This window comes from Falco cherrug, chromosome 15 (assembly GCF_023634085.1).
Source record: "Falco cherrug isolate bFalChe1 chromosome 15, bFalChe1.pri, whole genome shotgun sequence".
In the NCBI taxonomy this organism is placed as follows: domain Eukaryota; kingdom Metazoa; phylum Chordata; class Aves; order Falconiformes; family Falconidae; genus Falco; species Falco cherrug.
The window spans coordinates 24,080,475-24,140,386 of record NC_073711.1 but is presented as its reverse complement, the minus strand read 5'-3'; the positions used below and the strand labels follow the sequence as shown (position 1 = coordinate 24,140,386).

The 59,912-nt window shown below is 47.6% G+C and overlaps 1 protein-coding gene across 1 annotated transcript; it reads right to left on the bottom strand.

The window, feature by feature from the left end:
- Positions 1 to 660: 660 nt before the first annotated feature.
- On the bottom strand, positions 661 to 40,355 carry LOC102045924 (rho GTPase-activating protein 20-like). The gene is made up of 15 exons (XM_055727546.1): positions 40,207 to 40,355; positions 21,004 to 21,086; positions 16,555 to 16,725; positions 15,820 to 15,969; positions 14,229 to 14,270; positions 13,404 to 13,488; positions 12,449 to 12,526; positions 11,696 to 11,762; positions 9,412 to 9,600; positions 8,784 to 8,959; positions 8,091 to 8,252; positions 6,843 to 6,952; positions 5,697 to 5,886; positions 4,966 to 5,080; positions 661 to 4,394 (listed from the first exon to the last, which is right to left on the bottom strand). Exons 2-15 carry the CDS (start codon positions 21,081 to 21,083, stop codon positions 2,653 to 2,655), a joined length of 3,357 nt encoding a protein of 1,118 aa, XP_055583521.1. The 5' UTR covers positions 21,084 to 21,086; positions 40,207 to 40,355; the 3' UTR covers positions 661 to 2,652.
- Between the last annotated feature and the right edge of the window lie 19,557 nt (positions 40,356 to 59,912).

Sequence of the window (59,912 nt, the reverse complement as noted above, 5' to 3'; positions counted from 1 at the left end):
CAGGTAAGCAAGGGTGCCGTGCTCTTGCAGAGGCCAGTCTCCCTCCATCTTGTGCAGGACCCTGCCTCTGTTGGGCAGCCACATGCTCCCAAAGGGGCCAGCGGTTTGTGCTACCACATTTCGTTTTGTTTTAAACGAAGAAAAATTATCAATAGAAAGCTGGGTTAGAGCAACTATTCAGGGAAATGCACCCATATTAGGCAGCCTAAGATGAGATGAGGAAAAATGTGTTTTGCCCTGCCCCTGCTAATGTTTCTATAAACCAATCTCTTTCTAACTCGTAATTCTTTTAGGTGACTCAAGTCACAAGCTCTTACTCTGCATTTGGTCCAGGTCCCCTTCGTTTGAACTGAGACCAGTCCAGCCACCAAGCCAGTTTAGAATCCATTAGTATGTTCAGAATTCAGAATAATCTCTCTTCCAAGTACAGACCAACTTTTCCCATAATATTTAGTGCTGTTTCACCTTCCTGAAAATACACAAATAAGAGCAATGCTGGAGTGGATTTGCTGGGTGCAGGCTCCTGGGCAGCATGGCCAACCTGGCAGAGTGGCCTGGAAGCACATGTGTTTCACGGCACGGTTTGTGTCTTGCCACCACCTGAGCACAGAGGGGAGGGAAGGAAGAGCAAGGGAACGAACTAGGATCACTACACCACAATGACAAACTCGCGTGTCTTTTATTGAAATAGTTACAACTGTAGCCCTGGAAAAAAGGTGGTGAATGCCTCGTCAGTGTTCACGTGTGAGGGAAATGGTGGTGGGGGTTGTGTTACAAGTATATACAACTTTCATCATACAAAGGCCACATCTGAGAGTTAAACACCCTGCACGTAACAAATCAAACTCTCTATACCTTGGGAAGTGGGCTCTGGGCTTCCCCCCTCTCCCCTGCTCTGGTGTTTGATGGGTGAATTGGGAGTGCTGGGCCAGCTGCCTGGCATGGTCACAGGCACCAAGCAGGTGAGCGGAGGCAGCTGATACCTGCTGGATCATTCTGCAGAGTGCCTTCTCCGCCGCGCCCCCCCCCCCCCCCCCCCCCCCCCCCCCCCCCGGCCCGTGCAAGGGCTGAGCTGTGGCAGGTGTCAAGCAACTCAAGACAGAGCTATTTGCAGACACTTAGCAACTTGCAGAAGGCACTTACTCCACAAGCCCATTGTGATTCATGTATTTCTCATCCTTCACCTGCTCCCTGTTAATCTAGTAAAAGAAGCATCTCTCTGAGAAAAACGACCTTAGAAAACTTTCACATAACTTTCGAATGAAACATCCTGAACTTTTAAACTTTTGATACTTTTTCCCATCAATTTCATAATGCCTGTCAAACTACTATGGTGCTTCTGAGCATTGCTTTGAGTGGAATCACAGGGATGCTCTGAGGGTCCACTGGCTGCACCACTTTACTGGTGCAACACAAGAAGTCTGCTTAGCACATCCCTGCCTGGCACTTCTCCAAAATTAATTCTGCTGGAGCACACTGGGCCATGTACTATGCTGAACGGGAACCTGCTTCTCTGAAACAGCATCAGTGCTGTTGAAGCCTGGACAGTCTCAGCTTACGGACTGTCTGAAAACTTTCTGGCCAGATGGTGCTTTGCCTCAGCAACCACTCAACAATGTTCTTGTCAACTTCCACAAATCCTTGTCTTCATGCTAAAGCCAAATCTTGCTTAAGTCATTCTCAGCATGACTCGGAATTTGATTACTTGCCCCATCTACACTGCCTCTGGAAAGGGCCTTCTGAAATGTCACCATCCCTTACACAAATCTGATGTCACCTTTTACTAGGACTAAAATGACCAGCTACTCCCAGAGGACAGTGAAGAAGACAAATGTTCCTAGCCCTGCCAAAGCAACACTCCAAAAATCCTATATAGTAACTGTGGCTCTGTCAAACGCTAGCTTTAAGGGAGGTATGAGAAGAGAGAGTCAATGCACTATTAATTGGAAAAAATAAAAGCAATCTTGGGGTTAAAATGATATATATGCTATCTGTCAGTGAAAGCTGGGCTTTGGGCTCCGGGCTCTGTTTGGTATTTCTGGAACCCAGCCTCAGTGATGAATTCAGACTGTGAGCCAGACCACCAGGGGACAAAGGATGAGCAGAGAGAAGCAGTGGTGATTCTAGGATGGAGGTGAAGGGTCTTCCTTTGGATGAATGGTGGCAATGAACAGTGAATAATGGAGTATTTTGTGCAAGCGTAAAGGTTTTTAACTGATTCTGATGGAGTGTTTGCTGTCCCAACTCTCTGGTCATCCATATACAGCAGCAGCTGGCTGGAGAAAATAAAGCAGTTTTTCCTTTCCTGCTTTAAAAAGAAATTATTTGAGTCAGACCCTGCACAGGTCAGCTAATTCATGGACAGGGAGGGGCATTCTGGTGGCATTCAGACCACTAGACACCCAGGCAGTGAAGTCTCTTCTGTAGAAAAAGGGTATAAAGAAAAAAACACACGCACGCACGCGCACACTCACCCACCCACCCCGCCTCAGCCAAAATTAATGTTAAACCCCAACTTTACATACACATTAGTGCCACTTTACACTTATTGCCCCATGCAGCCTGCTAGATTCTTCACACCCTGATCATATCTTACAGAATATTTTTATGCTGCACATAAAAAAAATATTCAGTTCTTCCACATCCATCTCCCTAGACAAATGTCTCTTCTGCAAACGCCTCTGCATCATGCTCCTCGTTGGCTCCCTCTGCCCGTTGCTGGCTCCTGAGCCACTCCACCCTGCTCCGCAGGAGTTCGTTCTCCACTGCTTCTGCCTCGGCCACAGGACAGGTCTTGGTTTCATCGTGCTTGAAATACTCCCTGACGGTGTTTCGAATGGAGGTGGGGAGGATGATGCGGATGGTGTGCCTGAATGTGTTGAAGCCCTTGCTCTGGGCTGGCGCCTGCGCCATTTCCACTGGCTTGCTCTCCAGCTCCTGGGGAGCAGAGGCACTTGGGGGGGGCTCTCTGGGCTCTGCCTGTGGGGATGGGCTCATTTGTTCGTGGTGGTAGCGCCTGGAGACAGACTGCAGGACGAGAGGGGTATTCTGCCCATAGAAAACTGTCTGGGGGATATGGACTCTCGCAGTCTGCAAGCCTTTGGAGAAGCTTTGCTCACTGCTGCTGCTGGGTGAGTCACTGCTGCTGGTGTTCACCATGTCATTCTTCTCTTCCTCTTCCACTGGAGAACCCCAACAGCTTTCTTTATTTGGGGCCACATAAAATGTTATCTTGGTGCGCTTCAGGCTTTCCTGGCTTGGAGGGCAGGAATCAACACTTTTGATTTCTACGTTCTTCACCGCCTTCTCCCTGTGCTGCTGGTGGCTGCTCTGTGGGGATCTCTTGCTGGCTGGGCTGGCAGCTGGGAGCTCAGGTTTTCTTTCCAGCTCTTCAGTATAATCTTGGCTCCTGAGCCCCGGGCCAGGGCCCCCACCATAGCCCAAGTGTCTCTCCTCTTCCTCCCAGTCAATGTCAGTTCGTGGGCTTCCCACAGCAACTGTGCTGACAGATGGAGAACTTTCCCTCTCTTCAACGGAGTGACTGCTTTCTACAGCCTGGGGTTCATCCTCAGGGGAACTGTCCAGGTCACACAGATGTAAAGGCACAGGAGATGTGAAGGACTTGTGCCACCCTTTTGGGGACCTCTTGGTGATCTTGGGAGACACAGCATGAAGTCTGGCAGACGTGCCAAACATGAATGGCAGGGATGAGACGTCTGTGGGACTAATGGCCGATGACTCTGAGCAGTAGGAGAAAGCACTGTCTAAGGAGCTGAGCGAGGAGGCAGATGGGGAGGTGGTGGCAGAGGACAGGCTAGAGAAGCTGGACCTGTTGGACAGGCTGGATTTCTGAAGGCTGAGCTGCTTCACCCTAGAGCTGGTCTGAGGTGACTGCCACAAGTTCTGCCTGGCCTTATTAACCCCAGGGCTTAGGCCTTCGTCAATCAACTTCTGGCTCTCCACCTGCAGCTGCTTGAGCCGGTGGATGTAGTCTGTATGGCTGTGCATAATGGTGGCATCGCAGCTGGATTGACGGGCCACCGGCTCGTGGCTCTGTGCGGGTAGCTGGGAGCTGAGGCAGACGCTGGGCTCTGACAAGCACCGGTCCCTGGCCAGGCTGAGTGTGCGTATTGAGCCAATGGAGCAGAAGGAGCCCTCCTCTTCCAGGAGGTCATAGCTGTCTGCGCTGGTGTTCTTCCGGGCTTTGCTCTGGTAGCAGGCTGTGATCTCACTGAAGAGGTCCCAGTCTTCCTGATCCTCACTGAGTAACAAGCTGCTGGATGGTTCAAAAAAGGCATCTGTTTCAGGGACCAGGTGGTGCTTTTGTCCTTCTGGGTCACAAGCAGAAAATTCCAGCTCATCAGAGGAATCATCATGCTGAACCAAGCCTATGCCTGGGGCAGAGAACACAAATTAATTTGCTGGAGTGGTTTGCTTCCTCAGCCTGTACAGTACCTTACAGCCAAGGCAGGGAAATACTATCAAGTCCATGGAAAAGCAAAGATGATCCACGATTTATACAGGGCTCAGAGCAGGACTGGGACCAATATAAAAAAATCTGGCTTGATGACCTGAGCTTTCACCACTGGCCTATATTCATAGGATGGTTAACAGAGACAACCCAGTCTCTTTCTGTTCAACTATTTGGTTTAGCTTTACAGAATTAAGCTGGAAGAAAAGACTGATGGGATGTGGCATTGCTAAAGGCTACACTAAATTCTTGTGATGGCTGGAATAAGTTGAGCAGCAGCCACAAAGACAGCCATCCTCAGGGACACACTGGAAGAATGCACCTCAGCCCTCTGCTTTGCCTGTGCCTGGCAGGCAAAGGGAAAGCCAACACCAACTGGTTTTCAGTGTTTTTTCTTGGAAAAGACACGAAGAGGAAACAAACTCTTTTGCATGAGGAGTTTACCTATAAAAAGATTTTAAACACTTCCGGAAGATACAGTACCACCAGCTTACCCAGAGATTCCTCTGAGTTTTTGGGCTTCTTGTCTGGCCTTTGGAACAAGGAAGCAATGTCACCTCCAAAAATCTCTCCCGAGTTTTCAATCAGGAACTGCACTAACAAAGCCACCTGGCAAAGACATGAATTTACAGAGTCAGTTTCAGGAAAACACAGCCAGCTATATAAAGCAAGTCCAATCGGTCCCAGAACATTCCCTTTCCTTTGATAAAGGTGTAAATTCCTGCAGAACCTTTTGCCCAAGAAGCTGTTAAGAACGTGGCAAGGCATCTGTATGAGCTACACCTGGGGCGAGAATATGAGCTACATGAACTGTTACAGTTTGCTAAGCACAGCACGTTCTACAATTTTCCTTATTGTTGGTAACACCTCATAAGCGACAAGCAAGGATTCCTCCCCTCTGATGCACTGCCATGTTCATTACTTACTTTGTCCTGGCAAGATGGCTTTAGACCCAGCAGAAGTGGCAGCTGCTCCATCTTTCTTGTGCTTGCTTGACCATATGTGGGAAAGCAACCACAGCTTCCCTTTCCACCCTGGAGAAACTGAGTGGCTAAATTCCCCTACCAGCATGGGCACAGCCGCACAGGGAAAGGACCCAGCCCGGATGCCACCTGGCTTAGCACTGTCACTGATCCTGTGCCTTCCTCTAGTCAACAAAATACAGTGTCCATAAAAAGCAGTAAAAGGGGAAGGCACGCACGAGGCCAAACCCGTGAAAAATTACCTTTTTTGTAGACCTGCTTTCCTCTTCAGGCCCCATGGGACTGGGTAGCCACAGCATATTGGGTGCTATGCAAAGAGCCAGGTTAAAGGCATTCATCTGATTCACGCCAGAGTTCTGCTCAATATGATGGAGGACTCCAAAGAGGTGTCTGAGTAAGATGAGGTTGGCTTCTGGAAGCTGGTTGACCAGACTGTTCAGGGAGTGGGAACAATGGAAAATCTTGCCATTCACAAAAATCTGCTCTTCAGATGTAACAATTTGCCTCCCAAAGCTTTTGCCCCCTTCTGCCCTTTTGTAACCAGTCTGAGACATTCACATTTGATAATGAAGTAAGGCTGCATTGCTCCCCTCCACCGACTTAGGTGAGAGCCACAGCTCTACATCCCCATTGCCCACCCGCCCTCACCGCCTGCTCCCAGACCTGGAGGCACCAAGGGACTTGAGTCAAGAATGTGTGGGTAGAAGTCCACAATGCCCTAACAAAACAATGACTGCCCAGCGGAGATGCACACAGCTGCAGGCCAGCAGCACACGAGGTGATGCCACTGCCTGTGCCCCATGCGATAGAGCCCATGGAGGGAGGAGACCCAGGCCAAATGGTAAGGTGCAAACCCATTTTTCTTATCAAACAAGAAGAGGTTTGATACACTGCATATCCCACGGGATGCTGATGACAGACTATTTGTGCTAAGGGCAGCAGCCTCAAGGCAGTGAAGCTGATTTCAAGGTCCCAGCCCCCACCTTGGCATCAGGGCTATTTCTTTTAACTGCCAATATGATGATCAGCTTCATTTTGTGCACATAAGAAAAAAAGTGACCGCTGTTAAGGATCTAAGGCCACTAACATTTGATGTACTCCTGCTGGCTGAACTATTGCGCTTTTTCAGTTTGGTGGTTCTGGTAATTCGAACTGGTCATCAGAAAAGAATTTTCTAATGACATTTTTTGGGGTCAGAAACGTTAACAATGTTCATAAAAGACCACTGAAAGGAACATGTTCTGACCAGTGACACTGGCAATCAGCAGTAGCTCTAACTGTGGCCTGGAGCATTGCCAGGAGTCTCCCAGAAGATGAAGTTTACGTTTAGGGCTATATGCTCCCCTCTTCTTCCACCAAAAGAAGCTTTTACAAAGGCTTTTACGAACCTTTTGATGGCTTCAATCTTATGTGCCCGATTTTCCGTGTCCACAGCTTCCATCCACAGTCCGTGCATGTCTGAGGATAGAACACTGTCAGGTATATTTCGGAGAAAATCCTGAATTAAATATATATATGCAGAGCAGTCTGGTCAGTTTTGAATTCTTTGTTTTGGTTTCACCATGCATATAGTCATTGTTTATTCATATTAAGCACATGATAAAACAAGACCTGACACAAATGCATTTCTCTTGCCCCCCGTCCCCTGCCCCCCCCTGCCACCCACAACTGTTCTGCTCCTGCAAGGCAGCCACCAGCCCTTGTGCCCTGCCCCTTCTCCAGAGCAGGACTCAGCTCTGCTGCTGCAGACAAAAGACTCAAACCTACGGCTGCGCATAATTCTGTTTGAAACATTTCTCAGCTATGAGGGTTGCTGTTGTTTTTTTTCTCAGGGGTCTATTTAACCACTTAATATATATCTTGTGTTGGAAAGTGACTGAATATCCTCCTGGTCCACAGCTTTTTGTATTAGGTCAACAAGAGCAAGAGACAGGGACGTTTTTTGATACTTCAGGTGCCTGAATTATTCTGACCAGATTTAACTGCCAGTGCAAAAGATAGGCTTTTTCTTACTAAAACTTGGGTCTGACCCTAAGCTTCATGCCCCATGCACCACAACCCCTCTGCTTGGATGCGGCAGCTATTTTCCGTCTTGCTTACTGGCTGATGAGAGGGTGAAGGCTTAGGATCTAGATAGCAGAGGCCAGCTCCTTTGAGTATGGCCTCTCTGTTTGAGGGGGATGCAGATCAGTTGCAGTTAAATAGCACAAGTCCTCCTGTATCTCCCTGCAGTCTCTTCTGTGTGTCCAGGAAGGACAAAGCATCTGTGCTACTGCCACCAAAGGGCTTCATGCCTACGTCAACGCAGCATCTGAACTGCTGAGTCCAGACTCTGGCATGTTATTTGGCACTGTACAGATACCATGGTTATTTTGGAGGTAGACCTTGCTGTATCTCCTGCTGGAGGCTGTTTTATACGGGAAGGTGCAAAATGGAAAACTGGCCTGAGGGCCACTGCGTGAAAACAAGCACCTCTGTGCACATAAATGGACTAAGCCATCAGGTGAGAATGTGCCTTGCTGGCAAATGCCTTCTGTTCCCACCCAAACCTTTCCTACCAGTTAAGAGTCAAGTTGCCTCCTTAAAGAAGGAAGGTACCATTAGCCCAGACAGCTGAGTTACTTGGCCAAACATACCGTGATGACAGCTGCAGCCACAAAGACTGACTCTCCATCCACTTGGACATCATCTCCAGAATTCAGCTTCTCTTTCAGTTCCTTGCAAGTCTTGGCATTGGCAGAACGTCTGAAAATGCCTCTGGTAGAGGGACCCTCGTGGTACAGAAGGAGCAGCATATCCTAAGAGAAATCCCAGTTGTACTTAAGAGCCTAACACTTTATCCTGTTGTTTGGTATATCATACCTCACATATTATAACATAATTAGCATAAGACCTAGTCAGTACTGGGAAGAGGACAGACATAGGAGAGCTTTATCATGATTTAACCAGGGACGAGAGCCCACCAGCTAAATCGCAGGTACAGTTCATATGGGTATGCTTATCCTGTGGCAAGTGTGAGCCTGTGGGCTCTTGCAGTGAACGAGGTCTAGGCTATGTAGCATGGCATAGTCCACTGACATTGCTCCTTGTCAGCTTCTGATTACCTGGTTGGAGACACACACTGGAACGGGACAGACATCTGTGCATGAAGTGATTTGGATTACACAGGAGAGGGATGCTCTCACTCTTGTTACTGAACTAGATGTGAATCACCAGCAAATGATGGTCTTTTTCCCCATTCAATCCTCATAAATACTACAAGTGACTTTAAATTCTGGGCTAAACACATCAAGTTTATGTCAGGACGAACAGTACAGGCTGCTCCTTACCATGATTGGCTTGGGAAGGATCCCGTCAGGACAGACAGAGGACAGAGACAGACCGAAGAGCTTCCGTGGGGTGGTAGGGGACTGCGATGGAGGGCTGTTTGTGGGGGTGTTGGTGCTGCGGCGCAGGGCCCAGTCAATCAGGGACTTCTTCCTCTTGGTGTGCTTCTGCAGTGACTCTGAAAGAAAACACAGACCTCTGTTACACACCCATCTGTCCTTCCTACTGGCCAGAGAATGACCTACAGAGCTCCCAGCAGAGCAAGGACTTTCAACCATCATGTCTTTAATAACCACACTCTTAATGGGGATGGCCAGATAACATACAGCCATGAAACCACTTGTTCATCTCTCAACCATCAGCAAAACTCTTCCTCAATCACTGTTCTTCAGGGAACCCTCCTGTTTGTGCAATGTAAGAATGGCTTGCAATTGAAAGGCAGTTGAAGACTGAAAGCTAATTCTGAACATTGCACAGACAAATTAGCCCCTCTGCAATCTCTTCCTCTTTGCATGCAATCAGCTACAAGAGCAACTCTGGGATATGTGTACGATGCTAGGAATAGTTTGGCACTGCCACGGAAAGTGGCAAAGTCTCTGCCTGGTTGCAATGCACTCCTGCTGCCCCTACCTCTCCTCAGCTGCACTGGAGCTTGGAGCCGAGGTTTCAGGACAAATTGACGCTGTTTTTCCTTTGGCAGCTGATCAAAGAAGGAAGCCTTTGTCCCATCAGCCAGGAGGGTGTTATTGTTGCTTCCTTGTTGCTGGTCAGCAGAGTCCCGGATATAGTTCAATGCGATGCTGAAAGGATGCTCGTGCCCTGTTGAGCAAAGAGTTGTATTAAGAGCACGCAAAGATGCAGAGCTATGTGAAAACAGCTCCAGATCTGGACAGAGGAAGAAGCAGCCACATCCAATGGCTCCCACTGCAGCTGGGCCTCTAAGTGATGCTGCTCAAAACCTCCACCTGCGGTCTAAAGAGGCCAGGGCACATCTATGCATATATATAACCACTGCTTTACAGATAAGTTCCTCCAGTTAAACATGGACAGCCACTCTTCATTAGGTCTCCAGAACATTATGTATTAACATTATTAACCTTAGCTCTCCAGAACATCACGCAGCAAAGCACTATTAACTGGGTTTTAGCCCTTGTTAATAGGCTTATGGGCCCCACTGCACTAACAAAATACTGCAAGCATTGCTCTGTGTAGGACCTAGCTTGCTATGACAGTTCAGTATGCATTGGACGAATACAAAAAGCATGTGCCACAACAACTTGGAAAGCACCCACAAATAAACATGTGCAGTCTAAAGAGCCCCAGAATAATAGTCTTACTATGACAACACATGGTCTTTAGAGCAAGACCTCTTTAATAAAACAACATGCATAAACTTCCTTGGAGAGCCTGGGGATGTATTTATTGGGTTATTACTGAAAACACAGTGCAGAGTTAATGCAGAGATTACTCACTTGACATAACTAAGCAGTATCCTACAGGGCAAAACAGTATGAGCAATGGCTGCACCACTGGCTGACCACATCTGTCAGAGAAGCAAGGAGCAGTTTAGATGCATCTGCCAGCTTTGGTTTAGATGCTGCATAAATCAGCGCATTTCCTTGCTTCCTCTCTGGCAGATTGTACAGTTAATCTTACATTTTGCTGTCTTGTTCTTGCCAATAATCCACAAATAAAAACTATTATTATTGTTAGTGTTATTGGAAAACTCCAGCTTTGGTGATCTCCATGATGAACAGTTAGGACTTAACAGACAAAATTCAGTGGTTTATTTTAAAATGTTTCTTGTATTTCTGAAATCATCTCCTACGGATCTCCATCACTGTCCTCTGTTGTGACTGTCCTCAAATCCCTCTACATACACACCTACTTTCCAAGCCTCAGTAGTTTCTAAAGCCTAAACACAAACTGTTAAAAAAGAAAGTTTTCAAATAAAGAGCCTGCAGAGGGCATTGCCTCAAGCAGCCCACATGGGCTTGTGCGATCAGATCAGTACTGGCTTAAGGTGGCAATTCAGAGCACAATGTTAAGAAGCCACATGCAACAAATTGGGTTTTTAATGACATGACACCTTCCGTGGAAAACAGTTCCCTTATTTGTGAACTGAAACACAATGAAAGCTAAATAAATACCAAAAAAGTAGGATAAACCTGTTAGCTTCTGAACTAGAGGCAAAAAGGTCACCAATGGATCCATCTAAAAATTCTGCTTCATTCAGCTGCCAAAGTATTTTCCTCTGGACTGAGCACGTTCTTGCTGCAGTCAGAACTTTCAGGTTCTGACAGAACCTGAAGGCAAAGTGCTCAAGAGGTGTCAGGAGCTGTGCTGCCTGAAGGACATCAGTGGATGTTTCTGTCACAGGTAGCGAAGGTGGGCTGAGGCTGCCCCAGACCACATGCATTGCCTGTGAGAAGACTGCAAAGCTGAGCAGGAGAGGATGACCAGCCTCCAAGCATGTAGCTCTGCAAGCTCATACCAGCAGCCACCGGGCTGGGACTGGGCTTTGAGGCATGTCTACCCTGACGTTACATCTGCTGCATAGGAAGAACTTCTCAGGCTGGCCTAAAAAATCTCCCATATATTTGAAGCATCTGCTGAAAAGTGTCATGGGCTCCCATCCAGAAATTCACAGATTTGCTTGGAAAAGGGAGGTATGTGTGAAGGTCTTCAAAGGCGTCACCTTGTGTTGATTAAATGTGGATCCTGAGACGATAAAAACCAAGTGACACCTTGCATCAGCTTGATGTCACATCTCACATCAGCAGCGGTTCCCTTACCATTTGCTTTTTTAAGCGAAGAGTGCAACATTTGAGATGTGCCTCTGTCACACACCCCTGTATCATTTATCACTTGTTCCTGTGGTGCTAGAATTGAGGGAGAATGGGAAAGCTCTTACCAATGAGAGGGTAAGCCGTGTCGTCTTTTCCTGAGATCACCCAGAGGTGGTGCTCACTTGTTCTGCCCTGGCGGTTAGGGAACACAGGAGAGAAAAATATTAGGTGAAGGGGGCCAGGGTGAGGGTCCATGAGGTTCACTCTACTCAAAAAGCAACAGACAGCAGCAGAGGGCTGAACAGACCAAGGGGTCAGACATGCACTGAGTGCTATGGACTGGAAGGGGAAAGCTTCAGGAGAAGGCTAAGAGCCAGCAGGATGCAAACCCACATGATGGTTTCCTGGCCTATTTCAGCAGTATGTTCCACAACCTTCCGCAGTATTAGACTACTGGAAGATTGTCAAAACTACCTGTTGAACACTGCAACGGGTAAGGCTGCACCACTGCAACGGGTAAGGCTGCACCACTGCAATGGGTAAGGCTCATCTGATAACATCACGGATTTGTTCAGTATTTCATGGCTGTATTAACAATGCTTTGACAAGCTTGCCTCAATCCTAGTGCAGGATTGCAAGCATCGAAGTCTTTAGGACTTTATTATACAAGGTTTGGACTTAATGCAGGCATGTAACCATGTCTGTGTTTCTAATACTTGGCACCCACACATGTTGCTTCACCTTGTAGTCCAGAGAGTACTAACAACTTACTACTTAGCTACAGCAAATCTAGACTTCTCCACATCTGCACTGCCCTGCAAACCAGATACTGCCAGCCTCCTTAGCTAAGATCCTTCAGATATGCAACGGCCACTTACAGGGAGTCCAAGCTGTAGAAGGGTCTTCTTAATCACACTCTCTGCACTTTCCACATTGGACACATTGACTGCAGTAGTCTAGAAAAGAAAAGAGAGAAAACAGAGGAAGCTAATTTGGTTGCAGTTTCTTGTGGCTTGAAAATCTGAGGAATACATCACTCATCTGTCTATCAACTGACTTTAATAAATGTCCATGGTTAGAAGAGTTGTACTAATTTGAACTACACTGAATCACTGTTAAAGGTGATGGCTATACATTGTGAAAATGGTTCTGTGCTACTTCTTCTACTGTGGGTTTTATTATACCATCCAAAGATTCTGTCCAATATTTCTACTGGTAGGAGGTGTTCAGATGCTGTATTTGATCATGTCAGTATCTGACTGATGGTAGTGCCACTGTCAGTCTGAAGGGTGAACACGGCACAACACTAATAAAGCATGAGTGTCTGGGGTCACGCTCTGAGGGAGAAGTCCCCAGAAGGTAAATGTGAGCCACCAAGCTTGGCATGAAGACTAGAAATGTATTCTATTAATATGAAGAGGCTAGGACACATCCCAGTAAATTAATTCAAGAGAACACACCAGTGACTACTTAATGATCAATATCCTCAACTTACTGCACTAAAAATAGAAATGACTGGGCACCCAAGCACAAGCCATCGCTAATTATGAAGTGAAGTAGAAGGAAAAGAGAAAAGAAGCCAGAGGCCAAGAATAATCTTAAGAATGAACCGCTCTTTGGTAAGGGTCTGGCTACCTTCTGATTTCCCAAACTAAAACCTTCTGAGTGGGCTTCCAGTGGGAAGGATAAGAATACCATCTAAAACCTTTTCAAATATGACTTGAATTTTAAACAGGAATAGCAGCAGTAGCACCACAGCCCTGCCTTCCCACCCCTACCCCACAGACCTCCATGTAGCCTTGGTCTGATAAGCAGGTTCTTGGCTTTACTTACAGAAGAACAGTTGTCAGCATCCAGCACATAGATCTGAAGGTTTAGATTCTTTGGATATTCGTTCTGTTTTACCTCACTGATGTGCCTGAAAGTAAAAGAAAAGGGGAGGGAACATCATTTCCCAACCAAACTTGCGAAGGACTGTAAGATCTGGATCCAAGAGGTCCAAGAGACTTGCTCCTTAGGGACTACAATAAATACAGATTAATTATGACAGTAACAATAACATGCAATGTTCACAGTGTGGTCACATGCCCTTCTTTATCTTTCTTGAGGCCCCAGACTAGCAAAACTCCACATGGCAGTACTTTAATGCAGATATATGTGCCTAGCATAACACCTTCCAGCATCCTTACCATCATTACTGTTCTCCAGAAATGAAATTCTCTTCTCCTCCCTGTACCTATATAAGCACTTCTGCCCTGATGTTAGTGGAAACAACATATAAAAACATAACGTGAAAAAGAAACAACTGTAGCCTCTAGATGCCATGAAATACAAACGTTTGTTCAAATCAAAAAATATCTGAATCAGTAACACTTGTGACGTTTCCACAGCGATTAGCAAAGTCAACCTCCAGCTCCAAAGGAAAAAAGGTGCTCCAGTGTTATCTTCTAGTGGACTTAGTCTTTTCTGGACTTTTAACACCAGTTGTGCTTTCACCCAGAGGCTTCTACATTCAGGTTTCAAAAGTGGATTTTTCACACAGTAGCTAGACACTTAATGTGCTGAAAACCAGAGAGCAGTCTGACACCTAGCACGACAAATTTCTCTGAGGACTGTCGAGGAACCACCTAGGAGGAGGATGGAAGGAGGGTTACTTACCACAGTAATGCTGACAACCATCGTTCCTTCACGTCAGCTGAGCTGAAGATAAAAAGGGAGGCAGATCATCAAACAAGTGCTGAGTGGATAACAGCCTTTGGAAACTCTACCCAATTTCATTTATATATAGCTGTAAGTCAAAGTTCCTTCCTGCAAAGCCCTGGAACAAAAGCACTCCTTTCCTGCTTCTGTCCTATTTTAACAAATAACAAAAACAATAATAACAAAAAAATCCCAACAACAAACTGGACTACATTTCCTGCCCAGGCTGGTGAGTGCTCAGGTAAGGGACAAGTATCTTTCTGTGATGCTGGAGTGAACTCATCTTGTGGGCCCTTATTATTTCTGCAGTGATCTTTAATTGCTATTTTCTTTCTCCTGTTATTTCCTTCCCAGTGTCTGCTTTCCTACAAGCTTCTGCTGCCAACATGGGTTATGCTGTTGAGTTTGGACTAAGACATAAACAGCAGCTTGTGTGTCAGAACATGAATCCCAATCAGGAACGCATCACCCGGGAGACACATCCAGACCCTTGGAAATGATGAGACAGCATGTAAGAAACCATGGTACAGTTCCCATTTCTTTTTCCACCAAGGTAGCTGTCCTACAGACGGAAAACCATCAGCACAGATTAGCACGTCCGAGCTGGGCCAACAGAACCCCTGAGGACAGAGCGACCCTTGAAGTCTGCTGGCCTCTCTACTTTGCAAAGGAGAGTACAAAGCAGAGATGCCTGAGCCAGCAGTGACCTGAGCTCCCTGTGGATATACCAGCTCTAGATTCAATTTAGCCGGGCTAGACTGATCTCCAGGTAATAAAAAGCTCACCGGCTTTTTGGTGAGCCTTATTAACTTAGGCACAACATTGGGACAACCTTTGAGATGGCATCTGGGCGTGAACAGGCTACTCTCTAGGGTGCTCCATGCTTCCCTGCATTTCTATTTTTGGGGTTAGCAAGGGCTAAGCAAGCTCTGGCCTATGCTGCTGGCACAGACCCATCTTGAAGAACCCTTCCATTTCTGTAGTCTGTTGCCGTGGGCTTGGGACATCCTGGCAGACAGCTGCAGGAGGAAGGTTTGCCCAGGAGCTGCCCATGCTACCCTCAGGGTGGATAAAGGACTTAATCCTGTCGCAAGGCCATCTGGCATTTTTCATTGAAATAACTAACATGTCCTTCGAAATGAAAAATTCTCAAACTAGGGCTAATCTACAGAAATGGCTGTTGGCAGGTGCTGAAACAACACTCTTGTAGGTTACGTGATGACACATTTGCTATGGCAGGTGTGGCTGTGATGTTCCCAGATGCTCTGCAGCAGGGTTAGCCCTTGCTATAAACAACACTTGCGAGCGCTGGTCCTCTAAAAGGCTCTTGGGGACCAACCTGCAGATATCTAAGATGACTGTCTCCCAACATTTAAGTTTTTAGCACACTGTTTAACATGAGTGGAACTCCCCTCTCTGCTCAATGGGGAGAAGGGCTGCAGCAGAGTTCAGGGCCCTACAGCCTCGGTCATTGCTCCGCTTGACATGTGGGAGACTTGGGCAGCTGCCAGGCTGCTGGGGGAGGGAGGTCTGGTGCCTGGTGACATACCTGAAGGTGACAACATAGTTGGTGGTAGGCCAGCCAATGACAAACGAATTCTCCAGATCCATCTTTTTCTCTGTCACTTCGCTGAGACTGGTGCCAGTCCACACTTCACTCAGAGGCACCTGCTTTTTCAGCTTCAGGCTGGAGGAGGACCTGCAATTCAAATTACAGATTTCTCAGGCCAGAACTCAACATCTAGACCTTCAGAATCTGGTCATGTCACCTTCCAGTCATGCAGATCCAGTGACAGCAACAAGCCCCACCCTGTCCCCCGAACTAAATGTCTGGACATGGGGAGGTACTACAAGAAAGTTTTGCAAGTAGATTTTGGGGTTGGTGGCAGCAGTGGGACAGCTGTGGCTTAGGGCAATGTGAGTGGCCAGAGCCATCATGCAGGTAAATGGTGATTTAGGCTAATTACTGTCTATGCTAATAACTGAAGTCACCTAAGCTCTTAATTTAGGTGTGGCAGAAGTAGCCACGCCAGAAGGCAGTTTTCTGTCCTTACTGCCTCTTGCCCTCATGCTGTTTCTTCAAGAAGCCACATAAAGGAAAAGGCAAACCCAATCAGACAATGTTTCCTTCTGGAAAATGGAGCAACATTAATATGAAGAGGAATTTCTGGAGGTAAAAGTCTTCATAAAGAAGACTTGTTTTGATGCTTGCTCCACAAATAGCTCTGAGCCTAGCTTCAACAGCACATACTGGGGAGATGGAGCGACTGTGAATTCCTCTTACTTCGACTTGGCGATGACCAGCACATCACTGAACAAGATCAAATGTCTTTCCTGTGTCTGCAGGCCCACGGTTAGCTGTACTCGCTCGTCCAGGATGAAAGTGGAGCCTGGGCTGCTGAACACCCCACTTGGCAGCCCATTGTCTGAATGGGAAGAGGAAAGGGTGGTTTCCCTGGAGGAGGAAGATAAATCATAAGACATCAGAAGCTTTTCTAACAAGGGTTTGTGGTTTGACACAGGTGACTGCTTTGGAACAGCCCGACAGCCCCATGCCTCCCCCAGCACTGCCCCTATTACTCTCAATTATGAACTGCATTTGCCTGCCTTTTCCTAGTCAATTCTACCAGCCTCAGGCAGATGGAGAACTGCCTAAATGCTCACACCAAATCTGAGGGGGTTAAGCTGCTGAAACATTCATTTTTGAGTCATTTCTCACTCAGGTCGAATACTTATTTCCTGCACGTGTGTGTGAGCTATGACTCAAAAAGAACATGGAAAAAACATGTCTCATGGCACTGCTCAGCCTACACGGGCAAGGACTGCCATTTCTGCATGTTTGCCATCTGCACTGAACAGCTTGTCAATGCACGGTTTGCAACACAAAGGAAATGAACTGCATGTACTCATTAATTCCAGCCATCTGATTCTGGCTTGCCTGGCTGCAATCCAGCACCTTCTTTCTAGATGCGAGATAGATGTAGCTGCTGGCCATTTCCCAAAAACTCCGACGGTTTTTGCCATCGTTGGGATTGAACCAGATCCTTTACGCTATCCCCAGCTGGAAGTGCCCTGCCAAGTGCTCATTTCCCCTCTTGCCTCTCTGCACCCTCTGAGCACCCTCCCAGCGCTGCTCCTGGCTTGGGCTGGCAGTGCTGGCAGCACAACAGCTCCCACCGGCTTTTCCTGGGTCTGTGCAGGTAGGATTGTGCTGAATGAACAAGCAATAGTTCTTTGCTGAGCCTTGCTCAAAGACCATGTTCATGTGCCTGACCCTGACTGAATTAGCTAACCTCTGAGACATGGCCCCAGATTTATGTAGATAGAAAAACCCCCAGAAATCCTCCTGTCTCTACACGTAGGCAAAAATGTGTGTCCTGCCTGCAGGCAAGGACACATGCAGAAGAGATACCTTCCCTCCACCCTCAGCACTACGAATCTAGTCTCAGGGCAGACTCTACACAAACCAATGAAAAAAACACATGAGCTTTAAGGGTAATATTTTTGACATTGTTAGTCTTAACTTAGTTTCCACTGGCTTTGTAATTGGGCCTCTTTGATTTCACGGGAGTGAGTTTAGAGCCAGCCAGTAGCCGCTTTTCTAAAATCGTCCACCAGTCACAGAACACCCGCACTCCTGCAAGCAGAAATTCCCTCTCCCCTCCTCACCACTCCACAGCCACTGACAAGCGCATTCTAGGCTTCTCCACCTGTTGCATCTATGAGTGAGAAGCTAAAATCACCTTTAAACTTGATACTGAAAGCTTTCCACGTGTGTCAATTGAGCAGTGGAAGCCACACCACCTCACAACCTCGGCAGTGGATTTCCTAAAGCTGGAGGAGTTACACAGCTTTGTAAACACCACAGCAGGAGAGCAAAAAAATCTCACCAATACTCTGGTGGCCTAAGCAAGGATGGCATTGTACCAGCTCCCCTCTATAGCAATCCATCATGAGAAATGTTTAAAGCCTCCCTCCCTCATGAGGATATTCTCCAGTCCAAGTCAAGAATTTGTTTCTCTCTACTTTTTTTAGTGCAGTTTAGGGAGGGAGGGATGACAAAGAAGCCACATAACTTGGTCAGAAGACAACCAAACAAAAATCAGTTCTGCCCTTTCTATTAAATGATTCTCCACGACTTGACCCCACACACTTGTTTCAGAAAAGCAGGATGCACTGTGCATCAGTTACCAATGCTGTGATAGAAAAGGGGTATTCTTCAGGAGGGCTGGTCCAGAACAAAATGTCAATCAGTTTAGTTTTTCTTACAAAGAAAGAAAAAAATACCAAATTAAACAAATCCCTGAGGAAATGTTTTTTGTAAGATTGCCACCAAAGCAAGGCAGCAAAGAGCATGTCATCCCCTTATCTGTGTCTGGTAGTTACAGGGTGCTGCAGGAGGAAGAGGGCTCAGCTCCCACTGAAGGACCAAGGGAGATGGGCTCATGGCCAGCACTTGGTATTTCGGCAGAAGACCTGTGTGTCCATGTTTGTGCATGACTGTCTGCTGACACTCCTGGTGCTTTACACCTGCAGGAGCACAGCGCCAGCAGAGCACTGGCTGCCTCAGGAGCTGCAGGCAAAAGACAGAGCTTCTCTCCACCCAAGCTGGTGGCGAAGGAAAGCTGCTGTCAGCCTGACTGCTCCGCAGGATGGCCCGATCCAGTGGCTCTCCCGCCAGACATCCCAAGCTGATGTCCCCCTGCCCAGTGCCGGCAGGGTGCGGGCAGACTTCCCTGTGCCCCCGCTGTCCCCAAATGCCACTCCCAGATCCCTCTCACACCCAGATGAGTGTGCTGGGGCCAAAGCCCAAGGCCAGCCCTCCCACCCGTGGGCCAGCCGACAGAGCAGGGGCCAGTGAGGTCCCTGGCAGCCAGTCCCCGGGTGCTAGCCAGGCAGCAACACGCTGGGGTGGGACACCAGGCTGCTCCTCAGGGGCAATGTTGCTGCAGTCCCAGCACAAATGCCGCACCGGCCCGTGTCCGGCATCCGATGTGCCTTCCCAGTGTGCCTCATGTCCCCTCTGCCTGCTGCTGCGAGTTCTCGTGGCAGGACCTGCGGCCAGCCATGCTTCCCCTGCCTGTGACAGCTCTGTCCAGGCTGGTGACAGCTTATGGCCTCCTCGTTAATTAAAGTAAACCACAGCCCTCGAGCGCAGTCAGAGCGGAGGGGACAGGGACAACTGTGCTCTCTGGTGGGCTTTGCAAAACACGTGCAGGTCCATACGGGATCTCTCTGCACCCCAGTCCTCTGACAGCTTCCAGTTGTGCTCCTTACCCACAGCCACATGCCACTGGGAGAGGAGTCCCCACGTACTGGTCTGCACTGGGCAGTTCTCTCCCACAGCTGCTTCTGTCTGTCCTTCCCATGGCACTGCCTCTTCCGTTCCTTAGGGCATCTCTGTTTCTGCCTCTCATACCACTGCCTGTGGTGGGTGCCAGAGCAGACTGGACAGCAACAAATTTGTCAGCCAAACACCCACTGACTGTTTGGCAGAACCGCACAAGGAAGCTTGTCTTGCAGTTCAGGAAGCATGGGAGGACAGAGATATTTTTTTGCTGTCTACAAGCATAGGGGACATATATATAGACATATATATGTATTATGTATATATAAAAAATACATGCACACACATATATATATGTACACATATGTACACACATAAATATACATATTCAAGGAAAACCTCTCACTCCTTCAGGAGGTATGGCCTCCCAGCATCAAGACAGCATGTGCGTGGTGATGAGTGACCCGGTCACTGCACCTTGGGAAAAAGGTCCCCCGGACTTTGTGTCTCTGAGCTGGGACCCACCACTCCCTCCTGGCAGCAGCACACTGCCCCCCCTGCACTGCCTCACTACTGGGCATAAGGAAGACAGTGGGGGCTTCCAGCTGAAGGCGAATTTCTGGAGAAAATCCAGGCTGACAAGTCGGGGAAGCAGGTCCTCTCTTTACCTAGAGACGATGTGACACAGCACAGTCACCATATGCCCCATGCAAGCTCTGAACAGGCCCCTGCCATCAAGCCAGTACTGAGGACGCCATGCCCCAATGGCAGGGAATGGCTCTGCGGGGATGGAGCAGGGGCACTGCCCCAGCCCCACGCTCTGCACAGTGAGGCTGCGCTGCTGGCACTGTGCGTTCCCTGTCCAGCCCAGTGGCACAAGTGTTGGAGCTCACCGGCAGCCAGGTCCGCAGGGAAACCACACTACAGGAACATACGCACAGTTTCTTGTACCTGATTTTACTTGGGTGTCTCTGCACTGTGCAAAATATTGTCCAGGTGTTTTTACACTTGGATACAACAGGCATCAAATACCTAGACCTAGTATTACTTGCATTGAAAACAACTGGCTAGTGCTGTGTGGTGGGCTGACCTGAGCTGGCTGCCAGATCCCCACTCAGCTGCTCCATCCTTCCCTCCCTCCCTCCCAACAGGACAGGGAGAGAAAATAAAATGGGAAAAAAGAGGAATTCCCATTGGGGAAGCAGGGCGTCAGCACACGTAGCAGTTACTTGGGAAGACAAATGCCGTAACGTTAATGTCCCCCCATCCTCCTTTCCTTCAGCTTTTATTGCTGAGCATGATGTTGTTCCAGCAAAACCAAAACTCTTCCATATCTGTCCATAAACAAACTGCTCTCCGCACTGTTAAATGAATTTGAAACCCAGTTTGATTTCAGACCGTATAGGCAGAAAGGTGGAAAAGGAGTGAGAAAGGTGTTTCCTCTACCTGGAATGGTACTTTGACTTGCTGAGAGCTTTAGTAATGGCAGAAGGGGCAGATCGTCTTCTTTGGGCTATGGGCTTCATCTTCTGCAAGACAAAAAGACATTCCAGTTAGCCTGGTCACCTTGGAAGCAGATCTGCTCATCGCACTCCACAAGTCCTCTTTTTATCTAGTTAACCCTCACGAAACCTCAGCACTGAAAGCCGTGATCTGTGCTTTCAGGCACCTCCCTCCCTTCCTTATTACTAAAGCACTTGTCAGCTCTCACATTTATGTGGGATACTTAAAACTTTCCTCACTTAAAATGTTTCCAGTTTTCACAGCCAAAATTCAAATGACGTGAAATTAAGCAGAGAAAAACCCCACAGGCTGAAGGTCAGGAAAAACTTCCTAACACTCATGGCATGGAACGGTTTCTTAAGGAAAGGTATAGAAATCCAATTTAAAACTGGACTGGACAAAGCTGTGAACAAGCATGTAATACCATGGGCAGCCATGTTTTATAGGCTGAAGGTAAGGATGAGGTTACTCAGTAGATTTTTCTCTAGCTTCATCTCCCATGATGTATAGGTTCCACAAATAGACTGTTATTAGGCCCCTCTCCTGGTAGTGTAATCTCAAGGCACTTTTATAACAGCCACAGCCACCAAGTCTTGTGTAACACAGAAATGAGGTGACAGTAAGAGAGGGATTTGTGAGTTAGACATGGTAACCATCCCAGCCAACATGTACACACAAAGGTCACAGGTCTCCTTTTATCTGCTAAATGAATTTTGTGCTGGAAGAAGGTTGACAGATTTTAGCCTGGGAAAGAAATCCTTACATCAGTGGCTCTCGCTTAGTAAACATGGGAAAATCTGTCCCATGGCTCATTTCTAATTTCAGCATTTCCCTGTGTTACAGCTTTAAGTACCAGGAGGTTTAGAGTACATTGAGAACGACTGATCTTTTATTTCTGGACGTATCAAAATATGGAATATTCTAAGAATAAAAGAAACCTGGACTGCTGGTTCAGGAGAGGTCCTGCAGAGAAAGCATGTTCCTTTTATTAACCATATACTTTTCAAACTCTGTGCTGAACACAGAAGTATTTGTTGCATGTGAGCTCAGTAGTCCCTTCTCTGACTACACAATGCTATTACAGCTCAGCACCTTAAACCCACATTAACACACCGTTCTTATGATGTTAGAGGAAGGTATTATCCTCTTTTCACTGACAGAAAGGCCAAGAACAAAGCAATTACAGTCACTCTGGGTGCCTGGTGTTCAACACATTGAACTTGATTTTTCTGAGCAGTCACCAAAGCTGGCTGGGGGCTGGTTTGAAACCCTGCTGTTGCTCACCCTTGCTGCAGCTACAGGGGCTCAGCACAGCTCCAAGTCTGTCTCTAGGGACGGATGTGAGGAATCCCAGAGATGAAGAACAGGGCATTAGTGACCACTTCAGAAGTTGGTGGAAGTAATTTACCACACTTCAGAAAGGAAACCTGTGGTGGAGGCTGGTGTGGAGTCCAGCTGCTAGGGAAGGCGCACCCCTTCTCACACACCATTTCATTTACAATATACCTTTTGACTTCTGTGACAAAAGACTAGGGAATTCTCTACAGGCCTGTTACACAGCTCCTGATTCATTGCCTGATCAGGTTTGGCACAAACCTCCAAAGCACAGATGACCTTGGGAAAAAGAGTGTATGATCATGCAACTCAAAGCTGGAGTGTAATTTCCTAATGTACGAATATTCAGCTTTGCAACATCAGTAGTGCTCTCTAAGTAGATTCCTTGTGTATGTGCATATATGTAGATGGAGACAGACGACAACTACTCCGTCATTCCCTGATATGATATTGCCAAGCAAAGATCTGTCTTCGGAAGTTTCACAGAGAGAACTAAATAAAAATAACATAAACTCAACAATGTTTGTTTTTTTAAAAAGGAAGTCCCTACTAAAACAGAACATCTGGCTTTCAGAGGTGCCTTAATAGAATAAAATGTTCCTACAAAACATAGTAGGGCAAAGCATTGGTCGTGTGGTATCTTAGGTAGGGAGAAAGGCCAGGTGTGGTTGCCTGGTGGAAAGCCCCATCAAGCTGTCAGCAGCAAGCAGCAGGCACAAAGGGCAATCAGATGCATCTTTGTGCCAGGGGCACATTCCTGAAGAATCCTATGGCATGTAATAACCTTACTGTAGGTAAAGCAAGCATTTTGGCCACCTCAAAACTAGCTGGCTTTGTGGTACAACATGGTAAGGAACACCAATGACATACACTATGTCAGTGTAGTGTTGGAGGACATTTTACTCAGAATAAATTTCAGGGGAGATACCAGAGAGTCAGTGCTGGTAGATCACTTCTGACCATTAGGAAAGGTTTCAGACTGTGTTTGAAGGGCAGCAGCAATGCCTTCCAAGAAGCCTTGTCTTTGCCCACCCATTGTACGTCTCCAGAGAAGCCTGAGGACCTGTTCACTAGCACCAGTTCCAGTGGGTGCTGGACTGCCCGTGGAAGTCTCACAAAGACAGAACTTTGGCTTTGCAGTGAAATGCTGTGACTACAGGAGGCAGGGTATCCTGCCTACGCGCTAAGACCACCAGCTGCCCAGAGGTCCAGTTGCCTGATCCCTAACAGACTCTAGGCCAGGGGTCCTCAAACTACGGCCCGCGGGCCAGATATGGCCCCCCAGGGTCCTCAATCCGGCCCCCAGTATTTACAGAACACCCCCCACCCCACCCCCGACGGGGGTTGGGGGGGGAAACCAAGCAGCCGCAGATGACTGCCTGCCACCTCATCCACGTGCCGGCCCCCTGGTCTAGGCAAAGGAGGAAACCGCCTTCCAAGCCCTCAGTCGAGTGTTCTTGGCAGGACAACACTGAGGCGATGGCCACAAGGTCACACAAGTGGTATCTTACTGAAGGAACTGGACACAATTAATTGGCGTAATTTCACAGTTAACATACTTAATTTGCATATTTAACAGATAGCATTATTATAGATATTACAGATATCTATATATAATATAGATATTACAGATAATAAATTGTTCTGCCTTTGGTTTCAGTAGCCACACAAGGTAAAAGCTGCTCATGCCCTCCTTCCCTGCTTGGCAGGATGCATCTGTGCACCCCATTTTAAACAGTTCTGGTTTGCATGGGCTAGCCTACATAAATGCTGTTTCCTTAAGAGGCTGCTGGAGAAGGACAATCTCCTAACACCTTGCGTGTTCTTCCAGTGCCATGTAAAATGAGCTCTGAATCCTGCATGTTTTGAAGTTTTATGGTTTTTTTGCAAAAACCACCCCTCCCATCTCACTACGCAGTAGAGACACTGCAAGGCCTCTGTCTCTCGCAGGAGCTCTCCAGCAGCCAGAGCCCCTGCAGCTCCAGCCCAGCGGCTGCACACCAGCAGAGCTGGCAGCGTGAGGGGGGTGGCTGGTGGTCCACAGCCTGTGGCTCGCCTGGGCACTGGCAGTGTTACACAGCATCGTTCGTCACGAATCATGCCGGCAGCTGCATTCCCCACGAGCACCACTTTCGGGTGACAGGGGGACTTCGCTGCGCTCCTCAATGTTAGAGCTCTGGAGTGCTCTTGTTGGAAGTCAGCTCTGCTCACACTAACCAGGCACTGGAACCAGAGAACCGCCGAAGGCACACAGCATAATGTCTGGGCTGTTTTGATGCCATGGAAACAGATACTCGTTTATCCAACATACTCTGAAAGTGCGTGAACACTTGCAACAGTTTGGACCATGTTTGCACATTACTCATCTCTAAGCTGCCAATTTTAGCTGTGTGTTTCTTGGCACTGAGGACTTTGTGAGTCTAATGCCCCTCATTCCAAACCCATGTATGGCCCACACCCTTGGCTCAGCTGGCCAGCATCAGTGGGGTTTTTTTGCCCCACTGACCTCTGCACTTGAGTGTTATTCTTCACATAAAGTGGGATAGAGATGAAAAGTAACAACACCTGTATAGAACAGGCTGGATTTTCCTTCTGTCAATAGCTGGTCAGAGATTGCAAACAGCTGGCCAAAGTTTGCAACATCTGTGGCACTCCAAAGCTGCTATTTGGTTTAGTTCACATTCAGAAATGAAAATAAGATTTTTTTAACAGTGCAGTTTTTCTGCAAAACATAAATTGAAATATTTGTTTCAGAAACACTGACACACTGTGCCTTCAAAAGCACTAAGTTTTCTTTGACCTGAGCACCTGCTGCAAGCTGACCAGGCTGGTGCACTCTGATAGCAGCATCGGGAAGCTGCCCAGTCAGACCCATCTCTGTCAGTCAGTGCACAGCACCAGGGAAACACGTCTCTGTCACCCAGGAGCTGCTGATGCTATGAAAGACAGTAGGTTATGCTGCCATGGGCCTGAGACCCTAATGCTTCCAGACCAAATGTGGGAGGTAAACACAGCCAAGGAGCTGGTCGGCTTGCCACCTGCAAGGTCAGGACCGCCTGGATGCAGGACCATGCACACAGCAAGATGTGACAGATCCACAGGACTTTGGATTTCTGGGTTAATCCATATGATAGGGCTGCTGCAAAGCTGCAGACCATGGGGCTAGGTGGGTGAGCTGGCATGAAGCGAGGACATTTTCCAATGGAAACTTGCCTGGCAGGAAGCTTTAAGATCCTGCGTGGCAGGAAGAATTCCTTTGGAGCCCTCCCTTCATTTTACTGGAAAGCTCTTCCAAAGCAGTGTGTTTCGATAAAATGTTTTTGGTTTTTTTTTTCAATTAATCTGCATTTTCCAGGGAAAAAAATACACTACATGAAGGCTCCTGGGTAGCTCTGCTTTGGCCATAAGGTATGTCACCACTGAAAGATTGAAACGCCAGTCTGAAAGCGGTGTAGAAATAGGAGGATGATGCTCTGCAGAGCATCTGCCAAGAAATGGGGCTAGCCGGCACATTCAAAACTAGCCTGATAGGCCCATACCGCCCTGCAGTCTTGTAGTGGAAATGTCCTTTGTGGGGATGGAACACACAGCGAGGAAGATCAGTCAGTGAGCCTGTGCCCACCCCATATGCTCTCTGCTGAGGCAACAATGATCGCCATCCCCTCCCTTCTCTTTTGACAAGGGGAGAATTGCGCACTGCTTTTACTGATGTTGTCCTTTGCTAGATAGAGATGGACATAGTCTAAAAATTAAGATGTGACTTCAGATGTGGGACATTCACCCATCAGTGTCTAAGGTGTTGTGAAGGAAAAGTCCAGCTGCCCCAGCGAACTCTGGAGCTTGAGTGTTTCCCCTCCTGTTCCCTCCGACGTGGTTGTTTAACAAGACCCTGCACGGGATCTGGTGCCATCACAAGCAGGATTTAAGAGGTTCAAAGCTGCATTTTATTACAAACCATCATATGGAAATGAGATCAACTCCACACTTCAGACCTGACACTGGACTGGCTTCCCTGTACCCAGGGGGTTTAAAAGCAGTAAGATCAAACATAGGGAGAGGGTTAATTTAGGTCTACCCCTATCCTCAGCATACTGATGTTTCACCATGAATTCTTTGCATGCTGCTGAATGGAGAGACCCTACCACCACTTCACTAGTATGACTCAGGCACCCAGCTCACACCTCCAAGGGAAATTTGTTCTCCCAACGCTCTTAGCTGCCATGTTCTGTTACTCTTATGTGGAATATTCGGCTGTCAGTGTCATTCTGCCCACGTCAGACAAACAGCCTACTTTCTAGCTGTGAAGACAGTGAAAGGGTATCATATACTCTTTAAAAAGAAAAAAAAATTACAAACGCAAACTCTGAGTCAATTCCATATTGACATTCAGATCAGTTAGGGAGGCTTATGTTGCTAAAGTAACAGAAAGAGTAAAACATGGGCCACAATGTCTTTGATTATTTGGAGCATCACAGATTGTTCAGAGCCAGTAACACTGAAACTATTCTCATTCTTGGATGGATCTTGTGAAACACTCTTTTCCTACAAATAACTCTCATCACAGTATTGGTATGTTGCGTCAGAGCAGATAGCTGACCTGCTATTAATCAATGGAACCCAGTAAAGTCGTATTTCTCAGTGGCCTACTGGAACAGAGCAAAAGTTACTGTATACATGTAGATATGTTATTCAGCACTCCGGCCACATTCAAAAAAAGTACTGAAGAGTCCAGCTAAGAGCACAGAAACAATTAACTGATCTCTTGGGCTTGGATCCATCCACATGTAAACAACCGCTGCTGCTTTTCCATCCAATAAGTTTATGTTAGCAGCAGCATTCCTACAGAAGCATCTTAACGAGAGCGCGAGATGCTTCTGCCTGCTGCTCTGTTACGTCTTGTTTATGTGAGTGCAGGATGCTCTTACAAAGTGCCTGTATAAGACTGCAGTTGCATTTCAAGTTAGAAAACCCAAATAGAGAGATTCAAAGAAAGAGAAGGGGAAATTGTTCATTGCATAGAAGGAAATCAGGCATTAGGATACATGAACTGAAAACAACTGGGCTTGCCATTTTATGCTGATTTGCACTTAAAATGAATTTTAGGGAAAAGCATGCTTGCACAGCTGCTGTCTCCTTCTGCCCTTGTTACCAGATTTCATCTGCCACTTGGGAACCCACACAAACTTGAATGCAAGCCCATGACCAGGAGTAATTTTAGCAGGGGCTCCAAACGCTGCTGTCTTGCAGTTGTTCCCCCTTGCCCCTGAAGAGGGAAATCCACTGCAGGGCACTCAGCATCACCTTACTGGGATGCAGCTTCAGTCGTGCCTACCTGTTGCATCTTATCCAGATGTGCTGTGCCACTCTGACAGACTATCTTGGGTGATACTGGCTTGAAAACCTGGGCTCCTTCCTATGTCATGCCACCAGCTCCTTGGAAGACCACTTGCCGCCTTCTCAGCCTTGATTCCCTCCCCAGCTTGCCACCCAGAATAAGACAAAAACCTCGCCAGTTCTCCTCCAAGTGCCCCTCAAAAGGTGAGTGTTTGGAGTTCAAGGACCAAGACACAAGCCCGGGCTGTGACTTGGCTCCCGCGCTGGTCTCCTGCTCTTTGCCCAGCTCCCAGTCAGGGGTAGGTGCTATGCACAGCAGGGATCTGCTGTTGCAATGGTGCTCACGGTTAGGCACTGCTAACCAGCTTCCTCTCAGCCCACTGCCAGATGGGCAGGCCAGCAGACCTGACAGGGAGAAGGCTCCAAAACGGAGCAGTCCCTCCAAAAAACATGCTCTATATCAGGGGTCCTCAAACTACGGCCCGCAGGCCGGATACGGCCCCCCAGGGTCCTTAATCCAGCCCCCGGTATTTACAGAACCCCTCTGCCCCCGCCCCCCCCGGGGGTTGGGGGGAGAAACCAAGCAGCCGCAGATGACTGCCTGCCCCTTCATCCGCGCGCCGGCCCCCTGTTTAAAAAGTTTGAGGACCCCTGGTCTATATAAACCAGCTTCCAAAAGGAGCAGCTGCTTCCCACAGGACCCCCAGCCCAAAACCTCCCCTGCCCCCTGCTGCCCAGCACCAGGGTAACCCCACCGACAGCTCTGGGGAAGCTGGCCTCGAGTGGTGAGCTGCAAACAGCCTCTGTTGTGATGCTCGCAGCGAGGAAGGTCCCAAGGGCATGCTTGGAGGGGAGATGGGAGGTCAGGTGGCTGCCACAAACCTTGCCGAGTACCTCTAGGATGGAGCAGAGTCCAGCAAAGACCATTTAGAACCCTCAGCTATGGTAAATCACTGCAATCTACCATAGTCAGTAGCTTTACACTCCTGTAATATAGGGAAAGAGCCAGGCCAAGGTCACTGAACTCTCAAGTTTTATGTACTGCTTGTATGGCAACATAATGAATCTAGCTAGGGCTGTAGCACGAAATACGCATATGATGAAGTAATTTGGTGGTATTATTATTGTGTCTCTGCTACTAGAGTAACAGGAATAATCAACCGGGTGGAGCACTAATCTGAAAGGTTTGCTAAGTAATGGAGCTATTCAATCATGAGATGTCTTTAGAAGACATCCAGAAATCGTTCTGTGCCTAAAACCTGAATCTTTAGAAGTGCAGTGCCCACTGGCTTCAGCAAACAGGGACGATGTGAGCAGACGCAGCAGCAGTGCCCGTGCTGTGTGCTGTAAGGCATGTAAACCAGGGGGTGAGTCCCCAGATAGGCAGGACAAGACACTCAGGAGATGAAAACGTTCTCGAAAGAATTGATTAGAGGAAGGGGGAGCAGCCTGTCCTGCACTTAGTTGCCCCCAAGTCAGAGTGTGTAAGACGACTGTGAGTATAAGTGCTGCAGGGGCTGGCTTTGCCAGAAGGCACACGAAATCTCAGGGTAGAGGGCTGAACCTGTTGCTTTTCCTGTGCAATCTGGAATATTTCCTGTAACAACTTCACCACTAGTTAACTGTTTGAGGTGGAACTGTGCTAAATTGGGTCATTACCTGGCCAGCTGGAGCCTCTGCTTTGGTCTGCACAGCAGCAGACCCAAGCCTTCCCCCTCAGCTCAAGTCTGGACTTGGGCTGCCCAAGGAGCTGGATCCACCTTTTGAAGCTACCCCTCGCAGTGCTGACCTGGGACTGAGCAGCTGGCAAGACTGCGAGGGCTGGCTGACCCTCTCCATCACCCCAGCCTCAAGAAGCACGAGCAAGTGCCTGCACACCGGTTCCTCCTGGCTGGTGGAGCTCCAGCAGCATTCAGCAGGCATCTGGGCTGCTGCCTGCAGCTCCCAGCGATTCTGCCCCGGGTCCCCTTGCCTCAGCTTGAGCAGAAACAGGGGCAGCAGGGCTGGAGCAGCCCTGAGAGGACAACAGAGCCCCCCAACTCGAGGGGCTGCAATCCTGTCCCCAGCAGACAGAGCCCCCTCCATGGGGCCATCTGCTCCTTTCCCCCAAAAGCTGGCCTGTCCCTCTGCTTCTCACCCTGCTTTTTTCCCAGCAGGGATGGTCTGGGGTCAGCTCAGACAGTGCTGCAGCACAGTGGGTTTGCACTGTTTTAAGCCTGGAATGACACCCTTCCCAGGCTGGGCTGTGAGCTCCGTTACCGGATTATCTGCTGCTGAGGAGGGTGTCAGGATTACCCTTCCCCGCGGTGGGGCTGAGAGGTATCAGTGCTGGCTGCTGTTACAGAACCTACAGGAAGAGCCCCAGCCTCCCTCTCTGCCACATCTGGGTGCAATCCATCACTAAGCTCAGATGTTACCGGTGGTGGCAGGCTACAGCCACCTCCCTCCCAGCCCTTACAGTGACAACGAGTACCTCATTTTGAGAGGAAGCTGGACCAAAACCGTACTTTGCCTCTTCTGGTGCCTGGGCTGCTGCACCTCTGGGAGCGTTCCCCACACCTGCTCCACACTCCCTGCCTCTGAGCAGTCAGGCTCTGCAGGCAAACTTCACACCTCTACGAGATATTCCACCCCAACGCATCAGACGGGCCCTTATCCACTACACATAAGAGCCAGGAGACGATGAGGCAGGCTACAGCGTCCAGCTGACAGTGCTCATCCACCAGCTGCACCACCAGGTTTCTCATCCCAGGAACAGGAATGTTTTCAGTAGACATCAGAGCAGCTCCACACGTTATGCTGCCACAACACCCCGTTCCCAGCTGCCACACGAGCACCCCTGCAGTACACTGGGCCTTCGTGGCTGCTCTACAGGCATTTCAGGGCAGGCGAATAAGGGAAGAGAAGCAAACCCTACATGTCTAGAGGAATGCCCACCGCTGGACATGCCCAGGAGCCGGTGACCAACGGAGGAGCTCTGTTGAGAAAACGATTAGCTGCCAGAGGACTAACACAGCCTTTTTCTGAGACAGCGGTGGCCTTACCAAAAGTGACTTTCTGCTTTTCCCTTTACATAACTACTGCGCTTCACCATGACATCTTCCAGCTGACAGGCTCTAAACACATTACAGTTGTTATTCAACCAAGCCCTTCCTTACTCTTATCCCATACGTCTCCACTCCAGCTTCAAAGGGACTGCTTGGAAAATGGAGAAACTGAGGCTCAGAGTGAAGATTTAAGTAACATGCCTGCAGTGATGCAGAAAAGTAGTGGCAGAGCTAGGCTTGGGAGCTAGGTCTTCCTTCTGGGAGAAGTCTAAGCTAGGGGTCCTTTCTCCTCAAATCATAAGGTATATTATTCCCCTGGAGTCACCGTTGCAACATTTTCACTGCGAAAACAAGACAGAGTTCTTTCCCCATGAGCTTCTCCAAAACCACAGACCCACAGCATTTGTGAGCAGACAGAATCAGAGCAGAGCAAATCTCAGGCAGTATTACCAGGAATTCCTGATACCTAAACATTTGCCATCATCTACCTGTCCGTAGAAACAGGTCCCTTTGCCACCACTGGGGCTATAGAAGCTTTTCCACAACATAGATGACTCACCCCACCTAATAAGAAACAGTATTAACTGCTCATGCAGCCCAATTAACACTGCTAACTGCGCTGTGCCTCCTACCACCCTGAAACTCTGGCAGCCCATTCCATTTTCTGGCTAATGCGATCCTGCTCCAATCCATCCAGCCTCATTTTTCCATATTTCTTCATGTTAGCTAAGGACATGCATGTCTGCCCATTTATATTTTAATAGTTTGCACTACTTCACTTTGCATAGGGTGCAAATTCAGTGCCCAGAAGAGGGGGAAAAAAAGTGCAGCAGTTTTACAAGCTCTTAGGGGTGAATTTTGCCAGCACAGGCATATGGTAAAGCATTAACTCTTCCTTGCAAACACTAGGGAGAATCTTTAACTCTACTGCCACCACTTTAACTCTTTGAATTCCTTAAGATCCATAATTAGCCTAATTAATCAGAGGAGGCATCGTAAAATAATGTTGGGTGGCCACAGCCTAGTATTTTATTTGTGGATGCAAGTCTCTTCAGGGAGAAAGGGCAGGGTCTAATGTGAACTCAGAGCTAAGAAACTTCGGTGTAAATATTTATCTGAGCCTTTTTACAGAAGTTTATCTTCCTGTATTGTTTCACTAATTGCTTTCCTCTCCCTTACTGCTAAAATGCAGCTCCAACCAAGCTCAAACATTTCTTAAAACATGCAGAGCCTGATGGCAGTAAATCAGTTTGCAAGGACACACACTGAAACATTTCCTTTTCCTTCCAAGAAATGGAGCCCTGCTAGTTTATTTTAAAATGTCCCATATAAGGGGGACTGGGAGAAACAATTCTTGGCTGCCAACACCCGAGTGGGTTTTCCACTTGGAGGTGGCTGGAGATTCGTTTGACTCACACTAATCTGTTCCAATGCCACTTTTTTTCCTTGCTCCCATGGATACTTATACCTGCAGGGCTTGCCTTCCTCAGGAGGCTGGAACAATGCTGAAGCGAGTGCAGGAGGATGTCCTGCAAAGCACAGAGGGGACTGCTGCCGCGTGGAGCACCATGGTCTTCCCGGCTGAAACAGGTCTTTCTGAACAGCTAATGTAATGGTCCACACTCTTAAAATGACACTGGGCTGGACCTCAAATCAGGACACATGGAATTTGTCAAGGCTTGTCTCTATGCTTCTGGCTACTGAACACACCCGTGGCCCGCATGGCAGTGCCCTCCGCCTGCACCCATGCCTGGGGAATGAGCACAGGGGCTTGGTCCTGCGATACAGCACTGCCCAGGATCCTAAACCAAAGTGAAACTCTCAACTGTCACCTAAACAGCAGGACAGTACCTAAAAGGGGCTTTTAAGAAGCTTTAAGCAGGAAGACAAGGCCACAGCTCCCATCCATCAGCAGTGCCACTCCCTCAGATGCCCACCTGGAGCTCTGCGCTTCCTCACTGTGGCGTCCAGTACCAGAGAGAGGTGAAAAGTGATGGATACAAGAATAAAACATTAAAAAGTTCCTGCTATGTACAAGCCTCAGCCTACTGATACAGTGTTGATAGACAGAATCTGTGAAAATTATGGGCAACTGCTGCTGAAAACATCCATGGGTGGTCTTTTCCCTGCAAATCTGAAGGGTCAGCAGGAGCATGCCTGTGTATTCTGGGACAGCAAAAAAAGCACTGCAAGAAAAACACTGCTAGTGAGGATGAATATTAGCCATCACCTTCAACAGGCTCAGGCGCTGAACATCTGAAGAATGCACTTGGACAAAGTCTTTTTGGCATTGATAACAGTTTGAAAAACTATGGCTCACACAAATGCAAGTCTCTTCTCTGTAGCCAGCACAGCACAGCAAATTGCTAATTGATCAATAAATATTGATGTTGATTTAGAAATACTTACGTACTTTGTGCTTCTGGCCTGGCAAGAAACTAACAGTTGCCAAAGGAAGGACACCCCCCTTTAGTACTAGCACAGGAGGCCAAAAGTAAAACCTTGTTTTGTAACATTTCTTCACCTTTCTTTCTGACAGTTTGGCTGCAATTCTGGTGTCCATGGCTGACTAAATTTGAAATATTTACTGACAGTGGATTAGAACAAAGAGCTGCCACCTGTTGGGATTTTCCTGCAGTGCTTATTGCCACGGGGAAAACCCACTGCAACAGATTCCCCCTATATGTTCTGATAGAATTCTATAGTGGGACTGTTTCCTCATCCCTTTCCTTCCTTTGAACCAATGCTGAAAGCCAGGAACCTCTCGCGAGGACTTCTTGCCTCTATAGCTCCAAAGGAAACCCCTGCATAGCTCTACACACACGTATGGTCTCTAGCATCAAGCTGTGGCATGCTCTGATTATGAGCATAGCATCAAACAATTACGGGATGACTCATGACAAGACTCGTGGGAAAACAGTGGGGGCATCACTTAGATAAAGCCCTTTAAACCATTTAATTCAGGCTTGTACTTTGGGGTAGAAGTTTCTGATATAAAGCTGGATGCATGTATATAATTGGAAGGGAACTTGTGGAGTTTTACAGTATAAATATTCATCACTGAGGCCAAAGTAAATGAAGAACCATGCTCTTTCTTTAAAAATGCAAGTAAATAGTTCACTGAATGGAGCCCTGGCAAAAGGAAAAACTTGCAGAGGAGCCAAACCTGAGGAACAGAAAAATGTAACACATTCCTTCCTGTCTTTAAAATAACCCCCTTCCCTTCTCCTGGTTCAAAACTCCTCCTCCTGCCATATTAAAAATTAAAAAGCCATAGACAGCTGGGTCTGCCCAGCTACAGAATTACTTCAGCCTTTCCAGAGCAGGGACTCTGAGCTCGAATGTGTGGGCCAGCCCCCACTAGGGACCCCAGTAACTACCGGTGCATGAAATGCACAGCACCCATGCTCAGTGTGTGATACAGGAAGATATAAACTGCACCAGGAAGAGAAAGTGTAAACCACAAAGAGTTTATGAGGCAAGAACACCTCAGGTCCATGAGGCAGGCAGCACAGATCCACCTGAACGCCATGGTATGAATCCTATCCTCTCCCTGGACCCATAGTCAATGCAAGTCGCCAAGCTGCTGGTGGTCCACCAACACCGCCCCGGCAGGGACCAGCCAGGCGCTCCCCCCTCTCTACCTGCCTCGGCTTTCCTTCAGGGACAGCAGCAGGCTTGTTTTCAAGCCAGCTTCCCCCCGCCCCAATGCAAACGTGCACAAACTGTGCTCCCCAAGAAAGGTCCCACATTCCACCTTACAAATGATGTTACAGGCAGAGGATCAGTGGGTGACCCCATCCTCTCCCCCAGGCAGCTGCCAGCAGCCTTCGCTACCTGTCAATTAAATACCTGGTGCACATTGCAAGTCTGGTGTTTCTTATTATCTATTTACAATGACAAAATAATTTTATTTGCAGCTTGGCCATGGAAAAGACCTTGAAAAGAAGCAAGCTCTGTGCATCTGGATTTCATTAGAGCTTAACATTAATCCCTTTATGCCTTAGAAGCATCCTGTTAGCATTATACAGACTCTGGTCTGTTAAATGGCATTCTCAGAGCTGGCTGGCTGAAAAATGGGTTAATCAACAGCACCTCCGCCAGCACACATGCCATGAAAGGCATCTTCCTCTTTCTGTTGCTTGCTCATCTGTCTGTTAGCATCAGGAGGGGTAACACACTCATTAAGTAACATTCACCGCCAAACTCGTCCTCAAGCTCACGATAGCTTTGTGCTAAATTGTAGGATTAAATCCCACAGAATTTTACAGTTGATGGAAATGAAAAATAGGCATCCCAGCCTCAAGTGAGGATCCAAACATTGTGAATTTCATTGGAGCTGCAAGTCTAAAGTTACACAAGTTGGGCAAGTAAAAGTAGACTTTGGCTTAAACAATTGCACTTTTTTGCCAGTTTTTGGAGTTGCAGCAAAGCATTAAGGGTTGAACAGTGACAGAGGCCAAGAGAGAAACTGCTGAGCAGCTGGGCAAAAGTTGAGAATGGAAAGGCTGGCAGAAGCAGCATTCTGTAAGCTGAGCCATGCAAAAAAAGAAGGTGTGAAGGAGGGGTCTGAAAACACAGCCTGAGGAGCTGCCAGCAGACTGCAAAGGGAAGGAGAGGAGCTAATCATGGAGGATGAATGCTCAGAGATCGAATAACCCAGAGGCCAGATTGCCAAGCGAGCCTAACAAAGAAATATGCACATTCTTACAGCAAAAATGTTCTTGCCAATGACCCAATGCAAGTCAAGTCATGTGGCCTTAAAGAACATGTCCCTGTTCTTTGATGCCACAAGAGGTGGAAAAAGATAAGCAGTGGAATCAAACTATTCACATTAATTTCCTTATATAAGGCTGTTCTAATTATTCCCAGGAACGACTGCCACAAGCTACCACAGAAACTCACAGATGAGCCAAGGAGAAGCAGCGATGGGAACAAGGCAGAAGCTGTTGTGTGCCACCGCGGTCAATAACAACATGCCAGTGCTTTGCGGAGGCTAGGCTTTGTGAGAGCGGGCACAGCATCTCCAAAGAACCAAAGGCTAGAGAGCAAGACTCTTCCTAGCCAGTGCAAGGGCACAGTCTGGGACAGAGAGGGGACAGAAAGGAGCCACCTCAACATAGGTAGCACCTCCTCCTGGAGCACCAGCCTGCGCCGGCCGTGGGGACAGCAGGTGGCCCTGGGGTTTTTCGGAGATGTCACTCTCTGCCTCTATTTCTGGTGCAGCCTGAAGGGGCAGGCAGTGGAAAACTCCAAGAAACATCATATTTAAAGATACTTATTCTGATTCATACATTATTCCCCACCTTCATTTCTCCCAGTATTTCTTTCTCACTTTTGCCTTAACCTATACAGGAACCAGTGTGAAAACTGTATTGGCAGAAACTAGGCCAAATACAAGACACATTATGGGGTACAGATGACCCCAAAAGCTTCCTCATCTGCCTCTTCCACCTCTTTTCCCATTACTGGGGTTTAACACATGTTTATGTGCAAACTAATACCTCCAGTCATGAGTGTTTTTGCGGGTCTTTGATAAATATTTGATAAATACTTTACGATTTGACAGAATTTTTCCAATTTTGAGGTGTTCAGAGCAGAAAACAATTGTCCAGCAAGATTTACAGAAGAGCTACATAGATGGAATTTGTATTTTCCATCACTTAGCTGTTAATTCCTATTGGTTTTACTACTTTTCAGGTAGAAAACTGTCCTGAGGCTGAACACTAGCCTCTTCATTTGCTCTCCCTATGCAAGCACATGTACACATACACATCTGCATACACACACATATACGCACAAAGCTCCTTGGCTGATAAATTTCCCAATAAATGCGGCAGACAACTTCAAAACCAAACCAAGCCTTTCAATTGGAATTATGAAAAATAAGTTTTAAATCACAAAAAAACATCCTGTTTTGCCTCAGTTTCTCTCTCGCATGCCACAAGCCGAACTCCACCCTACCTGTTTTCAGAGGGGCTAACTATGGGTGTCAGGTTTTGGAAACTTCCATGTCCTCATCTGTTCTGCTATTTGCTCTCAGGGGAACACAAGGCAGGCAGGACTGTGGTGACAGGAGAGGGGTTGGTCCCCTGTGCACCCAGCCCTGCACCAGTCCTTTTTCCCCCAGCTCTAAGATCCCTCAGGAGAAAATGCAGAGAAATGGAAGAGGAGCAGAAGTGGGGTTTATTGGTTTTTGTTTTGGTTTTGGTTTCTTTGGTTAGTTTTTTTAATGACAGTGACACCACAGTCTCAGACTCGCTGAAACAGAGAAGGTGCTGTTAAGCAGACTTGCTATTCGCTCTACTAGGCCTAAGTCCTCACATCGATGACAGTTTCACAGACAAGTCAAAGAGAATCTCCCAAGGAGATGCCAGGTCCCTAACCAGGAGCACATGGAGAGGTTGGGAGCTAGCAAGGCAGGTTTCCTGTCTTAAGAGAGAAACCAGCCATACAGATCAGATACATACCATACTTTAGAACCCCCTCTAGATGACCTCTGCATGCCAGCACCCAGCCGGAGGATACAGGCTGCCTCCTGAGCAGAGCTGCGAAGTGGGTGATGTGCTGCCGGTGCTCCGGAGGCTGCTGGGGTGTTCGTTTGAGACGGGTGCCACCCGATGTAGCTCTGACTGTACACTGTAGGCAGAACACCGGCGCATAACAGCCTGAGTGGCTGAGTGCTGCTGTGGGTGTTTTTGGAGGGGTGTGTATTTGGATCTGCTGGGGTGCTACTTGCTGTGATGGCAGCACTGGCAAGGGTGGTAGAGTAATATGTGGATGAAGGTGAACAGAACAAATAGAGGAGCCTGAGGTGTTTGTGAGGGTGTTGGCGTGACAGAGGGTGGAACAGCAGCAGGTGGTGAACCTATGGCAGGCAGGAAGGTGGAATATGGTGTGCTGGTGAAACGCTGCACATGGGGGACGAGGGAAGGATCCACAAGAAGGATCCCTGCATCAGAGCCACAAATCAGGATCTTCCATATCACAAGCAGGAGAGGATCTGAGATCCCCCATGGCTAGTCAGGAAGAACAAACATCCACTACACCTTCAGGCTAATTAAGAGAAATGGTATCAATGGTACACTCCTTGATATCTCCCATACCTATGAAGTAAAACCAGTCCAACTATGCTGATGCTCGATTCACATCCCCTGGTTACAATCTAGAAGAGTTCCAGCACCCAGAGCTAGCTCCTCTGCAAAGACAAGGGCACACACTTCCCACTTTTGGGGCCAGCCTAGCTGAGTTACAACGAACAAAGGTGAAGCACCAAGAAGCATAAACGGTCTCTTCTGCGAATGCCAATCTCACCTAGACCAGAGCCACATTAAGCGATCTACATGTGCATTCAGCCAAAACCTAAAGTGCAGCAGCACTTAAAGACAGGTCAAGAGAAAGGAACTGTGTCCAGTGCTGTTGACAGAAGGACCTTCACCGAGCAGCTCTGAGGGTCTGCAGGGGAGGCAGAGACCATCATTATGGCCGCATGGCTAGAGACACCTATCCAAAATCAGGTTATGCACCCATCCAAAGTGTGGTATTGTGTTTGGCAGGGATTCCCTGAAGCAGCTGACTCTCAGAAAATTTAAATCTTTTTAAGCCAACAAACTTCAATATTTGCTTTCTTTGGAATCTACGTTAATTTTTAAAACATCACTAGAGGGCGTTAAATAAATAGGCTTCCCAACCAAGCTAGAGGCAGTGAGATTTTTGAGAAAACTATTTAGTTGCAGACCTCTGGGAGAAGGTTTAAAAGGCCCATGCGTATCAAAACGTCCACCTGACCACTTTCTCTCTGGCTCACAAACTAAATGCTTTACTTCTCTTTACGTGTGCCCTGGAGAGCACCAGCCCAGGGGCCCAGGAAATGTACCCAGGAACTTCCCTGCAGCTGGGCATGAGCTGTGCCAGGTCTCAGCAAGTCACCGGGCAGCTGTCCCATGATGAGGAACGCTGCCATGTATACATATGCTATCAACTACCAGTGGCTTAATTAGCTTAAAGTCATGCTGGACAAACTAATGACCAGGTCCTTGATGAAATCACTGGGAAGGCTAAGGTGCAGTGCCTGGTGCCTCTGTGCATCCCAAGGAATACACTCCATGTAGGAGCTCCATGCTCCTGCAGAAGCTGTGCAGCTCCTGCGCAAGCCCGCGACCGGCTGTAACATTGAGGCAACAAACATACTGTTAAAGGCTCTCATTTTCCATCTCTGCAGGTACCATAGAGTTGGCACATCACAGCAACGCTGTGTCTATGTTGCATAAAGGCATCAGCAGACAGAGGTCTGGTTAGGAAAAAGAATGTTAGGGAATGTTCTAAATGCAGAAGATGGGAAGGTAAAGGGAAAACCAGACACCTCTTTCTTAGGTAGGGCCCATAGGTAAAAACGGCAAGCATCTCTAAATAACTGGCAGCAAAAGCTGCAATACAACACCAATCTGGATCAGAAGGATGTCTCTGGTTGTGGGCATCCTCCAGCCCTGGCAAGCACTATAAGTATTTACAACTAGTCGCAGATTTTTTTTATATATTTTTTTTTAACAGGACTTGCTATTTATTCCAGTGGAAACTCCCTGCAAAGAAAATAGCTCTGCTCAGCTACTGTTTGTTTTGGATGATTTGTCTGAGAATTTCAAACTAGTGTTTTGAATAATGCTTACAGCTTTCCCTCTTTATTTTCCATTCTTTCAGGCTAACCCCATGCTAATACGATATTCTATTGTTTGTTCTGTTGAATTTAAAAAAATTACCCAGGGCAGCTGCCATTCGGCAGACTGAGCATCCCTTCCCCAGCAGCGCGCTCCCTGCCCTGCCACATGCTTCACCTCCTCCAGAGACTGCAGCCTCTCCTGGCCATCTAAAACCACGAGGCGGTAGGAGAGGAGCTGAGGACTGCTTTGCCTGTCGCCGTGTCCCGACACGAATGCAGTGACATGCATTTGGCAGGTTTCCTAGCACTGCAGCGGGATGCGAAAGCGCCGCGATGCTGCCGCCCCTCTGGGAAAGCGACCGAGGGGTCGCGCTCGAGGCTGGGCAGCCCCCGGGCCCCCTGCGGCACGCCCCCCCCCCCCCCGGGTCACTCCCCCCGACCTGGCCCGACACCGCGACGCCCCCAGCCCACTGCCCTTTCGCAGGGAGGAAACCGGGCCCCTCCGTCGGCCGCCGGGCTGCAGCCGATGCTCCCCAGCACCTGCCCCGCGGCCCCGGCTCCGCACAGCCCCCGCTCCGCCGCGCCAGCGCCTGAGCCGCGCGGCACCGGCACATGCACCCAGCCGCCGGGCCGCGGGGGGGACACGCGGGCACACCGGAGGAAGGGGGCGGAGAGACACCCCTCCCCGGAACGCAGCCCCCGGGGGCCCAGCGGCAGAGCCCCCCCGCAGCGCAGCCCCGGGAGGAAGCGGGGCGGCCCCGCCGCGGTACTTGCCTGGCTCCGCGCGGAGCCCGCGGCGCAGCTGGGGGCGCGGGCGCGCTGTCATGCCCGCAGCCCGGGCGCGGCCCGGCGCATGGCTGTCGGCGGCCGACGAGTGGTCTCGGCGCTGGGCGCGGGGCCGGCGGCCCGGCCGGCCGGGAGGGGAGGGGCGGGCCGCTGCGAGCGGGGCGGCTCTGCCCCGCCGGCCATTGGCTGGGCGCGGGTCAGGGGCGGGGCCGCGCGGCGGCGCCCCCTACCGGCGCAGGGCGGCAGTGGCTCTGCTCCGGCGCCGTCGGGAGCGGGGGGGCCGGACCGAGTGCCCCGTCGGCGCCAGCCCGCCCCTGCTGGGCGGGGGGCACGGCCCAGTGTGCGGCGGGGCAGCGGCAGCCCCAGGCCGCCAGCTCAGCCGGCGCTTTCCGCCTGGGCCTCCCCCGGGAGGCGCCGCATGGGGAGGGGGGGGATAAATGCTGGGAGAGCGCAAAGCAAAGCGGCCGGGGCGCGGGAGCGGGGGTGGGAGGGGACTGGGTGTCTCTGCTCGCTGCCCTCGGTGGCGCGGAGCCTCGCTTTCCGCGGCGGCATTGCCCAGGAGCAGGCTGAGGGGCTCTGCACGGGGACGCGCGGCCCCGGAGGTCCTGCCGGAAGGCGGCTTCTCCGGGCGGACGCGGCCAAGAGCTGGCAGGACCCAGACGGTCCCGCTCTTGCTGCGGAGGGCGGCTGTTCTGCACGTCAGTGCACCTGAGCAAGGGGGCATGAAAGCAACTTGTGAAGTCACATTCCCACCACTTCCTACCTACCCCAGCTATCAGCAATGTATGTGCCCACACAGGTTTCCAACTTCTCCTAAAAGCAACGAGCTTCCCACTTTGCTTATGCCTATGTCTGTGTCATTCTTTACATCCAGTTCCGTAGAAAACCCCCCAAAATCTAGTCCAGTTTAGCAGTCCGTCTGCTCCTTTGGGAGGAAGAGCCTGGTTCCAGCTGGGCAGTACGCGCCAGAGTATTTGGGACCATCTAACTGCAGCCATTGTCTCTGCACGTTGTGATCTTTCCCTGATCCTCGCTCGCTCTCTAGGAGGAGAGTCGCTATCCCATTTTGGGAAAACCTGGCTTGCCACCCTTACTGTATTTGTTTGACCTCTTCCTTGAGCTTTCTGCAAGGAAGCCAGTTAATGCAATTGTGCTAATAGATGTTATCATGAAGTTATTTGTTAGTGTTGCTGTAATGTACAGGGCTGAAATTTTTTGAAAGAGCCCCCTGAGTAGGGACTTGAGTCCTATTGAAAGTTAAGAGTGACTGTGCAGCAAAAGCCAGCAGGCACTGTGTTCTTACTCCAAGGTTTTTAAAGCTCCTGTTGTGGGAATGTTTTGCCATCATAAACAGAATAGAGAGGTATGTAAAAGCCCTCAGAAAACAGCGCAAACTCCTTGCTGTCCTGCATTACTGGCGCTGCTTAAAGTGGGATCTGCCCGGGTGGCTGTCTCACAGGCTGAAATAATCTGGGACTGTTTATCACTGAGAAGGCAGGAGAAGCAACAGAGGCCAAGTGTATTCCCTCCCTGCCTCCTCTCCCTTTTTAAAAATGTTTTTTGTTGTTGTTGTTCTGTAGGAACTTTCCTTTAGAAAGATTTCTACTTGCACAGCAGGTATTTTTGTCTATGTGGGGAAGTCTATTTGTGTTGAGAAAGAAGCCGCTTGAGAGACTATTTCAAGGTAAACACATACCAAGGGTGGATACTTTCACAGTTGTGTCACTCTGAGAAGTGCTATCAGATCCTCTCTGGTGAGGTGCTGAAAAGAATACATTACATGAGGAGAATGTACTCTAATCTATGCTAAGATATTTTTATGTCTTTCACATTATAGGTTCAGTCCTGCAAACAAGTAATTAAAGCGTCAAATAAACTGAAGCATTTAAAAAACAAAAGTGCACCACATCTCAGTCGCACAGACTGTCTTGGAAAGTCAAGTGATTTTTAAAACCTATAAAGAAATATGAGGGATGCTTTATTTGCCACCTGGTACACTGTGGTATAAGCTTTGTTTTCTCTATGCATATAAGATTTGAAAAGTGGTGATTTTTTGATAATGATATCTCCTCTGTCTCTAAAGAACCCTTACAAATATTTCTGAACATAAGATACATGAGATACCTTTGGAAAATGAAATTATAGCCCCCACCCCCACCCCCCACCCCAAGTGTATGTGGTTTGTCTTTAAAAAGACAAAATAAAGCAGCCAGCCTCCCCCCAGCACACATTCATGGAGCATTATGAACCATGCACCCCTTCCCCATCCGCTCTCCTTCTCCTGGGAAATAACTCAGGAGGCATTTCCTGTAAGCAAAAAGGTGCAAGTGGGCTAGAGAAACCTAAGACTGCTCACAGTGCTAGTGCTTATTAGTACTTTTCTTCCATATTTTTCCATGAAAATGGACCCACAGTCCTGATATGGCTCTCTGCCCACTGACTTGTTATAGGAATGATACTATAAGTAAAATGGGACAGCCTTTTCCAAAGGAGCTCTCCAGATGAAATTTCTTGAGCTTTCCTTTCCAAAGTACCTCTTTCCTAACCTATCAAGCAGAAAAAGTTCCCTTTGCAGTTGCAAGTTCCTGTGAATTCTGAGTCTAACAACACTCATTATACTAATTAAAAATGCTTTAGATCTCTAAGCTTATTACACTCCCACCAGTAGCTTGATGGAATTCAGGTATGTTTCTTTATCTCCATTGCATGGGCATAGGGTTTCAGGATATCAGCAAAATGTGTCAGTAACCAAAAGAACATTTCTCCTAAATTTTCAAGCAAATTTAGACAGAGGATCCTCTTCCCTCCCCTTTGCCCCCTGCCCAAAAAACATCCATGAATGATCATTTTCTGAAGAGCGGTAAATCTTCCTAAGAAAGGGCTCAGAAATAGCCTGCTGTTTTCTCAGACTAGTTTGTTTTATGATATCACAGCAGCCATGTAGAGGATCAGATATGGAGAAAGGAAATAGTTGCATCATGCTAGGGTACAAATGCTGAAGCACTCTCTCCAAGGAGCAGAATTAGTGATATGGAATTTAGGAAGGTCATTTCTGCTTGAATTGCCTTTGCTTATGACTTTGTTGCTCCACTCCGTTGTATGCCTATCATTCTGAATCACTCTGCAATGTTGGCTTTTCCCCTTTTTGAAATGTGAATACACATCAAGCATTTTTTAAAGATACAACTGCTCCAAGCCAGCCGAATTGGCTGCAAGCCTTGATATTATAGGGAGGAATTCAATCTTGGAAATCTGACAGCATCAATGGTCTTTAGGTCCCTGGTGTCTTTCAAAGGGGCGCTGAATGTCAGTGCTCCACTGAAACAGCCTTTTCTAGCAGGGAAGCCTGTCTGCAAACACATCAAACCCAACTTGTTCCAACTGTAGCCCTCAGAGTAAGTTTTTAAAGAGTCCTTAAAAAAAAAAAAAAGAACTCAACACTCCCCAAGAAATAAAACCCCAACAGTTTGGCATTTGTTTTCAAAAGGGCATTCAGGATAAATTCCTTGACAACTGTTATTCCCAATCATTGTGCTTTGGAAAGATGCGAACAACACAGTATCAGGCATTTTCTGAGGCACCTCCGCCGGACCCAATTCCACACCTCTAGCCCCATCTACATTAGAAAATAAAGAATCAGCCAAGGGATTCTGCTCCACTGCAGTTGTTTCCTTTGCTGGTTATGGATTTGTTTCAAAACATAGTGCAGTCCAGTCCTCATCCTCCTGTGCAGGCAGGGAAGGTCTTGGAATACTTCCCTTGTTTATGGGACATGGCTTGAAAACTTTGCTCTGCTGCTGTCAGATCTCCTTGACCCTGTTGCCTGAGCATCAGTGAGGAGATCTCTGTCTGACAGGAGCAACTCAAACAGAGACAGGCCAGTGCTGAACAGAAGTAAATTTCTCAACAGATAGGAATATTTTGTTTTAATTTTTGGAGTTGTTATTTCATAGTGCAGAGAAACTATTTGAAAGAGTGTGCCAGCACACAGGATCAACAAATAAGTTCACTGTGCTCCCGGGTTTGCTTTCCATACTACAGCGCTGCAGAAATACTACATGACTCATGATTTGCTGTTCTGCTGACACTGTTACCTACATTTCTACTGCACTGATGTCCAGTGGTCCTAATCAGTTATTTGCTAAACAAATGTAGGAATCAGCTAAGAAACTTTTCCACACCTAGCACTACACTGTCACTGAGCTGAAACCCAGGGAAGTTCCTCCTTCCCTTCAAGCATTAAGTCATAGGCTGTGGCTGAGAGCAGGAAGTTGGGTTAGCCGGGGTATGGATCAGATCTGTACAAAAATCTGTGTTCCTTTGCTGTGAATTTTGATGATAGCCTTTGATGTGTGAAGGCTAGCCCATCACATCCTCCCTACACAATGTCATTTAACGTGATTGCCCAGGCTGGATCTTGTTCTCAAGCCAAAGGTTGACCTGGCCCCTGCTATAGAAAGAATACATCCTATAAGCATTGTGTACTCCTCTCCCTGATTTACATCATGTTTCCTTTACCAAGGCTTGCTGGCATCCTGTTTTCCTGGTTCCTTTGTCTGCTGTAGCTTCATTCTGGGCTGAAAATACCATAAGGATGTCTGTACAATGGTTTGGTATGTCTGAAGAGCACGAAGGCCACTAAAAGGAATATGTTTCCAAATGGCAGGTACTCCTTTTTCTTTCCTTCCTCAGGGCAAAAAGTCAGTTTTATAACAGCCCTTCTTGCCACAGTCCTCTTAACTACTTCAGGTATGCATTTCCCATGCAGTTTCTAGCCATTGCTCTTTCCTGCCCTCAGCCTGATGTGCCTCACCTCTCATGTCTGACTTGCTGCTTTGTAAAAGGCTTTTTGCCCAGTTAGCAACAGGCTTTTTCACTGCTTGGCTAGTATTCATTCAAGTAGGGTGTCACATAGTTTTGCTGCTAGGCTAGGAGAAAAATGTGTTTCTAACATACGTAATGTTCTCCCACAGGTACCCCACCCCTACCCCTTCCCAGTGTGAACACAATCTGACAATATAAAGATCTTTTAAAACCACCTCTAACTTGGAGTTGTGCCCTTGTTTGCAATATAAACAGTCAGTGTGTCTTGCCATGCCGTTAATCAAGCAAACAGGATTAGAAAACACCTCACATGCTATTTGGCCAAGGTGTTGTTGCTTTTGGAATCTCAGATTTTGCATTTCCATGCACACTAGACTAGTCAGTTGCAGTGTGGTTAAACCTTCATTTAGCTGCTGGAAATACCCATGCAAAAATCCACAACCCGCTGAAACCAGTGGGATAACTCATCGGTTGCTCCCCGTTCCTCTGTTTCAATGAAACATTAATCACATGAGTAAACCCACTGAGATTTGGGCCATAATTTTAAGCAATGCAATTAGTTAGGTTTTGCTCTGCTTCTGTTTCATACTTAGGGTCCTGCATACTCAGGGGATAAAGCTGTCAGATTAGAAAAGCTGTATTTTCTAAAGAGTTTTGCAGAGATGTGGAAGAGACTGGAGAGGGAAAGAACTGGAGAACAGGTCTTTAGATCTTTAATAGCAGTGGCATGAGGAAGGCTCTCCTCCCTCTTCTTGTTATTGCCTGTCTGGAAACAGCTTGGCACAAAGCTGGTTTGAAAGGGCAGGAATATGTCTGTTTACGTTGTCACTGCTTTATCTCAGGTAGAATAAAAGATGAAAACTCAGGGCTTGATTCCCAACTGAAATGAGCATCTCTCCGACACTGTGTTCTCACACGCCATTTCTTGTTGAGTGCAGCTGAAATTCAGGAGCTCCCTAGATGCTGGGAGACCTGTGACTTTCTTTGATTCCTGAATAAAGGACAGGTCTTCTGAGGATTCTGCTTTGTGAAGCTGATGTTGAAGTCTTCTTCATGCAAACTATCCCAGCAGAAGCCCTGAAGCAGCAATGACTTGGTCCATAAGACGGAAGAGAGTAAGCTTTGTTAGGGTCCATTACATGTCTCTAACAGATGCCCCAAAGCACATGGGGGGAATTTTCAAGCACTGGTAATAATTTCTTCAGGACTTCAGGTCCCACCCTCCTCCCATCTCAGTGTAATGTAACATACGTCACAGCCAGAGATTTAGTGGCCTTGGATTAAGTCCTGTTTTCAGACCTGGTCCTCAGCGCTGCGTTTCATCTCTCCTTGCTGGAGGCCTGTTAAAAAAAGTACAGCATCTATATTTTTACATAGGGGAAGATTCCACACTGGGGGTTCGAGTTTGTTTCTTTTAACGTTCCCTGAACTTGAAAATACCTACTGGGATTTTGTTCCCAGTTTCAAAAGAAACCAGCCTCTCTTAAAAGAGACCAAGCATGGGAAATGTATAGTCAAATACTCAATGGAAATGTCCTAAGCAAATTTAGGATGGCAGTGGATGCTGTTGTGCAACCTTACACCTCGGCAGTGGCTGAACTTTGGGAGACAATATGCTGAGTGCTGGAAGGCTACAGGAGCCTCCTCAGCACACACTATGCACCAGAGCTTTTGAAAAGTAGTTTAAACAGGTCATTAAAGCTATGCATTTTCTAATACAGTTTAGAAAGGTGTTGCTATGGTGGTTAGAGTATGCTGGTACATTCTGTCTGCTGCAAGGTGGCTTGTTGAGCTGGAGGGTACCGTCACGCTGCCAGTGCCTGGGAGAGGCTGGAGTCAGAGCTGCATGCTGCTTTGCTCCGGGCATTCAGGGAGCCACTGCAACTCTGCATGTGCTAAAAAGGGTCTCCAAACTGACCACTTGTGACCTCCTCCTCAATACTTTCCCAGGCCATTGTCACCCCTCAGTGAGCCCGCTGCCGTCTGTGCCTGCCAAGGGTGGCTAGCCTACCGCCTTTCTCCCTGGGTGAAAGCGTACTGCCAGGGCTTCTGAGGCACTGACCAGCCATGACATCCCCCAGCAGCCCACCTCTTCCCTGCTTGCATGCCTGGCCGGGGCTCTGGGCTGGGCCTGGCTGCCCTCCTGGCCCGCTGGATGGTGGGCAGGCCTGGCATGCTAGGACCTGCCCCACCTGGCATGGTGCCGCTCAGCTCCCAGCACAGCACCTTGTGCTCTGGAATCCTCTAGAGACCTAGAGCCTGCAGGGCCAAGCTGTCCTGGCTGCTCTGTGCTCCCCACTCGGGGGAGAAGCACGGTGGTGCCCAGGGGCTCCTGCTCCCACAGAGGCTGGTGAGACCCAAATTCATTTGCCCTGCCTCCACGCATGTAGGTTCAGTGAGCATGGCCGGCGCGCAGTGGGGACAGTGATGGCAGCAGTGGTGGCTCTGGTTTGGTTACCCCATGTCCTTTGAGGGATGCACGGTGTGTGGCAGTTTCAAGCCCTGTGTGTGAGCTGCAGTGCCCGGTCACCATCTGCGTGCCTTTCAGCGTCTGCGAAGCCACCTGCGAATCTATCCTGTGGTCCAAATGTGTCACAGAGCCGGTCCCTCATCATTAATGGACATTAGAACTCCTCCTTATGCCCGTATCAGTGCATGGTGACTGGTTGCTAGTGTCTGGCCATTTATGGGAAAATATGTGCTTTTGAGAGTATGAGCTTTTGCCATGGTAGCATTCTACCCACGCAGACAGGGCTGTCCCTCTTTCCAGCTTCCAGCCTTGGTCCTGTGTACATGATTTAGCCTTTGGAAAAGAAGAGGCGATCGGCACGTCCTGTGTGTGTTTGGAGAGGAATGCACAGCAGCTTATGAAAATTATTTATTGCATGTGTTGAGCACCAAGAATGTCAGACAGGCACAGCACTGAGGGCTCTCTATGGGATCAACCTGTGCTTTCCTTGCAGTCATTGCTGGGAGCAGTTCTGAGCAACTACCATCAGTCATGGCTGTGAGGAGCACAATGTTCAGAAACCCCCCTGGGATTTCCATTCTTTTCCTTCCATTCTTTGTCAGCTTCTAGGATAAGATTCTTCTGAGGCTCTGATTACCTTCCTTCCAGATCCTCTCTTTTCTGTTTTCACACTGCTGCAGTTTCAGTTCCATATTTTGTCACCTGTAGGGCAGAACTGCCTCAATATTATGATAAGGAGAGGGTATAAAGAAGGCAGCCAGTCTGTTCTCCAAGATGCAGGGTGGTAGGATGCCAGGCAACAGAATCCAGCTGCCAAACACGAAACACTGATTAGATACAAAGAAATTTTTTTTTCATTGTGAGGGGAAGTCAAACACAGACAAGGTTACCCAGGAGAGATTGTGGAGTCTCCATCCATGGAGATATTCAAAGTTTGACTGAACAAGGCTCTCAGCGACCTGATCTAGCTGCATCTACTTTGAGGGGCAGACTGGACTAGGTGACCCCCAGAGGTCCCTAACAACCTAAATTACCCCATGGTTCTGAGACACTGTGCCACTATTTCACACTGAATCTACAGGATCAACTCTCAGTGTTCATCCGGAGATTTAGCTTCTGTTGAGTACTGCATTTTCTGAGCCTCAGCATTTGTCCTGTTTCTCCCATTGGTACTAGATGACAGTCTGGGCTTCTGTAGGATTGTTTGCTCTTAATTGTGTGTCCATTTCAAATAAGTTTGCTGAGCTACAAATGCAGAAGTCAGATGGGGAATACAGATCTGGATTTCTGCATTCCTCACAATCTGGGGATGCACAAAGCAAGCATTTCGGTTCATGTTCATGCTTAGATGTATGTCAATGTGACCCTGGAAACATGTGAACATGGCTGCTACTAGTCCCTGTGTCTGCCATGCCTGGCACAACGGGGACAAAACAGTGAATGGAGTCAGCAATCCTGAGTGCAGCATGAATACTAAATACTAAGACTGGCTGCTGGAGCACCATTTTGTTTGAAGAAGCCTAGGATTTTAATTTCAGGTTCAGTTTGCCTTCTGCTCAACTAACAAAAACCACCTGTAAGTACAGACATGTAGCATTCAGCCTGTATTTCTCTTCCCTATATTGTCTGAGGATAGGTGGGAGCAGACGAGGTGGGCAGGGCCTGTGGACCTCAGAATCTATGGTCAACCTGGAAAACTGGACCCCCAGGAACACCTTCCTTCTTGTAAGTGGATTAATTGTGGGAGCACAGCAAAGTTCAGATGGCCTATCCAGGACTGATTTGAACCTGAAATAAGAGAAATAAAACCTGAGAATAGTCCCCCACCTGGGATCCAGGACCATGAACTACACAGGAGACAGCTGTACTGCACAGCACGGGTTACAAGCTGATGAGCTTGTACACCCTGAGGTCATTCACGTATCAGCTGTCTGTTGGGGCACCTGAGCTGTATGATAAATAGCAACCACAGGTTGACAATGACTGCAGACCCCATATTTTCGACGAGGAGCATATGTGAGCTTATGTGAGACACATGGCGTGTGTTTGTGACTGTATGCAGCATGTGGTTTTGGTTGAGTGTGTTTACAGATGTTTTTGAACCACTTAAAATATCTTTGGCAAGAGGCAGTTCAGAATTTGAACCAAGCCAAACACACCTCTGAGGTCACTGCAGCCATGAGATCACCACCTAGGCATAATGTTCAGGACCTTTGAAAACTCCTTTTGTGTTTTTTGTAATATTTTCCCTCCCATTTGAAGCTGATCCAGGGCAATTACAGTCCACCAAGGGAACAAATAGAAAACTTTCGCAAACCAGAGCCATAACAGCTAGGCATGGAGATCACATGCAGGGGCTAAGACAAAGTGTGTGTTTCTGTAGTCTGAGTTTTCAGGAGGACTGCAAACTCATGAAGTCATTGTAAATATCAGATTACCATGATCTTCTGGAATTTTGAGTACAGCCTCCTACCAGGTCACTATTTCTATGTTTTCGGTCTCTGCAGAATGTTTATGAACAAACTTGACTGTGGCTTCAAATGAATTAATTTTATTTACCAATCAAGTTGGAAAATGCCAACTGTTGTTCAGGAACCTGTCTTAGAGATGGTTCCAATCTTAAACATCACATGTTAGCACCCCAGGGTGTTGGGAGTCAGCTGCATCCTGCCCATGTGGGCCAGGGCAGTCTCTCCAAACTGAGCCCCCCTTTTTTTTTTTTTTTTTTTTTTGAACCAGAAGAAACAAAGCCTTGAACTACAGCATGTCAAGGTCGTATGGAAAAGCATGGTTGGAAAGCTACTACAATGAAGGAGGAAGCTTTTGGTTTCCCTCTCGTAACACTGATGCATGTGAATATATTTGATAAGAAGAAGATGGCTCATTGACTCAAAAATCACGAGAAACATTTCTGGAGAGGTTGTTTCATGATGATCCTCAAACCAACAGCACTACAGGGACTCTGAAGTCTCTCTGTTCACTCAAGGGAGCTTTGAAAAGATGCAGTGTTTATTTGTTTGAAGAGATGTACAGCTCTTGCTGAACCTCAGCCCCTTCCCCAGGCTGCAACACCACAATTTTTCTGCTTCAGAAGTGGACACTGCATATCGAGTGTTAACAGGGTAAAATAACGGTGTAGTCCATAAAATAACGGGATTAGAAAAGGCAGTCAGAGCATCTGGGATGGGGTGTTCTTTTTGGCAGAATGATGCAGGCGCTGCATCCATCTCTGTGCCACCCACAGACATCCTGCCTCACATCTCCTCTTTGCAATCCTCTCGCACACACCCTCTGTTCCTAGTCCTTTTCAAGCAGCCTCTCTTTTTAGAGCCATACACAGCCTCTTTCGTCCTGTTCCCACTCCCTTGCCACCACCCACGCACCCACTCTTTCTCAAATACTTTCTTCTCTGGATTTCATGCAGATGCCTCCCCCTCTGTACCCTGTCTCACACAACATCCCCTCTTGCCCGACACACAGACACCCTCCCTCTCCAGAGCATATGCAGAGCAGCGGCATTTCCTCTTATTGTCCATACAGCCCCTGCAACCCCACCCATCTCCCATTTGTTCACTGTAATAACACATTTGGAGTGGAAGTAGTCCTGCTGAGAGCAGCCACACAGACAACGCAGGAGAGCCAAGTCTTTGCCCAAATCTGCTCCTACTTGTAGACTACTGCTTCCTGCCTGTGCACCCAGAGGAAGAGGCACATTCAAGCTTGGGAGGTGTGGTGGTGAGATGTCCTTTGCTGCTCAAGGACTGTGAAAATGTTCACAAAGCCCAAGGACTGTGAAAATGTTCACAAAGCCCCCCTCTTCTTTGCCAGGACAAATCTGGCACCGGCAGCTTCAACGATGAGATTTCCAGCCCACGCTTTCCTGTGACATTCACCTTGTCTGCAAAAATGCGTGAGCATGGAGGGGAACAGAACAACATGGGAGCATCTTCATGGGTGGTAGAATACTTGTTCTCCATGTTAAGGGTGGTGGCAAAAGGGCTGGAGAGGACCAGTGGTGAGGGAGACCATCTGAGACCACCAGCTTGTGTTACACAGGTCACAGGCAGAACAGCTTCAGTGCAGTCAAAGATACAACACCAGCTTGTGTAAGCCAAGGAACTGACCCCCAAAAGCAAATCCTAGGGGGTGCTAGATGACAAAAAAAAACCCTCAGAAATAAGATCATAAGCAGGATGCTGCCTGTATATACCATCTCTTCCTTAGAAAAGCAGATCTGGGGGCACAGAGCATTTCTGTATCATGATAAGGTGCATCTTACAGGACTGTACTGGACTAACAGGGAGATCCAGCAGTGTCTCTGAGCTCTTTCCTCAGGAGTCTCCCATGAAGAGCTCCTGTGCCAGCTATCAGATGGGAACACTTTTGGCTCTCCACCACTGTCCACTCATGAACAGCCAAACACAAATTGGGGACCACAATTTATAACAAAGCTCATCAGCCCTCTCACAGCAAAGCCGTGTTTTCCCTTACTCCTCCTCATCCCTAGTGACCTCAGACCTCACCTCTGCAGTGCCAGCTCCACATAGAGTCCAAGTGAACATGTTACAAAGCACTTAAGATCTTATGGTCCTTGCTTTACCTTTAGTGTTGATGTATGTTATTATCAAGGTGCACCTTACCACTGAAGGGTGAGTGATGCTGTACAGGGTCCAAGGACGTGTAGAAATCAGTGCTTCATCGTGTCAGGGGCTATATACACAGTTAGTGAGACACTCCCTAGCCCAAAGTGTTCAGACTCTAGCGTGGTAAGACCAAGAGGTGCCCTGGTAGCACAGTCACTGTGAGCCGGCTTACACAGCCATTTACAGGCCTGATCTCAGGGTAAAATATGTATGCTTTTTTGCTGGGTTGTGTTGGAGTAAGATCCCCCAGTGGCAGCACCATGGAAACTTGTGTCAAGACTGCCACTTCTGGCAGTGAAGTCAGCTTATGCCAATTTAAAGAGACTATGAAAACACAGGCAAAGGGTAGCGCGGGAGCCAAAACCCTCTGGCAGTTAGTGCCAAGGCTGGGAGTGTAACAGCCCATGCTGCTAACTCCTCATCCAGGGACATAGTCACTCACTCAAGCTTGCTATAGAAATACAGAAGATAAATAAATGCAGCAGGGAAGCCGCAGAATTTGAAGACACCACATGTCTGTCTCATCAGCCTCTTCCCCTCATTTGGCTTGGTACATTTGGCAAGGGACTAACTGCCAGATGAGATAAAAAAGATGCACCCCCCACCCCTTCATCTTCCCTTCATTGTTTACAGCCCTTCCTGAACTTGGGGACAGCAGCAGCGGGAGCAAAAGGCGTGGAATAAAACCAGCCCCGATCCTTGATATGCTGTGACTGCCTGAGAATGATGAGGACAACAGGCATGTGGCAAACCTGATTGTTGCCTGGAGATGGTTTTAATAGAGAAACTTGGCTCCAGGATCAGTTCTGGGACATTAACATCTCTTTGAGCTGCCTACAGCAATGAAAGATGAAAAGGGGCTGGTTGATGGTGGGGAGGGCAGAAGGAGCAGGAGCAGTGGTCATGAACTTTGAGAGGTGCTTGATGCTGTTTTCTGGAAGTGCCTGACACCCCCAGTCCAGTTAGGACTGCCAACTCTCTTTGCCAGGGACTGTCATTGCCAGAACTTTGTTCAAAGTTCAGTTAATTACGAACTTAATTACTTTTGGGTTACATGTTAAAAGAAACCTTGCAAGCAAGGACTTTTCCCACACAGACAGATGAGAGGCCAACATTTGTCCACCCAAAACTAATGAATCTGATAAAAAATTGATGAAAATCAAGTATTCTGATGTAAAACCTCCCAGTGCCTAGATCTCATTTCAACTTTTGCCTCACCAGACTTGGTCCACAACACTTTCCTTCCCACTCCATTATTTGAGGGGTGAATAAATGTAGCCCTGAACAAAGAATGTTAAGAAAAGTTGCTCTTGCAGCATTTCTGACCATAGTAACAGCAGGAAAATTTCAAGAACCCACAGCAGAGCTTTTAACTCTTATGAGCTTTTTTGCCCAATTCTTCACAGTCACATCTTTGTGAAGGTCTGGAGTTGGTCATGGAGTAGCTCCATCTTCAGATAAAGCTCCCTCTGGCTCTGGGTTTCAACTCAGTCTTCAAAAACACCTCCCTGGGGCTATCGGTTTATCCCTTACCCAAGAGGACCTCTCAGCTTTGCTTTTGAAACACCTTTGAAAGGTGTTCCGCTTTGAAATAAAAAATGAAATGCTTAATAAAGTGGGGACTCCTGTATCCATTTTTTTATATCTTCTTTAGTATCAAAATGTAACTACAGAGGGTCACAGGAACTCTCTTTTTAAGTGTGAAGACATGCAAGTCCACTGGCCTTGGAGTCTGACCGGGTATAATTCCATTAAAATTCATTAAAAGCACTATTTCCAGGTGAATTAGAGCCTTCTCTGTTGGAATGGAATAATGTGTTTTTCATACTCAAAATAAGCAAAACTATCTCTTTACAGCCCTTCCCACCTCACATAAAGATATATTTAGTCTTTGTTGTAAAGTGCTTTGCAACTCTTGGGTGAATAGTTCTACATATGAAGTGCCACACTGGTCCTATTGTCAGTTTGGTCCCCTAACAAGGATGTTGTGATGTGCATATTTGTGGGTAATCTTATCATAAGGATGAACTGGTCTCAATCTTTTCTTTCGGCATGTTCAACTTCAGACTTCCCTTCAACATCTGACATACGGGTTTTATTGTTCAACTGACTTTCTTCTTGTACAAACATCCTGACTGAAGCATATGCAAAGGGAGGAGGGGAGACATATAAGTTTGAGTTTCTCTGTCTTCTTGCTATGTGGTCCCAGGAACACATGGAGGCCCCTGCGTATTTATAAGCTCTCTGTTTCCCAGTTTCCAAAGCCAGATGGCACATTCTGATGTTTTGCGGCACTTTTACCTCCAGGCCCTGAACTTGTAAGAAACTGGGATGAGATGTCCTCACCATAGCAGTGGAATAGCAAAGGAATGTCTTACAAGTTCCTGCTTTGGTAATAAAACAAGTTGCACCACAAACAAAGGAAGAACAGATTCTGGCAAAGCACTTTTCTTGCACTCATCTGTCACAGAGTGCTCTTCTAGTCATCTGTGCACTAGATCTGGTCTTGTGCATCTTGGTTACAGTTAAGGCAAAGCTAATGGGTTCGCTGGCTAAGGTCAAGTTCATTGGGCTGCATATAAGTTCACAGCTGCCATCCACTAGACATTGGACTTGGTCCTTTGTGCCCTTGTTAGCTAAACAAATTGTCAGCTGATCCCATCTGGTTTTGACATCAGCTTTATTATTAATCTGTTTATTACTGATTGGATTCTTATAATACCACAGTATTAAATTTCACATATGCACAAAGCAAGACATTGTCCCTCATAATCTCACACAAGAGAAAGAGGAGGAGGAGAAGAGGCAGAGTTCATTCAGCTCACAGAAAATCCTTTTCTTATTCTTTTTGGAAAAATTGCTGTGAACTGTATATGATCAAGAACATGAGTTTGGCTAGAGTATATGAAGCGGATTACGTTTCTGCTAAAGTGAAGGAAGCAGAAGAAGGTATCTGCTTGTCAGCACAAGGTCTTGTCTGAGATTGTAACGTATTGTCATAAATACTTTTTTTTTTTTTTTAAGAGGACAGTAAGATCCATAACCCACAGGGCAAGAATTCTTGTTTCTCTTTCAGTCACAATCTGCTATGTTTTCTATTATGTCAAATAAGGGATGAACTAGATTATATTCTTTTCTGAAATGAAAACAGCATTAAGATCTCCCTGTTCAACCCAGGGCCTCATGTTTTTTAAAATCTGTAGAAACTTCATTACCTTAAAATGACAAAACTTCAGAAAAGGTTGGCTGAAACTTTTCCAAAGCTTAAGAAAAAAATAACATATCCTTGGGTTTATAGTAAAAGCTTTGTTTTACCACAAAACAAAGCTAAGAATACATTTGAGGTCTCTAAGGAACAATGGACTAGATCCCCTTTGCCACTCAAAAAAGACCCTCTGTGGGATGCCTGGTAGGTGTCTCTGCATGAAATAGTTCTCTGCTGTTTTTTTTCATCTAGGTCTTACTGAACTTCCCCTGGGAGTAAGGCCCATGAAGAAAGAATATTCAGTTTATAGCTTTTGGCCATGTTTTATGATGTACTACAATTTCAGAGCATTTAATCTCCATGAGAAGCCTGATCATCTTTACTAAGTGCTCCAAGAGTAGCCTGTACTACAGTATATTGCTGGCGTGGTGAAACTGATGCATCTTTGCAAGTGCAATTGGTTCCACAGTTATTGCCGATGTGGCTTTGTCAGTCAAGGTCTGTATTCGTGCCCATCACAGCTGGATGTCACAAAAAGCCCAGGCACAAGAACTGGAAACCATGCAGACCCTGGAGGGAAGATAGCATATGCAGACTTAAGCCACCTTCCTCCTAGAACCTAGTTCTTGCTGCTACCATGAGACACAGGTCCACATTAACTGATGCGGTACAGGGGTTGGGTGGGAAGGCCATTGCTGGTCAGTCACCTAAGAAAAAGCCATATGGTCCTCAAATCTGAACCAGATATGGACACGTCACCATAGATAAGCAAACCATTTGGAAATGGCAAACAGCTAGTGAAGCTTATTTATGCAGTGAATGGCACTTTTCCATATTTAAATTCAGGGACAGATAAAGATCACAAAGCAAGCACATATAAAGGCAAAACTTTCTAGAGAGTCTTACTTGGCCTGTACCCATAATACAGGTAGTGTGACATTTGATATGATGTGGGTTATCATTACAATTTTACAAAGGGAATTTGTTACTTGTAATGTATTACTATATAAGCTCTGAAGATGCTAATGCTCTTCCTGGAACTGCTAATGCTCTTCCTGGAACTCGTGAAGCAATTACAGTGGAAGAATATGTCAGAACATGTCTTCTCATGTGTTGAAGACTGAAAATGTGGACTATGGAACAAACCTTAATGATCATGTCCATATATAGCACAGGGCTAAGATCTTGGGATATGTTTATTTCCTTTTGAGTTCTTCTGTCCTCCATGAAAGGCCACAGTGAGATTCAATGCTACTGGTTTAGAAGCTAAAGAAACAACACTAAAAGAAGACAGCGCTGAGAAAAATTAATCCTTAAAAATGTTCAAAGTCCAAATGTTTTGGCAAAAGCCTTTCTTACCACTCATTTGCCATTCAAGATGTTGAAAAAGTTCTCCTGGGAATGAACACGTTTAGCATTAGCAGCAATAGCTGCTTAACAGGCATCCTTCATCTCTTCCAAGAGCCAGTGTTTTTTTTCCAACTGGGAAAGTTTGCACTGCTGGTGAATGATTCTCAGAATACAGGTGCAATGGTCAGTGTACTCTTGGGGTGACACCATTGATGCTCTCTGCCTTTCTTGTGGTCCAGATGTTTTGCGGTGTCAGACTACTCCCAGTAGTCATTAGGGTACTGCAGGAGTTTTTGCAGGAAGCATTGTAAGAGCTAGTGCCTAATGAGTTGTAACATGCATGCTGCAATGCCTCTAACAGCTCACATACGTGATTACCTAAGGATGGTCTCTGAAGCCCCACTCCACCACCAGATGTTTTCCAATGTCAACTGGCCTGCTACATTCTGCTCTTGCATGTGCAGATTCACTGCATGAACCTGCTGACGGAGCCATCTCTGCCCAGCACACTCATCACAAATTCATTAAGCCTGAACTTCAGTCAGTAACAACCACCGTTATGGAGCATCAGGTGAGTGGTAATAGGGCTGCTGGTTTGCAAGCTATGTACAAGCCTACAACAGATTTTCTAATCAAGTGTAGTCCGCAAGACAGAAAGAGACATACGTGTCCCTCTGGGTCACTAAATGACTTGGGTGATTCCTTATTGCAAGGGCCTTCTTGCACGTCCAAAGCCTTCCACATGCTAAAAGCCTTGATCATTCCTTGCTCAACAGCCAAAATCTCATCCTTTTTTGGATAACTTCTGAGATGGCACTGAGATGGCCAATTTCTGTTCTGCACCTGCAGAACAAGATGTGCAACCCCATGAACAGTCAGGGAGGCTGCGAGAAGTGCATGGACGCGAGAGGTATGTGGTGTGATGGCTGCTGGTGGTGGTTTCTGTTGTTTTTCTTGCTCAGAACTGGGCTGTGTGTCCTTATCCTCTTGCTCTAAACAGTCAGCAATTTATTTCCAAGCTGTCATTGATTCCAGCTGGAAAACTGCTGGCATGGTGGCCCATGAAAAAGTAATTTCACAGCTGTCCAGCAGCCTATTTCAGGAGAGAGAGGTAAGTGGTGGCTGGGATAAAAAGCATCCTTTATTTCCCTTAACTCTGTGAATTCAGCCAGCTTACATTCTAGAGGGTTAATGAGTTGAAAGGCTAAAATGATCTTTTTATGGGCATGTGAAATGGCTGGAATGTGACAACATTCTAGTGGAAAATATCATCATTGGAGCAAAAAGTATAAACACAGCAAGTCAGAATGAAGTCAATCATTTGACTGACATTTGTGACGCAGGCCTTTGGTTCATCCCAACCACATGATACCTTTGCAAGTCCTAAGGCAGCAACATCAGCACCTTTGATGACAGCTTATTGGTACAGACTTTGGCCCCAGAGTCCTTGCCTGGGAATTCAGCCCAGTACAGAACAGGTCTCCCTTCCGGAGCTGAGCTGGGGTGTGCAGTCAATGCGCACTTACCCACGCTGTTCCTCCCAGCTCAATGCCTTTTACTGGTGGGTAAAAGGGTCCTGAACAGGATTTTTTTCCCAGCTGTTGGAAGAATTGCTGATCTGGCACTGCAAAGACTTGCCAGGATCAAACTGGGAGGCCTGAGCAGTCCCACACTGTGTGTTTTTGGACAGTTTGAGTCTTAAGATAGATTCATATTTCTAAGAATTTCCAAGTGTTTTTGAGATGACAAGGATGCAACATTAAAAAAAGCATCAGGAAGGCTTAAAGGCAGAGAATGGAAATATTTTGGTCCTGTGCTGGTTCAATATGATTAATGGATTCTTCTAGAATGGCTTTCCAAGATCTGTTTTGCTACAGAAGCAGCAGGGATGGATTCTTACAGAAATAAATGCTAAATAATTATCAAAATATTGCTTATTGTCAGTTTTAGGCACTGCTTGTCACACCTAGTCCCCAAGGAACACCTTTTAGCAAACATTGGAGAAGGAGGCAAGGACTGTCACCCCCACTTCACAGAGCAGGGTGGCTAGAGCCCAGGGAGCTGGGGTGCCGGGGGTGGCTGCGAAGGAAGCTGGGGGCACAGCCCAGGGAAGAGCTGCTTTCCGTGGGCTGGGGGAAGGCACTCCTGCCACGCACACAGCTGTGGTCCTCAGCACAGAGACACACACGTGTGCCCATGCACACTGCGTGCTGCCCTGCCTGCAAGCAGCTACCTACCAGTGACCCAGGTGCCTGCTCCTCCCTAAAAGAGCTTATTTAATATCCCAGCAGGAGAGTACAGAGAAGGCATGGAAGCGAATGCAGCGAAGCCAGGCTTTCAGCTTTCCACCCTTTAAAGGATGAAAGCATAAGGGAAGGTGTCAGAAGTCGATTTGCTTTGGCAGAGAGAACCGCGGGGGGGAGGGGGAAAACCCCATGGTCTGGCCGGGAGCCAGAGGATTTGTGCTGGCTACAGCCTGGATGATGTTGTGGACCGCGGAACAGAAAAACATTTGCGCATGGAGCCAGTGACCTGGCTCTCAGTGCGACTGGGGAGGGCTGAAGGTGGTACTGGCGCAGCAGCATGACAGGAGAAGGACGCACCAGCTTGTGGTGTCACCAGAGGTCCTGGCCCATGTCCTGCTGTCTGGCTGCACAGGGAATTCCTTTCCTCTTGCTTCAGGATGTGTGTGTGTGCCAGACTCTGTGTGTGTGAGTGGGGGGGGGTGGGCGGGTGGGGGTGGGGGTGGAACCGCGGTGGAGGAGAAAGAAAAGACACCTTTCAGCTAAATAACCTCGTTGGCATTAACCCTCACCTCCCTGGCTTTTTCTGCCCAGCTGGACAAAGGAGATCTCTGAGGGATGGGTAAGGGAAAATCCCATTCCTCTGTGCAGGGAAGCACACAGGCCTCTTTGGAGGGAAGTTCTTAGTCAGCCCTCAGTCCCACTTTCTTAGTTTGTGTCCGTCCACCCGGTTTCACTCTGTTTATGAATTTCCACATTCTGGACAGTCCTGAAAAAGCCTGAACATGAAACTCACCATCCTGGAGGAGACAGTCAAGGTTTTCATCTAAACTGGAAGTGAAAGGTGCATCTGTCTGGGCTTCTTAATCAGTAAAATATGATCACGGTGTTGAGAGTTTTGTCCATGCCAACTCCTCCCCGCCTCAAACCTCTAGTGAAAATTCCAGCTCTGCTCACTG

Coding starts and splice junctions, on each gene's coding strand:
- LOC102045924 (XM_055727546.1), bottom strand. CDS start 21,083: ATGAAGCCCATAGCCCAAAGAAGACGATCTGCCCCTTCTGCCATTACT. Junction 14,271..15,819: donor AACTATGTTGTCACCTTCAG/GTATGTCACCAG, acceptor TTTTATCTTCAG/CTCAGCTGACGTGAAGGAAC. Junction 8,960..9,411: donor TCCAGTGCAGCTGAGGAGAG/GTAGGGGCAGCA, acceptor GTTTTCTTTCAG/AGTCACTGCAGAAGCACACC.